At 42.4% G+C, this 60,948-nt stretch overlaps 2 protein-coding genes across 7 annotated transcripts; one reads left to right on the top strand and one right to left on the bottom strand.

The window, feature by feature from the left end:
• Nucleotides 1-8,990: 8,990 nt before the first annotated feature.
• LOC109875025 (zinc finger protein 135) lies at nt 8,991-12,777 on the top strand. The gene is made up of 4 exons (XM_020467153.2): nt 8,991-9,450; nt 9,557-9,660; nt 9,965-10,067; nt 10,465-12,777. The coding sequence occupies exons 1-4, from the start codon at nt 9,165-9,167 to the stop codon at nt 11,340-11,342; spliced, it is 1,371 nt and encodes a 456-aa protein (XP_020322742.1). The 5' UTR covers nt 8,991-9,164; the 3' UTR covers nt 11,343-12,777.
• tmem71 (transmembrane protein 71) lies at nt 12,164-40,603 on the bottom strand. Of its 6 annotated transcripts, XM_031810748.1 has the most exons (11): nt 40,100-40,292; nt 28,190-28,246; nt 26,170-26,270; nt 20,276-20,330; nt 19,686-19,901; nt 16,866-17,050; nt 15,451-15,636; nt 15,217-15,283; nt 14,953-15,014; nt 14,805-14,854; nt 12,164-14,700 (listed from the first exon to the last, which is right to left on the bottom strand). In XM_031810748.1, the coding sequence occupies exons 3-11, from the start codon at nt 26,198-26,200 to the stop codon at nt 14,677-14,679; spliced, it is 876 nt and encodes a 291-aa protein (XP_031666608.1). In that variant the 5' UTR covers nt 26,201-26,270; nt 28,190-28,246; nt 40,100-40,292; the 3' UTR covers nt 12,164-14,676. The 6 variants fall into 6 exon arrangements, with proteins under 6 accessions (XP_031666608.1, XP_031666609.1, XP_020322747.1 ...); XM_031810749.1 differs by lacking the exons at nt 28,190-28,246; nt 40,100-40,292 and adding an exon at nt 40,550-40,603; XM_020467158.2 differs by lacking the exon at nt 28,190-28,246 and having other exon boundaries at nt 40,100-40,267.
• Between the last annotated feature and the right edge of the window lie 20,345 nt (nt 40,604-60,948).

Raw genomic sequence — 60,948 nt, 5'->3', positions numbered from 1 at the left:
GTAGTCTTTTAGGCAGGTTGCCTTTGTGTTGGGCACAGGGACTATGGTGGTCTGCTTGAAACATGTTGGTATTACAGGCTCAATCAGGGACATGTTGAAAATGTCAGTGAAGACACCTACCAGTTGGTCAGCACAATCTGTGTCTGATCTCAACTTAATATTTTTCCTGCAGCTTCCTGCTGTTCGAAAATGTTATCCAGTACATGTATTGCATTTTTGGTTTTTGGTTTGGAGCTCTAATTCTTAGCCGACCTTGGCTGTTACTACCCGGCATGGCCGTAACTGCATGTGAGGACACTGAGGTCCGGACCCCTGTATTTGTTTCTAATTATGCTTATATTTTTGTTGATAAAAAAATAAACATTTTGTACACAATAAAGATAATAAATTACGGGTCAACATCTTAATATTGCTCCCAGCTTTAATCAAAACTCAGAACGCTTATATTCTTGTTCTAATCACATCTGTTCTAATCAGTTCTAATCACATCTGCCTCTTTGTGAGCGAGTGGAATCGTGAACAGTGGTTTGTTCGTTGTGTTTGCCCGCCTCTCCCAAATTTGCCTCCTGTATTTTCCTTTTTAGCTGCACATTCACCACTCTCTCTCAAAAGGCTAAATCTGTCCTCTCTTGGCACAAACCGAGAGCATGAGAAGTGAAACAACTACCCCAGCTTGCAGTTGGCTCAAGTAGGCAACAAGAGCCGCTGTTGTGAGATGACGAATGCGTGCAGAACTGGTAAATAGCAGTTTATAGATATGTTAGTCAGTCAGATGGCTAGCTGCTGGTAGAGACTTCTATTGCAGTAACGTTGAAGGACTGACAAGTATTACTTAGCCAGCTAGAGGGACGAAGTAAGAAGCTAAAGCTAACATTACAGAGCCTACCTCAGCAGGAGAAAATAATATTCTAATAAGTTCTCATAATAATCAGTCATTGGCGTCATCAATAAGTGCATCAATGACGTCATCGCCACAGTGACCCTACGTACATACGTACATACCCCAACCAGAAGCCAGGCAACATCCGCACTGAGCTAAAGGCTAGAGCTGCCGCTTTCAAAGAGCGGGACTCTAACCTGGAAGATTATAAGAAATCCCTCTATGCCCTGGGGACGAACCATCAAACAGGCAAAGCATCAATACAGGACTTAGAATCGTACTACACCGGCTCCGACACTCGTCAGATGGGGCAGGACTTGCAAACCATTACAAACTAGAAAGGGAAGCTCAGCCGAGAGCTGCCCAGTGACAAGATCTTACCAGATTAGCTAAATTGTGTCTATGCGTTGAGCACGTGATGCCGAGGAGCTGACGTTGACAAACCGAGCTCTTCAAGGTTCTTCCGACATGCTGGCTACTCTCCTCCGGGTAATTCAGGATGGTAACAAAGGTCTTTCTCTGAAAACTGACAAGAAATCGGCTGAACTCCATTCTTCCATTGACGACCTGAAATCCTGCATCAATGATCTCCTTTTGAGAACGACTGAGGCTGAGTTAAGCATTAGCACAGTTGAAGATACCATCACTCGACATGACCAGGTTCTGATACAACTGTAGGAGGACAATGCCTACCTCAAAAACAAGGTAGACCAGGGATTGAAAGAGGACAGCGAGGACCGTGACCCGGTCCGTTTCTTCACTCAATGGATCCCGGATGTCCTAGGTATAATCAACTTCACCAAGCCGTTGGAAATCGAACGCGCCCACAGAATATCAGCACCGAAACCCCGGCCAGAGGTGTCCACAGAGGTGTTTTCCCGGATACGAGCGCGGATCTCGCCAGACGTCGCAAGCAGTTCAGACCTGCCACCAAAGCACTGAAGGAGAAGAACATCACCGGCTACCTCATCCACCCTGCGCGGATGAAAGTTCAGTACAAAGGCCGAAGCCATCTCTTCAACACACCAGGAGAAGTGTTCACTTTTCTCAAAGAACTGAGCCGCGTCTGAACCAGGACGGTTTCTCTGGGCAATAAGATGCAGTTTATTAGTTTTTTCTTCTTCATGCTGTCCTGGGACTGAACTGCTGATATTTTCTTGGAATTTGGATCTGTTTCCCCCGCTATCTGGTCGCTATAATTGATTTGTACATTTTCAACTAAACGTTTTTTTCCCGTGGTGAGTTCTATTACATTTACAGGAGAGTATATTTTGGATTAGTCAATATCCACTGGGCGAAGCAAATTAGTGGCCTTAGGCCCACTGCTCCCCCCCCCCCCCCCCATTTATGTTGTTTCTCTTCTCCTGAAAAGACTCAAGCAGCCTTTACTGTGGGCAGTAAATATTCAGCCATAAACGTCTATTCACAACGTTTGTTTTCAACTTCGAGAGCTCGCAGGTTTTAGTTTACGACAAGGTTTAGCTAGTAAGAGCAAGATGGAAAGCGAGCAGCAACGTATCTCTACAAGTGTATTCATGTTTGATTGTTGGGATTGTTATTTTAGTCTGACAATCGGGGTGGGTGGGGTTTCTGTTTTTTTTAATTTTTCTATGTTTATTGTTATTTCCTTCCTAAAGAGACACATAGGTCACTTCAGTGTTCAAACTAAAGATGAAACATTTCTTGACTATTTACATATGAGAGATTTCCATTCGGTTAGATATTTGAAACCCAACCTATGCTTAATCCACTAAAATATGTCACATTCAACGTAAAAGGTCTTAACAGCCCGATTATGAGGAAAAGAGTCTATACATACCTTAAGAAATTAAAGGCTGACATTGTGTTTTTACAAGAAACACATCTTACAGCCAGTGAACACAATAAATTGAAGAGGGAATGGGTAGGACACGTTTTTGCATCCTCTTTTAACTCCAAAGCAAGAGGAACTGCAATTTTGATAAGTAGACACATCCCCTTCTGTGTCAACAACACCATCTGTGATCCCTCTGGCAGGTTTGTTTTGGTGCAGGGGCATATGTTTTCAGAGTCAACAACACCATCTCTGATCCCTCGGGCAGGTTTGTTTTGGTGCAGGGGCATATGTTTTCAGAGTCAACAACACCATCTCTGATCCCTCGGGCAGGTTTGTTTTGGTGCAGGGGCATATGTTTTCAGAGTCAACAACACCATCTCTGATCCCTCGGGCAGGTTTGTTTTGGTGCAGGGGCATATGTTTTCAGAGTCAACAACACCATCTCTGATCCCTCGGGCAGGTTTGTTTTGGTGCAGGGGAATATGTTTTCAGAGACAACAACACCATCTCTGATCCCGTTTGTATTGGTGCAGGGGAATATGTTTTCAGAGTCAACAACACCATCTCTGATCCCTCGGGCAGGTTTGTTTTGGTGCAGGGGAGTATGCTTTCAGAGTCTTGGACCCTATTGAATATTTATGCTCCTAACTTCGATGACCATATGTTTATTCAGAATGTCTTCCTTCAGGTTGCTCAAGCACCACCAGGATGCCTACTGGCTGGAGATTTCAATTTTTATATAGATACAGTTCTTGATATGTCCTCTGATAAACCCTCACCTCTTACCAAAGCCGGCAAGCTCACCATGTCATTCATAACTCCAAAAGGTTCTGGGACACTGTAAAGTCCATGGAGAATAAGAGCACCTCCTCCCAGCTGCCCACTGCACTGAGACTGTCACTACCGATAAATCCACAATAATTGAGAATTTCAATAAGCATTTCTCTACGGCTGACCATGCTTTCCACCTGGCTACCCCTACCCCGGTCAACAGCCCGGCACCCTCCACAGCAACTCGCCCAAGCCCCCACTATTTCTCCTTCACCCAAATCCAGATAGCTGATGTTCTGAAAGAGCGGCAAAATCTGGACCCCTACAAATCAGCAGGGCTAGATAATCTGGATCCTCTCTTTCTAAAATTATCTGCCGAAATTGTTGCAACCCCTATTACTAGCCTGTTCAACCTCTCTTTCGTATCGTCTGAGATTCCCAAAGATTGGAAAGCTGCCGCGGTCATCCCCCTCTTCAAAGGGGGTGACACTCTAGACCCAAACTGCTACAGACCTATATCTATCCTACCCTGTCTTTCTAAGGTCTTTAAATTAACAAACAGATTACCGACCATTTCGAATCCCACCGTACCTTCTCCGCTATGCAATCTGGTTTCAGAGCTGGTCATGGGTGTACCTCAGCCAACATCATAACCGCCATCGATAAGAGACATTACTGCGCAGCCGTATTCATCGACCTGGCCAAGGCTTTCGACTCTGTCAATCACCACATTCTTATTGGCAGACTCAACAGCCTTGGTTTCTCAAATGATTGCCTTGCCTGGTTTACCAACTACTTCTCTGATAGAGTTCAGTGTGTCAAATCGGAGGGCCTGTTGTCCGGACCTCTGGCAGTCTCTATGGGTATGCCACAGGGTTCAATCCTCGGGCCGACTCTCTTCTCTGTATACATCAATGATGTTGCTCTTGCTGCTGGTGATTCTCTGATACACCTCCACGCAGACGACACCATTCTGTATACTTCTGGCCCCTCTTTGGACACTGTGTTAACTAACCTCCAGACGAGCGTCAATGCCATACAACTCTCCTTCCGTGGCCTCCAACTGCTCTTAAACGCAAGTAAAACTAAATGTTATTCAACCGATCACTGCCTGCACCTGCAGCACTACTCTGGATGGGTCTGACTTAGAATATGTGGACAACTACAAATACCTAGGTGTCTGGTTAGACTGTAAAATCTCCAATCCAAAATTAATCTAGAATCGGCTTCCTATATCGCAACAAAGCATCCTTCACTCATGCTGCCAAACATACCCTCGTAAAACAGACCATCCTACTGATGTTCGACTTCGGTGATGTCATCTATAAAATAGCCTCCAACACTCTACTCAACAAACTGGATGCAGTCTATCACAGTGCCATCCGTTTTGTCACCAAAGCCCCATACACTACACCACCATTGTGACCTGTACGCTCTCGTTGGTTGGCCCTCGCTTCATACTCGTCGCCAAACCCACTGGCTACAGGTTATCTACAAGTCTCTGCTAGGTAAAGCCCCGCCTTATCTCAGCTCACTGGTCACCATAGCAGCACCCACTCGTAGCACACGCTCCAGCAGGTATATTTCACTGGTCACCCCCAAAGCCAATTCCTCCTTTGGTCTTCTTTCCTTCCAGTTCTCTGCTGCCAATGACTGGAACGAACTGCAGAAATCTCTGAAGCTGGAAACACTTATCTCTCTCACTAGCTTTAAGCTGTCAGAGCAGCTCACACATTACTGCACCTGTACATAGCCCATCTATAATTTAGCCCAAACAACTACCTCTTCCTCTACTGTATTTATTAATTTATTTTGCTCCTTTGCACCCCATTATTTCTATTTCTACTTTGCACATTCCTCCACTGCAAATCTACCATTCCAGTGTTTTACTTCCATGTCCTTTTTTTGCCTTTACCTCTCTTATCTCACCTCATTTGCTCACATTGTATTTAGACTTATTTTTCTACTGTATTATTGACTGTATGTTTTGTTTATTGCATGTGTAATTCTGTGTTGTTGTATGTGTCGAATTGCTACGCTTTATCTTGGCCAGGTCGCAGTTGCAAATGAGAACTTGTTCTCAACTAGCCTACCTGGTTAAATAAAGGTGAAATAAAAAAATACAAATTGTACACCTGAAGCAGAGAATAGCTAAACACACAGCATTTGCATATTGTTGAGCTATATGTTTCTGACATTTTAAATTGTTTAGAGCAAGTCCTTATAGGTATCTTAACATTATGAATTTTAGGTACAAATTATAGGTACAAATAAGAATCTGACAATTTGTAGGCTAATTAAAAATATCAAAAAGGTAAACAACGTGGCGTGGGGAGCCTTGTAATTTTAATGCAATTTCCTTTTCCCAAAGTACCTATAGTCCTATGTATTTTACAGGAAGTGAGCTTTAATCATCCATGTCATGACACGGGTATAATGAAAGAGCCATAAGGTATAATATATGAGATTCATAATGTTAAGATACCATAATCCAATTGGTAGCATATTACACTGGTTTCCTACCCTTTGGTGTGTAATTTTATTTACTCAACACATTTACAAATGGTGGCTTTGATCATAGTTTTGAAGTTTAAAGCCAATTTATGCTTGATCCTGCAATGAGCCCGGAGGCTCCATACGGAGAGTGTGATGCAATTGTGGAGCCTCCTGAGGCGTGCATTGGCCAAATCAAGCTATGTACCGCATCGCCGTGCGCCTCCCAAATTGTGTAACAAGCGGAGGGCTCCGTATAGCTCCGTATTGACATGATTGGTTGACGGTAGGTGGAGGCGGTACGTCCTGTATAAACACAAACTCACTTCCTTGACAACTGACTGCCCTACCAAGCAAAAATGCAGTAACTACTCAAAGTGTGGAACTGAGAAAAATGGCTTTTATTTACATTGGTTTCACAGTAACTTTATAAAGTTACTGCTAACATGACCCCCATTTTCTCCAAAAGACAATACAATAGAGGCATGATACTTGTTCACATTATTAAGCATGTATTTAATGTATCAAAAATGACATTAACACATTTTCCACCAAATGAGCATTTTCTGCCTTTTTGCTTGGTAGGACAGAATAGTTCTGCTCCGTGAAGCACAAGAAGTATGAATGCCCTGATTTACGTTCGAGGCTGCATCGCAGTAAATGTTGTATGGCCAGTGCATATGCCAGACTGACCATAAATCGGCTTTTAGGTTGATTGATGTTCATAGCTACGTAGCTAGCAGGACAAACCAAACATTGTTGTGCAAATCTTTCTTCACCCACCATCAACACAAACAATCTCTGCAATCCTCCTCCATGCCATTGACCTTCTGATTTTGTCTCTGTATTCTAGCAAAGTGACATTATATAGAATTGGAAAACCAGACATCGATGATTGCCTTTCCACCATCTTTTTTGGTTTTGCTTCCCCGTAACTAACGACAGGTGGATCTATTGCCACGTTCAAAACATCTGGGAACTCGGAAATCTCAGACTTCCGAATTCAGTGCATTGAAGACAACTAGGAACTCTGAAAAAAATAGCTCCAACTGGGAAAAATAGTTTTGAAAGGTCATCCAAGTCGGAAACTTTGGCGTCGTTTTAGAGCTCCAACTTTCCGACCTGAAAATCACTGGCCTCGTGATTTTACCTTGTTTTTTCCCCGAGTTCCCAGTCTTGAAACCACGATACAGTGCCTTCGGAAAGTATTCTGACCCCATTTCTTTTCCCACATTTTGTTACATTACAGCCTTATTCTAAAATGGATTAAAAATACAAAAAATCTTTAGTCCTATCTACAACAATGTCCCATAATGACAACCCGGAAAAAGAAAAAAAAAATTATTTTTGCTAATTTATTACAAATAAAAAACAGAAATACCTTATTTACATATGTTTTCAGACCCTTTGCTATGAGACTCGAAATTTAGCTCCAGTGCATCCTGTTGCCATTGATCATCCTTGAGATGTTTCTACAACTTCATTTTCGTCCATTTGTGGTAAATTCAATGAATTGGACATGATTTGGAAAGGCACACACCTGTCTATATAAAGTCTCACGGTTGACAGTGCATGTCAGAGCAAAAACCAAGCCATGAGGTTGGAGGAATTGTCTGTAGAGCTCCGAGACAGGTTTATATCGAGTCACATATACCAAAACATTTCTGCAACATTGAAGGTTCCCAAGAACACAGTGGCCTCCATCATTCTTGAATGGAACCACCAAGACTCTTCCTAGAGCTGACCGGCCGGCCAAACTGAGCAATCGGAGGAGAAGGGTCTTGGTCAGGGAGGTGACAAAGAACAGGATGGTCACTCTGAGAGGCCTCTAGAGTTCCTCTGTGGAGATTGGAGAAACTTCCGGAAGGATAACCATCTCTGCACTACTCTGGCAATCAGGCTGTTATGGTGGGGTGACCAGATGGAAGCCACTCCTCAGTAAATACCAAGCATCACATCTGGAGGAAACCTGGCACCATCCCTATGGTGAAGGATGGTGGGGGCTGCATCATGCTGTGGGGATGTTTTTCAGCGGCAGGGACTGGGAGACTAGTCAGGATCGAGGCAAAGGCAAACGGAGCAAAGTACAGAGAGATCCTTGATGAAAACCTGCTCCAGAGTGCTCAGGACCTCAGACTGGGGCGGAGGTTCACCTTCCAACAGGACAATGACCCAAAGCACACAGTCAAGACAATGCAGGAGTGGTTTCGAGACAATTCTCTGAATGTCCTTGAGTGGCCCAACCAGAGCCTGGACTTGAACTCGGTCGAACATCTCTGGAGAGACCTGAAAATAGCTGTACATCAATGCTTCCCATCCAACCACCCAAATACGGGTGTGCCAAGCCTGTAGCGTCATACCCAAGAAGACTTGAGGCTGTAATCGCTGCCAAAGGTGCTTCAAAGTACTGAGTAAAGGGTCTGAATACTTATGTAAATGTCAACTATCCTCTACCCCAGCACATTGACCCCCTGTGCATACTGCAGCCTCGTTTTTGTTATGTTATTGTAACTTTTTTTAAACTTTAGTTTATTTTGGAAATTATTTCTTAACTCTATTTTTCTTAAAACTGCATTGTTGGTTAAGGGTTTGTAAGTAAGCATTTCACGGTGAGGTCTGCACCTGTTTTTTTCTGCCCATGTGCCAGATTAATTTTGATTTGATTAATATAAGGAATTTTAAAGGATTTATACTTTTACTTTTGATACTTAAGTATTTTTTAGCAATTAAATTTACTTTTGATACTTAAGTATATTTATATCCAAAACACTTTGACTTTTACAGAAGTAGTATTTTACTGTCTGACTTTCACTTTTACTTGAGCAACTTTCTATTTTAAGGTATCTATACTTTATCTCAAGTATGACAATTGGATACTTTTACCACCACTGATCATGATTGATCGTACATTCCAGCACAGTAGCCAGAGGCATGTGCTTAAACGATTGTTTGCGGACCGCCATGATATCATAGAAGAAGAAGAAGAAGAAGAAGACAAAGAAGACAAAGAAGAGGAAGAAGGACGACTGGGTGAAATTACCACGCAGGCGCAGTGTGAGAGGTATTCAAAAATACTTCCTGGTCAACAAAGGAACTCTGTTTACATTTTATTGATGCTAAACTACTTGAATTTGATTTCGAGGCGTCGGCATCTATGCTTTTCTACACTTCCTATTAACAATCCTGAAAGCATTTTCTCTAGTAATGGCAAATTCCGTTGCTTTTCACACTCAGCTAGCCTCCATCATGGAGGTTTTGGCTAATGCGGCCGTGGCTGAAATCTTCGAGCTTGTTGACAATGGCTATGCCGTCCTGCATGTGGAGATATCTCGAGGCCAGAAGGAGAATGAAACTTTGAGGAGAAAACTACGGCTGATGGAGATGAAAGTGTCTAGTGCGAGTACTCCGAGAGAGGGAATGGGAAGCTCCATCCTTCCGCACAGTCGCTCTCGAGCTCACCGTGGCATGGAATCGAATAGGACATTAAACAGTACGTTACATTTACCGGTTATAACAATTCATTTACATTAATTGGTTACAGCATTAATAACGTATATTGTGTCTGGATGCATGATATTCCCCTCTACTCATTTTAGGCGAGGTACGATGTCGGGGAGCAATTGATTCCAAGTTGGTAACCAGCATGTTTAGGCACAGAGAGTCCTCAGGTGACACTGGACAAACGACAACACCGAGAAAGGTAAGCTTTACGTTTGCCTCGGTGTGCCTCATTTTCCCACAATATTTCAAAAAGGCAGCCTAATATTTCACAATGGTTATCAACACCACCTAGGTCTGAAAGCAAACATGGCCTAGCCTACCTAGGCTTAGTGGTCATCTTGCAGTAAAGCTATGTTGTTTTACCTGTTTACTGTGCTGTTAGTGCTCTTGTTGTATCTTTTCAGTTTTCTTTGACTGTGTAAGGTGTACCATTTTCTCACAGTTTGTGCACAGTAAGTGGATTATTCCCAGTTATATCTGGCATCCCAACTGATTTTACACAGACTGCAGGGTTGGAAGAGATAAACCCCAAATCACCTACCATCAAAGAGGAGATGTGGGAAGAATCCTGGGAGAATCATGACCAATGGGGGAGACTGAGTAGTGGTAAGTAAAATGGTAGACAAGCTTGTGTGTTTTCATTATAACTTTTGGAAAAGTGTTTTCATACACACCTCATTACACTTTGATGCTTTCAGTTATGCCTTTCCCATAAATATGAATGAGTCAACCTTTCTATTGACCCAATAACTTGCCAAATGAATACTGTCATGTAAAGTGATTGCAACAATGTCAAGCTACATACGGAATACAATTTAATACATTTATTTAAGTACAACTGAATTTATGTCAGTTTGGGCTTTCATATAGACTATACTGTATAGATGTATACCAATAACTCTCTGAAATTGCTCATCCTTCAACTGATGTGATTTTTGATGATTACCCTCATGATGAGCATCCAGTTTTTAGTGATTCACACACGGCCTTGTTGATTTTATAGGAGCTTTAAATCACAGTGCTGATGGAGGAGAAAGGCAATCCAACGTCGACACAGATGCTGCTCAACCAATCAGCAAACAGGAGAACGCCAGCTCTTGTTTATGGGTGAGTGGTGAAACGGACAACAACCTCCTGCCAGGATCAAATAACCTGAGTGTGAACAAAAGATCTCTAAACCCAGGACTGGAAAATGGTGATGGAATACTTAAAAGTGTGGGCTTTGATTGTATGATGTTTGAGCCCCACAGACAACTTGGGACCCTTCGCACACAGGGTTCTGGGGCTGATCTTCCCGAGTGCTCTTACTCTCATGTGGATGTTGTACCCACTCAATCGGAGTCAGAGAATGGATTCCCTTATGAAATGAGCAAAGTGATTCCCTCCATAACTGAGCACAAAAAACCTATCGCTTACCAGGACGGTAGACAGAGGGCGCCGTTGCCCTCAGAGCCAGGAAAAGGCATGGAAACAGGATCCAATGGTTTGGTCTCCCATGACAGTCATAACAATGATGGGAGTAACAATGGCGACGTCTCAGCAGGTAAGCTGTTAATTTGTAGTTTCTGCGGTAAGACTTTGGCTTGTCTGAAGAATCTCAAGACACACCTGAGGGTTCATACCGGGGAGAAGCCGTTCAGCTGCGCGCAGTGCGGGAAGCGCTTCTCTGACTCCAGCAATCTCAAGCGACACCAGAGCGTTCACACGGGGGAGAGACGCTACGGCTGCAGCCACTGCGGCAAGCGCTTCGCACAGTCGGGCTCACTCAAAGTGCACATGAGCGTACACACGGGATGTAAGCAGTTCAGATGTATGCACTGTGGGAAGACTTTCATATCGGCCAATCACCTCAATAGACACATCAGTGTTCACGATGGATAAATACTTTTACCAACAACTTTTCAATGGGTGAAAGCATACCTAAACGTGCTTCAGCCAAGTTTGAACAGAAAAGGGACTCGGAGGTTGGCATTTATTGGGATGACTCTCTGCAGGGTAGTCAGCCACAGTCATAAAATCAGCTTTTTAAACCAAACACTAAACTTAAATTAAGACCAAAAAGCTAAAATAAAAACAATTTGTACAATATACGGTGCATTTGGAAAGTCTTCAGACCCCTAGACTTTTTCCACATTGTTACATTAGCCTTATTCTAAATTCGATTAAATTGCCCGACCCTCCCCCTCAATCTACACACACTACCCAATAATGGCAAAGCATTAGAAACATCAAGGGTGATCAGTAGAGACATGATGAACCTGAGCTCAATTTTGAATCTCATAGCAAAGGGTCTGAATAATTATGTAAATAAGCAAATTGTCAGTATGGGGTAGTGTAGATTGAGGGACAATTTTAATTTAATCCATTTTAGAATAAGGCTGTCACTTAACAAAATGTGAAAAAAGGAAGGGGTCTGAATACTTTCCGAATGCACTGTGTATAGCCAATTTTGATTTTGCGGCTGGCCCGTCTAGTGGAAATCGCTCAACAGTCATCCCAATAAACGTCAACCTGCAAAGGAATCGGGTGTTTGACTGATGGACTTTAGTCCAAAAATGATTCCTTACACTTTTCAATGTGTTGTTGTTAGTCACTCATCCTCTGACATGACAGTGCCTCATTTGAGGAAAATAGTGATAGTATATAGACGTGGAAGTGGTATTGTCAAACAAATAACTTTCATGGTGCAAATTTTGTAATAGTGTATTAACCAGACAGTTTTTATTTATTTTTTTACAATAATATGAGCATGGCGTAGTCATGATTAATAGGGTTCCTAAAAGAGCCAGTCAAATTGAATGGATGGATGTTGCACAGGCTCACTGCTACATGAAGGCCTCTTACAGTCAATGAAATATTTACTGCCCTATCAATCTAAGTCTCTACTCCTCAGCTGGTGCAGAAAGTGTTCAGTGGTTTGAACACTGACGAGTCATTCATGATACATTTCACGGTCACGTTATAGACTCACATTAGAAACAGAATATTTCCAGAGATCCTGAAAATGCACTTAAAATATTGAATCTTAAAAAAATAAGGTCACATACTTGGACAACTATAAAAAATGACATTTAATAAAGTTGTATAAACCAATTGAGTTGAACTATTTTACAAATCTGTTATGTTAATCTTTTCTCAGTGCAATATAGCTCATTCACTATTAAAGAATATAAAAACAGTACAACAGACAATGATTACATTTTCAGATACATCCAATGTGAGTGCAAAAGATAAACATGCATACAAGAACCACACATTTTGCAAATGTGGAAACTAGTTGAGTAACGAAGCAATAAAAATTGATTGTAAAAAAAAGGAAAAAAAAAGTAACATTTGAAACTGGTTTATGTAAAGGTACTGTAAGTGACCAAATGTACACAATAGGAAATTACTTAAATCTCAAGGTCTTGTAAAGTACATTCAGTATATGCCAATAAATCATGAATATTACAAAGAAATAACAGCCATGTTGTCTTCATATACTGTAGTGTGTACATGAGCTTTTGTTGACAATAAACTAGCAATAAAATGGTGTCTACCGGCAAAACCTTTTTTATATATTAATTTTGGCTTATTGATGAAGTATTGGTGATTTAACACTTTCTGGTCAGAGAATTGTCTCATTTGGAGTAATCATTCAGATTTGACACTTGGGGTGAATACATACAGCAATACTTCTCAAGTCACTTTCGTCTGGACAAATAGTACATATATGGAGTCAATTAAATACAGCTTTTCTAAAGGACCAACAACATCCAATGTATTACAAAGAATGGCGAGTTGAGATGTACAGTACAAAATGAACTCATTATTAAAGTACAAATCACCTATTTTTAGATTCTCAAAAAATCCTGCTGTAGTTTGAGGTCCAAACATGACTCATATTTCAACTTTATAAAGCTATACAATATGAACTTTATTCAGCTACTTGCTGTGCCCTATTCCTTTTCCTGACAGAAAACACACTTTCCCTCTGGGTTGATAAACAACCATAATTACTCAGCCTTCAATGCCATTACATGCTCAACATTGTACCATTTAATGAGTCAAATAAAGGGAGGGGGGGGGGGGGGGGGGGGGCGATTGTTTTCTTTGCCGCCGTCATTATGCTCAATCTCAACATTCACATTCCATTATTGTGATCCACTAAGTGGTTGTGGTTAACCACAAGAGGCAGCTAGTGGTATGAGTATTATGAAAATGACCACCTCCTCCCCATATCCCTTGAATACAAACATTTCTATACACGTTTCAGCACTACCATGAGCAGATAGGCATCCTCACACAGGGCTGACGTTTCTTTTCCGCCAGCATTTTCTGTCACTTCCCTGTATTTGAACTGTTATCTGATTCCGCAGTCTACTGACAACTGACATGTAGCCCTGTTTTGTTTAGCAGGCACAGCATGCTATTAGCTAAGCAAGGCTAAAGAAGGCACTTAGCATGTTGTATTTCCATTTGCTTCTATTCAGATTAAAAGTTGCAGCTGTCATTTTTGTGAGGAAAAAACAAGTCTCAGACTACAAGCCACTGCTACTTTAATGGCCCTGCAATTGTATTCAAAATACTGGAAGCTAGAAAATAGTAACACTGGACAGCCCTAAAAAACCCAAGATCAACTATCAACAATATTAATTCAGGTATTTGAAGAATATATTAAAAACATGTGCATAATATATGATATGAATATTACCGACTTATTTTTATATTCAGGATTATGGGAAACATCTTGGACAAGCAAATGGCAGTGATCAGTGAGCAAAATAACTAGCATAGTCCGGAAGGCATATTATCCAATACAAGATCCAAATACGCAATGCATCGTAGTTTACAAAAATACAGTTAAAATGATCTTCTCCTAACGCACATCTTTGGAGTTTCAAATTAAATTGCTTTTGATTATGCGTTTTATTGTATTTATTCCACTGATCTGTGCTCATTTTTGCATGACCAGTGTCACCCTATACCCGCTCAATTGAGCCCAATAACCTGCTTTTATGACCAGATTAATGGAACTCGTGTTACATTATGTACAAGTGCAATCTACACGCATTTATCTAATGAAATGTAAGAATCTATATGACTCTTTTTCTTGTGGTCCACATCCACCCTTTTCATTATCATAGATTCATTTCATGAGTAAACAGAGTGTGTGTGTGTGTGTGTGTGTGTGTGTGTGTGTGTGTGTGTGTGTGTGTGTACGCACAGCTTTCATCTACTCATTCTTTGATGTAATATCCTGGAACAAAAATTAAGACCAAAGTTATTGACCACGTTAATGTAAAACATGTGGTTGCCTGAGGTCAAAATAAATGTAATTTAATATTTGAGAATATGACTCACCTCGGTCTTCGCTTTTCTCCACTTGCCCATGGGCCCAGATTGTGAGACAACTGGAGAAAAGGCAATGTATTAAATTAATGGTCAATTTTTGAAACACCATTGAAATTGGCTTCAAAAGCCACACTGAATACACTAGAGGTATACTTACATAGATATATCATTATCAATATAAATGTGGTGAATGCCATTGTCAGTCCCCACAACAGACACCTGAAAAATAATGAAATAGTTTACGTTAGCAGGTATTCTATACAAGAGAGCATCATTAAGAGTGCTTTTATCAAATAATTTCACACTGAATGAGATATATACTGTTTTCTTTCCTAAAATGTTCAAATATTTTATGCTGGTTATTTCAATATTCGGTTAAAAAGTAAATGCCACCCCATACACCTTTATACTGATTGCTTACCTTGAAAATACGGCAGAGAAGATAAAGACCATGAGAATGATGAAGAGAGCTTTCGCCATGGGAAAATCTGAAATGCATAAATATTTTAACAAAACTGACAAGAACCTCCTCTCCTGTCTTCATCTTGTACTGTTGAGACGAGAGGGGGAGCTTGATCTATAATGATATACACAGTTAAACATTTGAGAATACACAGAAGAGTGTAGATAATGAGAACAATGGACTGCAGCTCACCTGCTGGCTGGGGTTTAGGGGGACAGCAGCTATTGGAGAGGAAGGCTGAGGGGGGCGGGACATCCAGAAGGCCACCCATGGGTTGGCCGAAATGCTCCTGGTGGGCGCAGGTCTCCGTGATGATCTCCTCCTGCACCATGGGCTCGTGAGCCAACTTCGTGGGCATGGAAATGATCTCGCTGTCATCTGGAATGGCAAAGGAGACACGACTACAGCTGAGGAAGGTTGTTAGTTTCACGCATCTATTCAAGGTTGGTGTGGTTTACCCTCAAAGCAGTCTAGGGATGATAATATGAGATACCATGTGAGCTTTGACAGCGCTCATATTTTATACATACAGTGCCTTCGAAAGTATTCAGACCACTTCACTTTATCCACATTGTTACATTAGCCTTATTCTAAAATTGATCAAATTGTTTTGTCCTCAATCTACACATTACCCTGTAATGACAAAGCAAAAACAGGTTTATAAATTGTTACTAAATTATGAAAAATAAAAACACATTTACAAAGTACTCAGACCCTTTACTCAGTACTTTGTTGAAGCACCGTCGGCAGCGTTTACAGCATTGAGTCTTAGGTATGACGCTACAAGCTTGGCACACCTGTATTTGGGGAGTTTCTCCCATTCTTCTATGCAGATCCTCTCAAGCTCTGTCAGGTTGCTGCACAGCTATTTTCAGGTCTCTCCAGACATGTTTGATCGGGTTCAAGTCCGAGCTCTGGCTGGGATACTTAAGGACCTTCAGAGACTTGTCCCGAAGCCACTCCTGCGTTGTCTGGCTGTGTGTTTAGGGTCATTGTCCTGTTGGAATTTGAACCTTTGGCCCAGAGCTCTCTGGAGCAGGTTTTTAATCAAGGATCTCTCTGTACTTTGCTCCATTCATCTTTCCCTCGATCCTGACTATTCTCCCAGTCCCTGCCGCTGAAACACATCCCCACACTTCATGATTCTTCCACCACTCTTCACCGTAGGGATAGTGCCAAGTTTCCTCCAGATGTGACGCTTGGCATTCAAGGCAAAGAATTCAATCTTGGTTTCATCAGACCAGAGAATCTTGTTTCTCAATAAGGTATATGTTATATGTTTAATACATTTGCAAAAAAACTGTTCGCTTTGTCATTATGGGTTATTGTATGTAGATTGCTGAGGATAATTTTTTTTTTTTAAACAAATCCATTTTTAGAATAAGGCTGTAACAAAATGTGGAAAAAGTCAAGTTGACTGAATACTTTCCGACGGCACTGTATAAGACAGCAGCCACTTGATAAGAGCCTTGCTTAATGGGACAACAACAATACCCTTTACATAAACATGGCCAAAATTACATGAAATAAGTGCAACATTGCTTAAGTGTCACAACAGTTGGCCATCCCAAGTGTCTCCCACTCAGACATAGCATAGCAGGCCTTACCATAAGTGAAGCTGCAGCTGGTGTCCAAATCGGTGGTGCTATGCTCCATCCAGGAGGACTCTGCAAGAGGTGGGTGACGCACCCCTCCGAACACTTTCTCATCCAGCCATGACTGACACGTCTCAGTCATGTCACTAAACAGACTAGCTAGAGACCGGCGGGCCTTCCGCCTGCGTCTGAAGATTCTAAGGGGAGGGAAACAAGTCATACTTTTTATCAGGACAATGTCAACAAATGTGTAAAAGACTAATGTTCTTAATAGTATTCCTAATGTGTTTCTTTGTACTGCATCTGTGATCACAGTAATAATCAATGTTGTCAAGATACTTAGTATGACAGACTCAAAAAACAAGTCCTAACTAAATCTACCTTATGTTTCATGTACTTATTTCATGTCATTTGTCATGTTAGCGTAGTGACTTGTAAAGGGTATCGTTATTGTCCCTTTGAGCAAGGTGTTATCAATTGGCTGCTGTCCGATATGTATTGAATATGAGAGCTGCCAAAGCTCCTGTGGTATCTCATATTGTCCCTCGCCTTCCGACCATGACACCAAAGCTCCCGTGGTATCTCATATTATCCCTAGCCTTCAGACCATGACACCAAAGTGGTTTGTTTTTGAAAGTTAGAGCACACAATGTTGGTTTGGATAATATTTTCTGCTAAATGGCATATACGCAAACTCGGTCTCAACCTTTAAGTCTTTACTGAAGACTCATCTCTTCAGTGGGTCATATGATTGAGTGTAGTCTGGCCCAGGAGTGGGAAGGTGAACGGAAAGGCTCTGGAGCAATGAACCGCCCTTGCTGTCTCTGCCTGGCCGGTTCCCCTCTTTCCACTGGGATTCTCTGCCTCTAACCCTATTACAGGGGCTGAGTCACTGGCTTGCTGGGGCTCTCTCATGCCGTCCCTGGAGGGGGTGCGTCACCTGAGTGGGTTGATTCACTGTTGTGGTCATCCTGTCTGGGTTGGCGCCCCCCCCCTTGGGTTGTGCCGTGGCGGAGATCTTTGTGGGCTATACTCAGCCTTGTCTCAGGATGGTAAGTTGGTGGTTGAAGATATCCCTCTAGTGGTGTGGGGGCTGTGCTTTGGCAAAGTGGGTGGGGTTATATCCTTCCTGTTTGGCCCTGTCCGGGGGTGTCCTCGGATGGGGCCACAGTGTCTCCTGACCCCTCCTGTCTCAGCCTCCAGTATTTATGCTGCAGTAGTTTGTGTCGGGGGGCTGGGGTCAGTTTGTTATATCTGGAGTACTTCTCCTGTCCTATTCGGTGTCCTGTGTGAATCTAAGTGTGCGTTCTCTAATTCTCTCCTTCTCTCTTTCTTTCTCTCTCTCGGAGGACCTGAGCCCTAGGACCATGCCCCAGGACTACCTGACATGATGACTCCTTGCTGTCCCCAGTCCACCTGGCCATGCTGCTGTTCCAGTTTCAACTGACCTGAGCCCTAGGACCATGCCCCAGGACTACCTGACATGATGACTCCTTGCTGTCCCCAGTCCACCTGGCCATGCTGCTGTTCCAGTTTCAACTGACCTGAGCCCTAGGACCATGCCCCAGGACTACCTGACATGATGACTCCTTGCTGTCCCCAGTCCACCTGGCCATGCTGCTGCTCCAGTTTCAACTTCCACCTGACTGTGCTGCTGCTCCAGTTTCAACTGTTCTGCCTTATTATTATTCGACCATGCTGGTCATTTATGAACATTTGAACATCTTGGCCATGTTCTGTTATAATCTCTACCCGGCACAGCCAGAAGAGGACTGGCCACCCCACATAGCCTGGTTCCTCTCTAGGTTTCTTCCTAGGTATTGGCCTTTCTAGGGAGTTTTTCCTAGCCACCGTGCTTCTACACCTGCATTGCTTGCTGTTTGGGGTTTTAGGCTGGGTTTCTGTACAGCACTTTGAGATATCAGCTGATGTACGAAGGGCTATATAAATAAATTTGATTTGATTTGATTACAATATTTGACCAAAAGCAGGTTCTAAAAGGACCATTGGGTATCGCGATACTGTATTGTCAAAGTAGTAATAATTAGACAGTGGGGTAAGTTCGAAAGCCCACAAAACCAGTGGCTTAACCATGCCATGTGAAAATTCATCTCTGAACAAATCTCTATTACATAATTCTACCAATAAATTATTTTGTGTATCATAGGCTTTCAAATAAAATGACATGATTATGCAATCAAATGTCTTTTAACCAAATGCCTGCAAGGCATTGATGTTTTTCATTTTAAGAGCAAAATGGCACTGACTAGAATCTCTTAGCAATGCAAACGGTTGACTTGACTTACGACCTCCAATTTACAGGACTAACCAGCCTCACATTTTCCGTGCAGCTCTCTCAAATAGGCTAATCCATGACCTCATCCCTATAAACAGGGCTTGTGTTTGAACACAGACCTGCATGGTTATCCACCCCCAAATAGAAATCTGAACCCACTCAAGAGCTGCATAACGACGGGGAGAACATTTCCGACCATGACACCAAAGTGGTTTGCTACAGTCATTTTTCAATTATATTCACTGTTATTTAATACCCATAGTCGTTCTACATTTGAAACTATATACACCTCAGAGTTGAGCTTTCATTGTTATTCATGAATGCTAGCTAAACGGTGTCTATTAGTGACTGACATTCAACCAGACCTAGGTCAAATACTGAGGTATACTTGATTTAGCTCAACGTTTGCACTTCGGGGACTAGTCTATTGGTTCCATTGCATCTGGCAAACCAAGTATTTGCACAGAAAAAATATTTGACATAATAGTTCTCTCAGTTCTGGATTCAACGTGGCATGTCTCTTTGGAACAACTCACCTGACTAGATTCTCTTTGTAGGACAGTTTGATTTTGGAGGGGGTGAGAGAGACATTGCCCTCATCATCCCAGGTGTAGCTGTCCTCAGTCAGAACGTAGTAGCCGTTGTTGAGGAGGCGGGGGCTCCGGCGGCAGGAGCTGGGGGATCCCGTCACGGGGTTCACAGAGTAACACTCATATGATGAATCTGGAGATGACAGGAGGGACAGGCCCAGGCTACAGAGTACACAAAGAGAACCAGGACAGAATTATAGATGTCAGAGTTATTCAACATCACTTTAAATATGTGTTTCAAAGCTTACAACAGCGTTGTCCAACTTTCCTTCTGGACGGGTACCGTTCAGCAGGCTTCCGCTCCAACCTAGCACACCTGATTTGACTAGTTAGATGTTCCCCAAGACCTTGATCAGTTGAAACAGGTGTGTAACAATGGGGTTGGAGCATAAGCCTGCATACTCAATAGCTCTCCAGGAGGGCTGGTCACCCATTGCATACATAGTCCAAAAGAATTGGGGGTAATTGTAATTCTACTCGAAGGAACGCTACATTGCATCCATGCACCTCAAAGCCTACATTTTGACCAGTTTTACCTTTGACATGACTCGTTAGCCAATGTTTTTTCTCTCTTTCTCTTTATAGGTGAACCTGTTGATATACAAAAATATTGACAGATTATGACTTCCAAGACTTCACAAGTTTGTTGGCTAGCCTAATTCATTAAAATCCATAAGAGTCTTGATGTACCCGTGCGTCAATCTAACATAATACATTTGAAAAAATCTGTGACGCTTGGCATTCAGGCCAAATAGTTCAATCTTGGTTTCATGAATCAAGAGAATCTTGTTTCTCATGGTCTAAGAGACTTTAGGTTCCTTTTGGCAAACTCAAAGCGGGATGTCATGCGCCTTTTACTGAGGAGTGGTTTCCGTCTGGCCACTCTACCAAAAGGCCTGATAGGTGGAGTGCTGCAGAGATGGTTGTCCTTCTGGAAGGTTCTCCCATCTCCACAGAGGAACTCTGGATCTCTGTCAGGGTGACCATTGGGTTCTTGGTCACCTCCATGACCAAGGCCCTTCCTTCTCCCCCGATTAGCTCAGTTTGGCCAGGTGGCCAGCTGCTGTAGACATTTTTTGGTTCCCTATCCAGATTTATGCCTTGACACAATCCTGTCTCGGAGCATGGCTTGGTTTTTATTCTGACATGCACTGTCAACTGTGGGACCTTATATAGACAGCTGTGCGCCTCTCCAAATCATGTCCAGTCAATTGAATTTACCACAGGTGGACCCCAATCAAGTTGGAGAAACATCTCAAGGATGATCAATGGAAAGAGGATGCACCAGAGTTAAATTTTGAGTCTCATGGCAAAGGGTCTAAACACTTATGTTATTATTATTTTAAATATGCAAAAAATGTTAACCTGTTTTCACCTTGTCATTATGGGGTAGTGTGTGTAGATTGAGCATTTTTTATTTAATCAATTTTAGAACAAGGCTGTAACGTAATGAAACGTGGAAAAAGGGAAGGGGTCTGAATACTTTCCAAATGCACTGTATATTTCCTGAGCTCTCCTAGATATAGGATGGACCTTTCAACCCTTATTCTTTTTTTGTATTATTCAGTGCATTTCTATTGGCTATAGTAGTAAATATTTTGGGGGCATACCTTAAAGAGGTCGTAAAATTCCAAATCAAATAGATAAATGCTCCATGGAATGACCATGGTATAGCCAGCAGCATACCACCCTGCATCCCACTGCTGGCTTGCTTCTGAAGCTAAGCAGGGTTGGTCCTGGTCGGTCCCTGGATGGAAGACCAGATGCTGCTGGAAGAGGTGCTGAAGGGCCTCCAGTAGGCACCCATTCCTCTGGTCGGAAAAAAAATTGCCCTGTGTAGGGTTCTGTATTTCAGATGGGACGTTAATCGGGTGTCTTGACTCTGGTCACTAAAGATCCCATGGCACTTGTTGTAAGAGTAGGGGTGTTAACCCCAGTGTCCTGGCTAAATTCCCAATCTGACCATCAAAGTCACCTAATCATCCCAAGCTTACAATTGGCTCATTCATCTCCCCTGTAACTATTCCCCAGGCTGTTGCTGTAAATGAGAACGTGTTTTCAGTCAACTTACCTGGTAAAATAGGGGTTAAAGAAATAAAGAAAACATCTTAAAACAATTCCATATGTTAACTTAGTATCCCCTCCAATGGCTTAAGACTTTAAAAAAAACTGTGACATCGATATGAGCCAAACATTTATTCTACTGTAAAAATGTACTGTGTGTAAATAGGATAATTTTGGAGTTCTGTGAGACTTAAGGTCGTGACTGCATCACAATGTAAATTCAGGTTGGGTTTGTTTCAAACCTGCCCACAGCTGGCAGCTGAAAAGCCATCATCAATTCGGAGTGCAGATGCATGCGACCCAATCGTAATGCATGCGGAAAATTTGGGTTGACTTTGGATATCACTATGGGATAGTCAGGGACCATCAGTAAATTACACAATGTACATGGGAAAACGTTCATTCCAATAGCTCCAAATTTCCAAGACATAAAAGCTCAAACCAACTATAAATTGTAGGAATTCACGTACAAATATTTAAAATAATTTAAGAGAACTAAAAAGGTGTACAACATGATACAGTGGTAGCAATACATGGTTATAACATCTACAGAAAAGACAAATGCCAATGGTGGTGCAGTCCAATTCATAACCACATTCCTGTAAAGGTGAGAGAGGATCTCAGGTTAAATACTGTTGAAGAAATATGGCTACAGGTTCACCAGCCTCACCTATAGCCCATTCTGGTGGGAAGCTGCTATAGACCACCAAGTGCTACCAGTCAGTATCTGGAGAACATGTGTGAAATGTTTGATAATGTACAGTACCAGTCAAAGTTAGGACACACCTACTCATTCAAGGGTTTATTTTTACTATTTTCTACATTGTAAAATAATAGTGAAGACAAACTATGGAATAACACATATGGCATCATGTAGTAACCAAACGTGTTGTGGACACCCCATCAAATGAGTGGAGTTTGATATTTCAACCACACCCGTTGCTGACAGGTTTACAAAATTGAGGATTAGTCATGCAATCTCCATAGACAAACATGAGCAGTAAAATGGCCCATACTGAAGAGCTCTGTGACTTTCAACATGGCGACGGAGCACTGCTAGAGCTGCCCCGGTAACTGTGGTTATTGTGAAGTGGAAACTTCTAGGCGCAAAACGGCTCATACACTAAGTGGTAGGCCACAAACTCAGAACGGGGCCGCAGTGTGCTAAACAAGTAGCGCATATAAAATCGTTTGTCCTCTGTTGCAACACTCATTACAGAGTTCCAAACTGCCTCTGGAAGCAAAGTCAGCACAATAATTGTTAGTTGGGAGCTCCATGAAATAGGTTCCCATGGCCGAGCAGCTGCACACAAGCCTAAGATCACCATGCGCAATATCAAGAGTCGGCTGGAGTGGTATAAAACGCGAGGCCATTGGACTCTGGAGCAGTGGAAATGTGTTCTCTGGACTGAGAACCCAAACAAATCTGGGTATGGTGGATGACAGGAGAACGATACCTGCCCGAATGCATAGTGCCAACTGTAAAGTTTGGTGGATGGGGAATAATGGCCTGGTGCTGTTTTTTATGGTTCGGGCTAGGCCCCTTAATTCCAGTGAAGGGAAATCTTAACGCTACAGCATACAATGACATTCTGGACGAATCTGTGTTTTCAACTGAGGCAACAATTTGTGGAAGGCCCTTTCCTGTTTCAGAATGACAATGCCCCCATGCATAAAGCGAGGTCCATACAGAAATGGTTTGTCGAGATCAGTGTGGAAGAACTTGACTGGCCTGCACAGAGCCCTGACCTCAACAACATCGACAAGCTTTAGGATGAATTGGAATCGCCCAATATCAGTGCCCGGGCCTCACTAATGCGTGTGGCTGAATGGAAGCTAGCAAACTTAGGCATGACATTCCAGCAACAAATGGCGACCGTACACATCCAAGTATAACTGACCAAATTATGAAGAAAAGCATTGTAAATTGAGCATGGAAGTGTTGAAAAAGTTGTTTATCAACAATGACAAGCCACCTGGATCTGACAACTAGGATGGAAAATTACTGAGGATAATAGGGGATGATATTGCCACTCCTATTTGCTATGTCGTCAATCTAAGCCTACAAGAAAGTGTGTACCCTCAGGCCTGGAGGGAAGCAAAAGTCACTCCGCTACCAAAGAACAGTAAAAAAAACTTTTACTGGCTCATATAGCCGACCAATCAGCCTGTTACCAACCCTTAGTAAACGTTTTGAAAACATTGTTTGACCAGATACATTGCTATTGTATATTAAACAAATTGACAGACATTCAGCATGCTTTTAGGGAAGGGCATTCAACATACATGAGACTTACACAAATTACTGATTTGCTGAAAGAAATTGATGATAAAAACATTGTGGGAGCTGTTTTGTTAGACTTCAGTGTGGCTTTTGACATTATTGATCATAGTCTGCTGCTGGAAAAATGTGTTATGACTTTACACCCCCTGTGATATTGTGGATAAAGAGTTACCTGTGTTACAGAACACAGAGGGTTTTCTTTAATGCAAGTCATAATTCCGGTAGAATGAGGTATTCCCCAGGGCAGCTGTCTAGGCCCCTTTACAAATGACATGCCACTGGCTGAGTAAAGCCAGTGTGTATGTATGCGGATGACTCACTGTACACGTCAGCTACTACAGCGACTGAAATCACTGCAATACTTAAGAGCTGCTGTTAGTTTCAGAATTGATGGCAAGAAATAAGTTAGTCCTAAATATTTCTAAAACTGAAAGCATTGTATTTGGGACAAATCATTTACTAATTCCTAAACCTCAACTAAATAATGTAATGAATAATGTGGAAATTGAGCAAGCTGAGGTGACCAAACTGCTTGGAGTAACCATGGATTGTAAACTAAAAATGTTGATGCAGCAGTAGCTAAGATTGGGAAAAGTCTGTCCATACTTCTTAACAACACTATCAACAAGGCATGTCCTACAGGCTTTAGTTTTGTCGCACATAGACAACTGTCCAGTCGTGTGGTCAGGTGCCACAAAGATGGACTAAGGAAAATTATAAATTGGCTCAGAACAGGGCAACATGGCTGGCTCTTAAATGTACATGGAGAGCTAACAATAATATGCATGCCAATCTCTCATGGCTCATAGAGGAGAAATTGACTTCATCACTAATAGTTTTTGTAAGAAGTTTTGAGATGCTGGATGTTTAAACTACTAGCACACAGCTCGGACACCCATTCATACCCCACAAGACATGCCACCAGAGGTCTCTTCACAACCCCAAAGTCCAAAACAGACTATGGGAGGCGCACAGTACTATATGGAGGCATAGCTATATGGAACTCTATTCCACATCAGGGAACTGATGCAAGCAGTAGAATTAGATTTAAAACAGAGGGAACAGTAAAGAGACACACAGGCATACACATGCTAAACACACATACACATGTATTTTGTATTGTAGATATGTGGTGGTAGAGTAGTGGCCTGAGGGCACACATTGTGTTGTGAAAAGTGTTATGAAATGTAATATTTTATATAACTGCCTTAATGTTGCTGTACTCCAGGAAGAGTGTCTGCCTTGCCAGCAGCTAATGGGGATCCTAAATAAATACAAACATGAAAACATTCTCTCATTTACATTGTGTAATTTATTGAAGATCCCTAACCAGGCCCGGCTATCCAAACTCAAATCAACTTTGCCACGGTCACACACCAGCCGGCTGAAGCGTATTGGCTAAATTATTTGTATAACTCTTCCCACCTGTGAACAAACCACACTCGAAACCAACTTACGTTTGAATTCAGTCATAGCCTCTAGCATTTAATGATCCAAATATAAAACGATGCCATTTCAGGAAGTGCAGTCACCCTTTAGGGGCTGGATCCTTACTTGAGATCAACGTGCGTAACTTGGAAGTTTAGTGAAGATCTGCATGATTTACATTAAAGTCCGAGGTAAAGAGCATAGATCTCAAGTTAGGATTCTACCCCAAGTGCAGTCCTTATTTTACCCTTCCTTGATCAGGAGCTGAAAACCACAGGTGAGGTAACAGTCAATAAATCATCATCTAGTAAACAAAGTAAGGGGTCAGCCACAGCCAGGACCAACATTCCAGTACTTGGTGTTGAAGCCAGTTGAGTACAATAACAACATGTTAACCTACTACTAACTCACAAGCAGTTCAGCATGTTAATAATTGCCTGACTGCTGAATTGGAACCTTCAAGATGAATAACCTAAAAAAAAAAAAAAGTGATTTGTTGGTTGTTAAACCATATAGAATGGTTGACTCTATAGACAAAAGGATAACGTATATAGAACAGTCTTGTTCAGATGGGTATTTCTGTCTTTAAATTCTAAGCACAATAAATAAATAAAAACTATAAAAATACAAAATCTAGAAATGGAGTTGACGTACTTGTAACAACCCCATTGAAAGGCAGGGCCATATCTGCCTGTACACACACAGCGGTGTCTCGGGAGGAGCGTTCAAGGTCAAAAGGTCCTGGTTGTCTCAATCTGGAAAACACATAAGAAAACAGTCTTAATAAGACAAAGCCAGACAGAAAGCAGTAATAACACATAGAACTACTGCATAGAAAATAAATGCCTGAAATGACAATTCTAAGGAACGATCGAACCAAACGATCGAACCAAATGGAAAAATATGTTGCTGAATTCTCACTAAAGTACAATATATTACTAAAAGGATATGGACACCTGCTCGTCAAACATCTCATTCCAAAATCATGGGCATTAATATGGAGTTGGTCCCCCCTTTTGCTGCTATAACAGCCTCCACTCTTCTGGGAAGGCTTTCCACTAGAATTTGGAACATTGCTGCGGGGACTTACTTCCATTCAGCCGCAAGAGCATTAGTGAGGTCGGGCACTGACATTGGGCAATTAGGCCTGGCTCGCAGTCGTTGCTCCAATTCATCCCAAAGGTGTTCGATGGGGTTGAGGTCAGGCCTCAGTGCAGGCCAGTCCAGTTATTCCACACTGATCTCGACAAACCATTTCTGTATGGACCTCGCTTTGTGCACAGGGGCATTGTCATGCTAAAACTGGAAAAAGCCTTCCCCAAACTGTTGCCACACAGTTGGAAGCACAGAATCTTCTAGAATGTCGGTGTACGCTGTAGCGTTAAGATTTCCCTTCACTGGAACTAAGGGGCCTAGCCCGAACCATGAAAAACAGCCTCAGACCATTATTCCTCCTCCACTAAACTTCATAGTTGGCACTATGCATTGGGGCAGGTAGCGTTCTCCTGACATCCTCCAAACACACATTTGTCCATTGGACTGCCAGATGGTGAAGCGTGATTCATCACTCCAGAGAACGCATTTCCACTGCCCCAGAGTCCAATGGGGACGAGCTCTATACCACTCTAGCCGACGCTTCGCATTGCGATCTTAGGCTTGTGTGCGGCTGCTTGACCATGGAAACACATTTTAAGAAGCTCCCGACGAACAGTTCTTGTGCCTAAGTTGCTTCCAGAGGTAGTTTGGAACTCGGTAGTGAGTGTTGCAACCAAGGACGCGCTTCAGCACTCGGCAGTCCTGTTCTTTGAGCTTGTGTGACCTACCACTTCACGGCTGAGCCGTTGTTGCTCCTAGACGTTTCCAAAGTAACTGCACTTACAGTTGACCGGGGCAGCTCTAGCAGGGCAGAAATTAGATTTGACAAACTGACTTGTTGGAAAGTCACTGAGCTCTTCAGTAAGGCCATTCTATTGCCAATGTTTGTCTATGGAGATTTCATGGATGTGTGCTTGAATTGTATACACTTGTGGCTGAAATAGCCAAATCCACTAATTTGAAGGGGTGTCCACATACTTTTATATTAGTATAATGCATTCCAATACACTCCATTTAGACATTAACATCATTCACCTTGATGCCAATTAGTACTAGTCTTGTGCAGCAGATACCACTCAAGCAAGGAGCAAAGCAAACATTGCAATACCACAGACGTAGGACAGAGAAGTACCCAGAGTACCCAAGTATGGTGTTAACAGAATAAGCACTTTTAGAAGTGAGATTTCCACTGGGCAGTGTATCCCAAACTCGGTCCTCGGGACCCCAAGGGGTGCACGTTTTGGTTTTTGCCCTAGCACTATAGTCGTGGCCAAAAGTTGAGAATGACACAAATATACATTTTCACAAAGTCTGCTGCCTCAGTTTGTGTGATGTCAATTAGCATATACTCCAGAATGTTATGAAGAGTGATCAGATGAATTGCAATTAATGGCAAAGTCCCTCTTTGCCATGCAAATGAACTGAATCCCCCAAAAACATTTCCACTGCATTTCAGCCCTGCCACAATACAACCATCTGACATGTCAGTGATTCTCTCGTTAACACAGGTGTGAGTGTTGACGAGGACAATGCTGGAGATCACTCTGTCATGCTGATTGTTCAAATAACAGACTGGAACCTTCAAAAGGAGGGTGGTGCTTGGAATCATTGTTCTTCTTCTGTCAACCATGGTTACCTGCAAGGAAACACATGCCGTCATCATTGCTTTGCACAAAAAGGGCTTCACATGCAAGGATATTGCTGCCAGTAAGATTGCACCTAAATCAACCATTTATCGGATCATCAAGAACTTCAAGGAGAGCGGTTCAATTGTTGTGAAGGCGGCTTCAGGGCGTCCAAGACAGTCCAGCAAGCGCCAGGACTGTCTCCTAAAGTTGATTCAGCTGTGGGATCAGGGCACCACCAGTACAGAGCTTGCTCAGGTATGGCAGCAGGAAGGTGTGAGTGCATCTCCACGCACAGTGAGGCGAAGACTTTTGGGGGATGGCCTGGTGTCAAGGGCAGCAAAGAAGCCACTTCTCTGCAAGAAAAACATCAGGGACAGACTAATATTCTGCAAAAGGTACAGGGATTGGACTGCTGAGGACTGGGGTAAAGTCATTTTCTCTGATGAATCCCCTTTCCGATTGTTTGGGGCATCCGGAAAATAGCTTGTCCGGAAAAGACAAGGTGAGCGCTAACATCAGTCCTGTGTCATGCCAACAGTAAAGCATCCTGAGACCATTCATGTGTGGGGTTGCTTCTCAGCCAAGGGAGTGGGCTCACTCACAATTTTGCCTAAGAACACAGCCATGAATAAAGAATGGTACCAATACATCCTCCGAGAGCAACTTCTCCCAACCATCCAGGAACAGTTTGGTGACAAACAATGCCTTTTCCAGCATGATGGAGCACCTTGCCATAAGGCAAAAGTGATAACTAAGTGGCTCAGGGAACAAAACATTGATATTTTGAGTCCATGGCCAGGAAACTCACCAGACCTTAATCCCATTGAAAACTTGGTCAATCCTCAAGAGGTGGGGGGACAAACAAAAACCTACAAATTCTGACAAACTCCAAGTATTGATTATGCAAGAATGGGCTGCCATCAGTCAGGATGTGGCCCAGAAGTTAATTGACAGCATGCCTGGGCAGATTGCAGAGGTCCTGAAAAAGAAGGGTCAACACTGCAAATATTGACTCTTTGCATCAATTTCATGTCATTGTCAATAAAAATCTGACAATTATGAAATGCTTGTAATTATACTTCAGTATTCCATAGTAAAAATATCTAGACACTGAAGCAGAAAACTTTGTGGAAATTAATATTTGTGCCATTCTCAAAACATTTGGCCATGACTGTACACAGCTGATTCAAATAATAATCATCAAGCTTTGACAATTTGAATCAGCAGTGGTGCTAGGGCAAAAACCAAAACATGCACCCCTTGGTTGTACCGAGGAAGTTTGGGAAACACTCACTCCTAAAAATTCATATTCTGTTAACCCATATCCAAAATGTTGAGTCGTCCTATACTCGTTTGTGGCCAAAGCATAAATTGGAGGTACATGACATGTCCCTGAGGATGAGCTGCCAAATTAGCAGTCTACCTGCATTAATATTTTTTATGACCAATATACGCTCATACCATTCCAACACAGAAAAGCTGCTTTTTAACAAACTTAATTACCATTTCTTTTACTATTTCACTCATACTGTAACTTAAGTAATTCTAGGTCATATTTCATAGAAATCTGGAAACAGTGGGCAGTTACTTTAAAATCCTTAGCTTAACCCCTCTAGTTGTTACCAAGATTACTCTGCCCTGGTAATCCCCCCCCCGAGATATCAGACCAGTCCTTCTCTCTGCTTCTGATGGGCTTTCCAATCAAAACACTGCTGACTGACTACATGGTAGACTGCTGACTGACTACATGGTAGACTGCTGAAATTCAAGGTAGCATGGGAATCTAAGTAGACAGGGATTTTGTATATCTTTATGAGGTATCAAAGTTGATTAACATGCATAACCAAAATGCTAATTTCAACACTGGTACTTGTAGTTTACTAAGTACTACTGATTTAAGTACTGCTATTACGTTTAGAGACAATCTGAGGTTTGCATATTACACACATTCACTTTTTTAGGACATTTCAAAGTATGTGAAACTCAGTTGATCAGTCTTACCCAAACAGTTCCGCTTGAAATAAACGTAATTTGCAACACCCCTAATATATTTTGTGGAACGATGCGTGTTTAACTAGTTACTTCAAATCTAGTTTAACTCAAATTGTATTTGTTTATTGAGGACTTTGTTCTCATGCAGTCCAAAATCTTGTTCATTCTCTGACACCCTGAGAAAAACAGCTGCAGAAAACCAGAGGACAAAAAAGACGTTGATGTCACATTTCCTGTTAACTCTATCCTGACTAGAAGCTATTCAACATTGCAAGATAATGCCAATGTGTCCTTTTCTGTTCTTGATAGATCGTAATCCAAATCTAGCTAAAAACAAATATATTATCTGGGATACTGCAAAGAAATAAGACTAAATTAAAACATTCATAAATTCTCGCATTCAACCTTATTAGCATTACAGTACATTATATTCATAGAGGCTATTTGTTGTTCTTAAAATCCTCTCTGTATGCTTGTTTGGGCTTTTCTAGTGCCAGACGCTCAATTGTCCGCCAGACTTGTTTCTGTACATCTGTCTTCCTGGGGCATTCTTCCAAATGAGAGGCATTATGGGATGGCTCTGTGACACCCGATGCATAAGACTATGTGGGTCAGACTTTCCGCCATGGTAACAGTCTCTGTCTGCTGACACAGGAGAGGGTACTATAGCAGTAAACGAGTGGAACAGAGGCCCAGTGTTTCAGTAGACCGAGAGGGCCTGAGGGGAATAGCACAACGGTTGGCTTGTGAAGTGTGTCTGGAAACTGGCTTTCTACAGTGGCTTCAGAAAGTATTGCCTTTTTTTGACACGTTGTTTGTTATTTAAAATGGATTAAATATCCCATAATGTCAAAGTGGAATTGTGTCTCATTTGATTATTAATTAAAAATAGAATCTTGATAATATCTTGAGTCAACAAGTATTCAACCTCTTTGTTATAACAAGCTTGAATAAGTTCAGAAGTAAACATTTGCTTCACAAGTCACAATAAGTTAACATGGACTCACTATGTGCAATAATAGTGTTTAACATGATTTTTGAACGACTACCTCACCTCTGTACTCCACACAATTATCTATATGGTCCCTCAGTAAAGCATCGAATTTCAAACACAGATTCAACAGCAAAGACTAGGGAGCTTTTCCAATGCCTTGCAAAGAAGGGCACCTATTTGTAGATCGGTAAAACAAAACAAAAAAAGCAGACGTTGCATATCCCTTTGAGCATGGTAAAGTTATTAATTACACTTTAGATGATGTATCAATACACCCAGTCACTACAAAGATACAGGCGTCCTTCCTAACTCCGTTGCCAGAGAGGGGGGAAAACGCTCAGGGATTTCACCATGAGGCATATGGTGACTTTAAAACAGTTTAATGGCTGTGATAGGAAAAAAACTGAGGATGGAACATTGTAGTTACTCCACTATACTAGAAAAAGAAAGGAGCTGCACACATTAGGAACTCGGATGCAAACATTTTATAACCAAAGTTTTGACAGCCAAGCTGTATTCATCAGGGTACTCAGGAAGATGGGGATCCATAATAAATACTCCACAATAATAACCTAATTGACAGAGTGAAAAGTAAACCTGTACAGAATAAAAAATATTCCAAAACATGCATCCTGTTTGTAGGAGTAATACTGCAAAAAATGTGGCAAAGTAAATTAACTTTTTGTCCTGAATATAAAGTGATACGTTTGGGGCAAATCCAATATAACGCATTACTGAGTACCACTCGCCATATTTTCAAGCATAGTGGTGACTGCATCATGTCATGGGTATGCTAGTAATCATTATTAAGGACTGGGGAGTTTTTCAGGATAAAAAGAAAACAGAATGGAGCTAAGCACCGGCAAAAAAAAATGATGAATTCACCTTTCAGCAGGACAATAACCTAAAACATAAACGCCAAATCTACCCTGGAGTTGCTTACCAAGAAGACAGTGAATGTTCCTGAGTGGCCGAGTTCCAATTTTGACTTATATTTGCTTGAAAATCTATTGCAAGACCTGAAAATGTTTTTCTAGCAATGATCAACAACCAATTTGACAGAGCTTGAAGAATTTAAGAAAATAATGGGCAGATGTTGCACAATCCAAGTGTGGAAAGCACTTTGAGACTTGGAATCGCTCCCAAAGGTGAATCTAACATGTAATAACTCAGGGGGTTGAATACTTACACTAGTAAAATAAATAAATAAATACATACATACATACATACATACATTACATACATACATTACATACATTACATACATACGTGGGGCAAAAAAGTATTTAGTCAGCCACCAATTGTGCAAGTTCACCCACTTAAAAAGATGAGGCCTGTAATTTTCATCATAGGTACACTTCAACTATGACAGAAAACGAGGGGAAAAAAATCCAGAAAATCACATTGTAGGATTTTTTATGAATTTATTTGCAAATGGTGGAAAAATAAGTATTTGGTCACCTACAAAAGTTTCTCAATACTTTGTTATATACCCTTTGTTGGCAATGATAGAGGTCAAACGTTTTCTGTAAGTCTTCGAGGTTCACACACACTTGCTGGTATTTTGGCCCATTCCTCCACACAGATCTCCTCTAGAGCAGTGATGTTTTGGGGCTGTTGCTGGGCAACACGGACTTTCAACTCCCTCCAAAGCTTTTCTATGGGGTTGAGATCTGGAGACTGGCTAGGCCACTCCAGGACCTTGAAATGATTCTTACGAAGCCACTCCTTCATTACCCGGGTGGTGTGTTTGGGATCATTGTTATGCTGAAAGACCCAGCCACGTTTCATCTTCAATGCCCTTGCTGATGGAAGGAGGTTTTCACTCAATCTCACGATACATGGCCCCATTCATTCTTTCCTTTACACGGATCAGTCGTCCTGTCTCTTTACAGAAAAACAGCCCCAAAGCATGATGTTTCCACCCCCATGCTTCACAGTAGGTATGGTGTTTGGATGCAACTCAGCATTCTTTGTCCCCCAAACACGACGAGTTGAGTTTTTACCAAAAAGTTATATTTTGGTTTCATCTGACCATATGACATTCTCCCAATCTTCTTCTGGATCATCCAAATGCTCTCTAGAAAACTTCAGACGGGCCTGGACATGTACTGGCTTAAGCAGGGGGGCACGTCTAGCACTGCAGGATTTGAGTCCCTGGCGGCGTAGTGTGTTACTGATGGTAGGCTTTGTTACTTTGGTCCCAGCTCTCTGCAGGTCATTCTCTAGGTCCCCCCGTGTGGTTCTGGGATTTTTGCTCACCGTTCTTGTGATCATTTTGACCCCACGGGGTGAGATCTTGCGTGAGATCTTGCGCGGAGCCCCAGATCGAGGGAGATTATCAGTGGTCTTGTATGTCTTCTATTTCCTAATAATTGCTCCCACAGTTGATTTCTTCAAACCAAGCTGCTTACCTATTGCAGATTCAGTCTTCCCAGCCTGGTGCAGGTCTACAATTTTGTTTCTGGTGTCCTTTGACAGCTCTTTGGTCTTGGCCATAGTAGAGTTTGGAGTGTGACTGTTTGAGGTTGTGGACAGGTGTCTTTGATACTGATAACAAGTTCAAACAAGTCATTAATACAGGTAACGAGTGGAGGACAGAGGAGCCTCTTAAAGAAGAAGTTACAGGTCTGTGAGAGAAATCAAGCTTGTTTGTAGGTGACCAAATACTTATTTTCCACCATAATTTGCAAATAAATTCATTAAAAATCCTACAATGTGATTTTCTGGAATTTTTTTCCCTCATTTTGTCTGTCATCGTTGAAGTTTACATCTTTTTAAGTGGGAGAACTTGCACAATTTGTGGCTGACTAAATACTTTTGTCCCACTGTATACACACATATATACACACACACACACACACACACACACACGCACGTGTATGTGGACACCCCTTCAAATTAATGGACCTGTTGCTGACAGGTGTATACAATCTAGCACACAGCCATGCAATCTCCATAGACAAACATTGGCAGAATGGCCTTACTGAAGAGCTCAGTGACATTCAACATGGCATCCTATAACGTCATAGGATGCCACCTTTCCAACAAGTTAGTAACATTTCTGCCTTGCTAGAGCTGCCCTGATCAACTGCAAGTGCTGTTATTGTGGAAACGTCTAGGAGCAACAACGGCTCAGCCCGCAAAGCGGTAGGCCACACAAGCTCACAGAACGGGACCACCATGTGCTGAACAAGTAGCGCGTATAAGTCATTTGTCCTTGGTTGCAACACTCCTCAGTTCCAACCTGCCTCTGAAAGCAACGTCAGCACAATAACTGTTCATCGGGAGCTTAATGAAATGGATTTCCTTGGCCGAGGAGCCACACACACAAGCCTAATATCACCATGCGCAAAGCCAAGCGTCGGCTGGAGTGATGTAAAGCTCGCCACCATTGGACTCTGGAGTAGCTACAGCATACAATGACATTCTAGAAGATTTTAAGCTTCCAACTTTGTAGCAATAGTTTGGGAAAGGCCTTTTCCTGTTTCACCATGACAATGCCGCCGTGCACAAAGCGAGGTCGATACAGAAATGGTTTGTGTGTAGATATGTAGCTTTCTGAAGCCAGGTTGAAGGGACCTTTTGAGAAGTGTCTTTTGATGTTACGAGTATAAAGCCACAGCCCGTTCGGGAAAGCGTACGTTGCCTTTTTTTGGTTTGACTATGATTCAAATAAAAGGCTGACATTCTGTCTTGTCTCTTGTGGCACAGGGATGGCATTTCACGTCGCAATATGGACGTCAACATAAACACGTGACTCAGAACATGGTATCTCAAATCTATCACAGGTCCTTATGCTACAGAGTAAAACCAAGTCTTAAGGCCTGAGAGCCGTGCATATCTCCCAGAACTAAAATAAAAGTGGATACATGGATGTTGTGTGAGCCAGCAGTGGAACAATGCTAGAAAGCCAAGGGCTGTCGACATGGACAGTCGATTGTGTCTTTTGCGCTGGGCAATGAAGACAAAAGCCAGCAGGCCTCTTCAGTCATGTGGCTTAAGTTGTCATTGTTTTTAAACACTGTTTAAAGAGTGAACGCTCAACCACAGCATACACAACCCGGATTTCCTGAGGAAGTGACAGGCAGCTATCTTTCTTCCTGTGTGTTCATTTGACAGTAAAAGTAGAGTCACTATGTAGAATGAGCAACATTAGACAAACATGGGTATGAAAATGTATAATACAATGGCAATACACTACTGGTGAAAAGTTTTAGAACACACTCATGTGTTCTACAATGTAGCAAATATGTGCAAAATAAAAACGTTTGACTGGTAGTGTACATTACAATGGTTTTGATTATAGTCTTACAAAGTACCTAACAGTAAAGTGAATCATGGTCATATAATGATTTTACACAATAACCATCATTGGTTACAATGACAACAGTTCAACAATTCACAAAGCTAAATAGTGATAGGTGATGTGACAAGTAAAATCTAATCAACACTTTTCCATGTTCTGTAAAGTTTCTCTTGATAAGCCATGTCTCAATATAATATACATTTATATTTGAGTACTTGAAGTGGTTTTAAAGGCTAGATACATATCCCACCACAAGCCAAAGATCGCTTGTGCACTGACTATCTTCCATTATTAGGAAATGGAAAATTACGTAATAGACATAAAAGCAATTAGTTTACAACAAATGAAATGGTGGCAACAAAAAAAAAAAAACTACAATTGATGAGTGACTTTATCTTAATTATTATTTAATTGTATGTCTACAATATATATATTCAGTGCTGGCATTGTAGACATTTACCTACAAATAATGTCAATGATATACAGTGTGATCGGAAATGATTGACACCCTTCTGTATAAAATAATTCAAATACCGAGCTATGTTGTATGCAAAAGAACTTTGGGAAATTATACTTTATACTAATACAAGAAAGATTGTTTAACAAGTAATATTTGTATTTTTTCCCAAAAATGATTGACAACCCTAAAAATTATGAAGTTGTCAAAAGTTTTGTATTTGTTCCAATATTTCTAGCACGCCATGACTACATCAAGCTTGTGACTGAAACTTGTTGGATGCATTTGCAGTTCGTTTTGGTTGTTTCATATTATTTTGTGCCCAATAGAAATGAATGGTAAATAATATATTGTCATTTTCAAAGTTCTGTTATTTTCCAGATTGACCTTCATGTCTTAACCCTTGTGTTGTCTTAAGGGTCAAAAATGACCCGCCACTATGTTTAACAGCAGAGAAAACACCCTAAATTATATTTTATCAACTTGAAATGTTATGACTTTTCTTGGAGTGACCCAAACATTAGAAAAAGTGAAACATCGCCTTTGTTCATAATTCCATGAAAGCTGTACACCACCAGGGTACAAAGATTGTCTTAGGGTCATTTTTGACCTGGCAGTTATAAAATCATTGAATGAATGAACTCACTCACTCACTCACTCACACACACACGAAATTGAGATTATGTGTGCTAGAGATTAAACTCAGCCAGCAGCTCCGGAAGAGGAAGATCACCCATGGTTGGCACCGTTAGAAAGAACAAGCCTGAGCATTCCTCGCAACAAGGGGGAGAGAGGCCTTCTCATCAAAGTTTGCCTTCACCACCACTCTAGTTTCTTACCTCCCGAAGAAGAACAAGAATGTGGTCCTCCTGAGCACACTGCACAAAACAGCTGAGATCAGTGATCGTGAGGACAGGAAGCCAGCCATCATCCTGGACGACAACCACAACAAAGGAGGCGTGGACAACCTGGACAAGGTTATTGGAACTTACAGCTGCAGGAGGATGACTGCCCGCTGGCCCCTGGTCATCTTCCATTACATCATTGATGTCTCCTCATACAATGCCTTCGTGATATGGAAAAAGATCAACACTACCTGGATGCCTGATAAGCGGAACAAGAGGAGGGTGTTCCTGGAGCAGCTGGGAAAGGCACTTGTAACCCCACACATTCAAAGGAGGGAGTGCCTCCCCCGCCCAGTAGCCTCTGCAGTGCTTGTGAAAGCGGTTCAGGGGGCTGAATCTTGTTCTGATCCACCTGAGGCTGCAGCTGGGGCAGGCAAGAGAAAGAGAGGCCAATTCTGCCCCCCGAAGAAGGACTGTAAAACAAATACGATGTGCTGCAAATGTGAGAAATACATCTGCAAAGTCCATGCACACACACACTTGCATACTGTCCTACATGTGCTAATTAGAGTTGATGTGATTTATGTTCTTCACGTTTTTGTTTTGTATCCATTGTTGTTGTTTATACACCTTGTGGGTCAGGGTAATAGTTTTTTTTTTTTTTTAAATGGGAGAAGACTAATATTTTGTAGTTGAATTCCTCATTGTACAGTATATAAGAATATATCACTATGTTGCCAAAAAAGTTCAAGACTTAGTGTTTCCCCTCAATAAAATGCAAATTCTTATTGATTTATTTTATTTAACCTTTAACCAGGAGGGGCTCATTGAGATTAAAATCTATTTTTCAAGAGCGCCCTGGCCAAGATGGGCAGCACCAAGTCATTACAAAAGAATTACAGACAGACATGAAAAACAAGTAATCTAGTAAAAACCATTGAATTAACAAGAGTATAAAACAGCAAATTAAAAACATTGACAGGTCAGGGAATCAGCCTCAAACCCCTTCATCAGTGATTTAAAAACACCAATCGGGACAAGTTCTTCCAGTTTAAAAGTATTTTGTAAGGTGTTCCAAGACGATTGCGCAGAGTACATAAAAGCCCTTTTACCAAATTCATTTCTGACATTTGGAACAGTTAGCAGGATAAAGTCCAGTGAACGAAGAGAGTACCCACCACATTTCTGAACAATAAAATGCACAAATAAAAAAGGTAGTTAACCCAAAATGGCTTTGTAAATAAAAGTATACCAGTGACTGAGCCTACGAGTTACTAGAGAAGGCCAGCCAACCCTGGTATACAAAGTGCAGTGGTGCGTAAGGGTTTTGCAGTTTAAAATAAATCTCAAAGTGCCATGGTAAAGAGTGTCAATTGATCTCAAACACTGAGCGGAAGCATTCATATATAAAATATCCCCATAGTCTAGTAAAGGCATAAATGTAGCTAATACTAGCCTCCTTTTGGCTTCAAAATAAAAACATGCCTTATTCCAAAAATAAAATCCCAATTTCAGCTTCAATTTTTTTGTAAGTTGTTGAATATGCAATTTAAAAGAGAGGCCTTCATCAATTAAAATTCCAAGATATTTATGAGGTTACAACCTCCATCTCCTTGCCCTGACAGGTAGGTGATAGGTGAAAGGTTCAGAGGTCTATTTCTTGCATTAGAAAAAACACCATTAGTTTAGTTGTCAGTATTGAGGATAAGCTTCAATTGACACAAGGTATAGGCTATATAAGTGCTCTCTTGCAAAAAAAAATTTTTTTTTACACCTATGCAGTACCTTTAGCAATAATAATAATAATAATAATAATAATAATAATAATAAACCTCTACTTTAGTAAAGAAAACAATTGACAGGTGTGTTGTAATAAAAACGAGTTGTCTCAACTGATTAACTGCAGTCTTTCTGCATTGTGAAGAGGGAAAACCCAGATATTCACAACATTTGTGAAGAATGGCAGGTTGTTTCTTCATGCAAAATAGATTTGGGGTTTAAAATTCAATTAAGCTGCTTTATTTGAGGGGTTTAGTGAAGGCGGGTCATTTTTTTACCCTTAGCATACAGAATGTTAAGACTACACAAGGGTTAAAGTAATGATGGACTGTCATTTCTCTTTATTTGAGCTGTTCTTGCCATAATATGGACCAAATGGGGCTATCTTCTGTATATCACCCCTACATTGTCACAACACAACTGATTGGCTCAAACTAATTAAGGAAAGAAATTCCACAAAGTAACTTTTATCAAGGCACACATGGTAATTGAAATGTATTCCAGGTGACTACCTCATGAAGCTGGTTGAGAGAATGACAAGTGTGCAAAGCTGTCATCAAGGCAAAGGGTGGCTATTTTCAAGAATGTCAAATATAAAATATTTAGATTTGTTTTACCCTTTTTTGGTTAGTACATGATTCCCTATGTATTATTTCATAGTTTATATGTCATCACTATTATTATACAATGTAGAAAATAGTAGAAATAAAGAAAAATCCTGGAACGAGTAGCTGTGTCCAAACTTTTGACTGGTACTGTATGAGTAACCATAAATACTGTAATTGCTTTATTAAGTCAGAGCTTGAATTAAGCATAAGTTAATTGGTGTCTTTCAGACCTGCTGAGAAGTGCAAATTCCATTTAACTATCCCAGTTTTGCCTCAGGGCTGCATGCCATATGATACATGAGGCATTGCTTTGTTATTTGTCTGAATTTGACATTTGAGTTTCAATTGAAGAAGAAAAAAATACTATTGCAATTCACTATTGTTATCGCCTATTGTGCATAAGGGACTTTCACCCCTTCCGAAAAATTCGAATTGAAAGCCTGTCATCTGAACCTCGCAGGTTGGCTACCGGTAGGCCCCGACTGATGATGCAGGATCTGATGATGCTGGAGCTTTTGCTGCTGGAGGAAAGGGCCTACATAGAAAAGGCTATTTGCGGAGACAGGGTGCTAGCAAATAGCGTTGCAGCAATAGCCCACTGATTATAGACTAATACTGTCCTTGAAGAATGCTAAGAATGAGTAAGGCTATAACGATACCGTTCATCATAAAACAACAATATTCATATGTGTTAATTTCAACAAAGATTTAAAATGAACACTCAAAAATACATAAACACTGTGTCTATTGAATTTCTTATAACATTTCAGTGTAGATCTATCAAGTTCAAAGTCAAGCAGAGAAAACAATAGCTGTTTGGTGGAATAGATAGAAGAATCAAATAAAATATTACGTTAAAAGCGATAGGACTACTTACAAACTCTCTCGCTTATCGAAGTCTTTCTGTATGTCCCGGAGAGCGGTAGGCTGTACATAAGCTGCATATGTTTTTATTTAGGATCAATCTATTCTAAACGTTAAGATACGTTCAACAATTCAACATGCAAGCCATGTTGATATTGCCTGGCTATATAGACTAGTATTCTACCAGCAGCACAATTTACGACGTCAGTTGTATGGTAATGAGGAAACCATCAAAATAAAAGCCCGCATATCAAAACATTGCAATGTGGATAACTAATTCTAAAGAAATATAATTTTATATCAATGCCCACTTTTATTGTGCCAACAAGAAAATGCAAAAAGTAATTTATGTTATGATCCACACCTCTTTGAAAATATATATAATAATATATATAATAATTTATCAAGCCTACAAGCAATACAAGACTATTATTTTGGTGGGAGATTATATGGTTTTAAATACCTCAATGGATCATAAAGGAAATCACATTACTGTCAGGTCTACTCCCGCTCCCTCCCTCCAGCACTCAACGTCACCGGTCTACTAACCACCTGTCCTAGCAAACCATCATTACGCACACCTGGCAACCTTTATCACGCACACCAGTGCCTCATTAGGTACACCTGGACTTTGTCACTTCCCTGATTACTCCCCCTTTATCTAGCACTCCGTTGTTGTTGTCACCCATCAGGCAGTATTGTTTCTGTCTTATGTTCAGACGCTACGGTTGTGCCTGTATCCATTCTATGTTTATTCTTATTAAACTCACTGACTGCACCTGTGTAACAGTATAACTTTAATCCGTCCCGGGCTCGAACCAGGGACCCTCTGCACACATCAACAACAGTCACCCATGAAGCACCTATTTCGGCCAAAACCACGTCCAGCTGGTGCAACTGTGGACAGCTATGGATGAGGTCCTCCGCTTTCTTCAATGTCTAGATCTTCCTCAAGGGGTATCATCCCCAACTAGCGGAGGATCTTCTACCAGCGAGCCAGCACCCCAGTCGACCCAGCACCCCAGCCTGTTCAGCAGTCTGCCCAGGTCAGTGATGCCCGTTTGTCCCTCCCGGACAAATGCCTGGACTCCATCCAAATGCCGTGGCTTCCTGCTCATCAAACAGGAGTCCCCACCACCGAGAGGTCCAAGGTTGCCACTGTTATTTTCCTGCTGACCGGGCAGACGGTGGAGTGGGCTACGGCCGTCTGGGAGAGAGGAGGAATTGGGTTCCTATGGGAGGTTCATGATTCTGTTCAGAGGAGTCTTCAATCATCCATCGGAGGGCAGAGAGGGGGCTGAGCACCTACTCCAACTACGGCAGGAGGACCAGACCGCTGCGGAATACGCCCTCACCTTCGATACAGTGGCAGCATCCAGTGGATGGAATGAAGAGATCACGGAGATCACGGCCTGGACACCCGGATGTCAGAAGACCTGCTTTCCCTTACCTTGTGGTTCCACGTCAGTTGAGAGTCCTATTGGTTGCCCTCCAGGCCGACATCCCAGAGGTTTACCAGGATCTCCGGGAGGTTTTCTCCAAGACCCACGCCACCCGACTCCCTCATTTCCCCTGAGACTGTGCCATCAACCCTCTAACAGACTCTGCGCAGCCGCATCTACCCCCTGTTGGTGGCTGAAACCAAGGCTATGGAGGAGTATATCCAGGAGGCTCTTCAACAGGGTTTCATTTGCCCATCCACCTCCCCTTCGGCATGTTTCTTCATGGCCAAGAAGGGCCTCATCTTCGTCCATATATTGACTACAGAGATCAATGCCATCTGTACAGCAGATCCCCTTATTATAAGGGACACTTTTAAATGTGCCTTTAGAGGCCATACAATTCAACAATCTTCTTTAAAACAACAGCAATTTAGGTCAAAATAGTTCATATTGACCTCTACAGGATCGGTGGGACCCCGCGAGACAGTTGAGCTAATGTGATTAACATGAGGTTGAAGTAACAAGAGAATTTCCCAGGACATAGACATATTCACTGCACTGTCCAATTTCCAGTGAAAGAATACCATGCTATTGTTTGAGGAGAGTGCACAGTTTTGAACTTAGTTATTAATAAACCAATTAGGCACATTTGGGCAGTCTTGAGAACATTTTGAACAGAAAGGTTCATTGGATCAGTCTAAAGCTTTGCACATACACAGTGGCCAATCTAAATTGCGCCTGGGCTGAAAGAGGAAGCAAATAACTTGAAGCATATATTTTCATTTTAGTTTCCTCCATCTCCATGAACCAAAGTTAAATGTAAGGATTTTTTTCTTCTATGAATGATGTAAAATTAACAGCTATACAGAAACACTCAAGTGAAGTCCAAATTACAGAAAGAGGAAGCAAATAACTTGAAGCATATATTTTCATTTTAGTTTCCTCCATCTCCATGAACCAAAGTTAAATGTAAGGATTTTTTTCTTCTATGAATGATGTAAAATTAACAGCTATACAGAAACACTCAAGTGAAGTCCAAATTACAGAGGAGGAACTTCTTGATCTAATTGAAGCCTTCAAATCCAGGAAAACTCCAGGGCTGAATGGCAAGCCAGTTGAGGTATATTAAACCTTTTTGATGTACTTAGAGGACCGGAGTTACATGTTATAAACACTCCTATAAAATGGTAGATTATCAGATAGTCAACTAAATCTACCATTGTTTAAACAGGACACTGTGCTTTGGTAAAGTGGGTGGGGTTATATCCTTCCTGTTTGTCCCTGTCCGGGGGTGTCCTCGTATGGGGCCACAATGTCTCCTGACCCCTTCTGTCTCAGCCTCCAGTATTTATGCTGCAGTAGTTTATGTGTCGGGGGGGCCTAGGGTCCGTTATATCTGGAGTACTTCTCCTGTCCTATTCGGTGTCCTGTGTGAATCTAAGTGTGCGTTCTCTAATTCTCTCCTTCTCTTTCTTTCTCTCGGAGGACCTGGGCCCTAGGACCATGCCCCAGGACTACCTGACATGATGACTCCTTGCTGTCCCCAGTCCACCTGGCCGTGCTGCTGCTCCAGTTTCAACTGTTCTGCCTTATTATTATTGGACCATGCTGGTAAATTATGAACATTTGAACATCTTGGCCATGTTCTGTTAAGAGGATTGGCCACCCCACATAGCCTGGTTCCTCTCTAGGTTTCTTCCTAGGTTTTGGCCTTTCTAGGGAGTTTTTCCTAGCCACCGTGCTTCTACAACTGCATTGCTTGCGGTTTAGGGTTTTAGGCTGGGTTTCTGTACAGCACTTTGAGATATCAGCTGATGTACGAAGGGCTATATAAATACATTTGATTTGATTTGACCCAGGTGGTAAAAACAGGTGTACAGTGCATTTGGAAAGTATTCAGACCCCCTTGAATATTTCCACATTTTGTAAATTACAGTATTATTCTACAATACCCCATAATGACAAAGCGATAACAGGTTGACATTTTGACAAATTTATTGAAATAAAAAACAGATACATATTCAGACCCTTTGCTATTAGACTCGAAATTGAGCGCAGTTGCATCCTGTTTCCATTGATAATCCTTGAGATGTTTCTACAACTTGATTGGAGTCCACCTGTGGTAAATTCTACTGATTGGACATGATTTGGAAAGGCACACACCTGTCTACAGTGCCTTGCGAAAGTATTCGGCCCCCTTGAACTTTGCGACCTTTTGCCACATTTCAGGCTTCAAACAAAGATATAAAACTGTATTTTTTTGTGAAGAATCAACAACAAGTGGAACAACATTTATTGGATATTTCAGCCTTTTTTAACAAATCAAAAACTGAAAAATTGGGTGTGCAAAATTATTCAGCCCCCTTAAGTTAATACTTTGTAGAGCCACCTTTTACTGCGATTACAGCTGTAAGTCGCTTGGGGTATGTCTATCAGTTTTGCACATCGAGAGACTGACATTTTTTCCCAATCCTGCAAAACAGCTCAAGCTCAGTGAGGTTGGATGGAGAGCATTTGTGAACAGCAGTTTTCAGTTCTTTCCACAGATTCTCGATTGGATTCAGGTCTGGACTTTGACTTGGCCATTCTAACACCTGGATATGTTTATTTTTGAACCATTCCATTGTAGATTTTGCTTTATGTTTTGGATCATTGTCTTGTTGGAAGACAAATCTCCGTCCCAGTCTCAGGTCTTTTGCAGACTCCATCAGGTTTTCTTCCAGAATGGTCCTGTATTTGGCTCCATCCATCTTCCCATCAATTTTAACCATCTTCCCTGTCCCTGATGAAGAAAAGCAGGCCCAAACCATGATGCTGCCACCACCACCATGTTTGACAGTGGGGATGGGGTCTTCAGGGTGATGAGCTGTGTTGCTTTTACGCCAAACATAACGTTTTGCATTGTTGCCAAAAAGTTCCATTTTGGTTTCATCTGACCAGAGCACCTTCTTCCACATGTTTGGTGTGTCTCCCAGGTGGCTTGTGGCAAACTTTCAACACTTTTTATGGATATCTTTAAGATATCCATAAAGGCCAGATTTGTGCAAAATACGACTGATTGTTGTCCTATGGACAGAGTCTCCCACCTCAGCTGTAGATCTCTGCAGTTCATCCAGAGTGATCATGGGCCTCTTGGCTGCATCGCTGATCAGTCTTCTGCTTGTATGAGCTGAAAGTTTAGAGGGACGGCCAGGTCTTGGTAGATTTGCAGTGGTCTGATACTCCTTCCATTTCAATATTATGGCTTGCACAGTGCTCCTTGGGATGTTTAAAGCTTGGGAAATCTTTTTGTATCCAAATCCGGCTTTAAACTTCTTCACAACAGTATCTCGGACCTGCCTGGTGTGTTCCTTGTTCTTCATGATGCTCTCTGCGCTTGTAACGGACCTCTGAGACTATCACAGTGCAGGTGCATTTATACGGAGACTTGATTACACACAGGTGGATTGTATTTATCATCAGTCATTTAGGTCAACATTGGATCATTCAGAGATCCTCACTGAACTTCTGGAGAGAGTTTGCTGCACTGAAAGTAAAAGGGGCTGAATAATTTTGCACTCCCAATTTTTCAGTTTTTGATTTGTTAAAAAAAAGTTTGAAATATCCAATAAATGTCGTTCCACTTCATGATTGTGTCCCACTTGTTGATTCTTCACAAAAAAATACAGTTTTATATCTTTATGTTTCAAGCCTGAAATGTGGCAAAAGGTTGCAAAGTTCAAGGGGGCCGAATACTTTCGCAAGGCACTGTATATCAGGTCCCACAGAGCAAAAACCAAGCCAAGAGTTTGAAGGAAGTGTCCGTATAGCTCCGAGACAGGATTCAGCCGAGGCACAAATCTGGGGAAGGGTACCAAAAAATGTCTGCAGCATTGAAGGTCCCCAAGAAGGCAGTGGCCTCCATTATTCGTAAATGGAAGAAGTTTGGAACCACCAAGACTCTTCCTAGAGCTGGCCACCTGCCCGAACTGAGCTATCAGGGGAGAAGGGCCTTGGTCAGGGAGGTGACCAAAAACCTTATGGTCACTCTGACAGAGCTCCAGAGTTCCTCTGTGGAGATGGGAGAACCTTCCAGAAGGTCATCTCTGCAGCACTCCACCAATCAGGCCTTTTTGGTAGAGTGACCAGACGGAAGCCACATATTGATTCAACAGTAGCTAAGATGGGGAGAAGTCTGTCTATAATAAAGAGATACTCTGCCTTAACACTATCAACAAGGTAGGTCCTACAGGCCCTAGTTTCGTTGCACCTTGACTACTGTTCAGTCGTGTGATCAGGTGACACGAAAAAGGACTTAGGAAAATTGCAATTGGCTCAGAACACGGCAGCACAGCTGGCCCTTGGATGTACACAGAGAGCTAATATTAATAATATGCATTTCCACCTCTCCTGGCTGAAAGTGGAGGAGAGATTGACTTCATCATTACTTGCATTTATGAGAGGTATTGACATGATGAATGCACCGAGCTGTCTGTTTGAACTACTGGACTAGGACCCATGCATACCCCACAAGACATGCCCCAAGAGGTCTCTTCACAGTCCCCAAGTCCAGAACAAACTATGCTGTGTACTCCCTTCGCAGAACAGCTCAAACTGGCTCCAATGAGAATATAAAGAAGAGTCAGAGGCCACAGTGCACAACTGAGAAAGAGGACAAGTACATTAGTGTCTAGTTTGAGAAACAGATGCCTCACAAGTCCTCAACTGGCAGCTTCATTAAATAGCACCCGCAAAACACTAGTCTCAACGTCAACAGTGAAGAGGTGACTCCAGGATGCTGGTCTTCGAGGCAGCTCAAATAAGCAAAGAGAAACAGTCCGTCATTACTTTAAGATATGAAGGTCAGTCAATCCAGAAAATGTCAATAACTTTTAAAGATTCTTCAAGTGCAGTCGCAAAAACGATCAAGCGCTACGATGAAACTGGCTCTCATGAGGACTGCCACAGTAAAGGATTACCTAGAGTTACCTCTGCTGCAGAGGATAAGTTCATTACAGTTACCAGCCTCAGAAATTGCAGCCCAAATAAATGCTTCACAGAGTTCTGACACATCTCAACGTCAACTGTTCAGAGGAGACTGCGTAAATCAGGCCTTCAAGGTTGAATTGATGCAAAAGAAACCCCTACTAAAGGACACCAATAATAAGAAGAGACTTGCCTGGGCCAAAAAACATGACCAATGGACATTAGACCAGTGGAAATATCTCCTTTCGTCTGATGAGTCCAAATGTGAGATTTTTGGTTACAACCGCCATGTCTTTGTGAGATTTTGAGTAAGTGAGCGGATGATATTTGCATGTGTGGTTCCCGCCGTGAAGAATGGAGTAGGACTTGTGATGGTGTGGGGGTGCTTTTGCTAGTGACACTGATTTATTTAGAGTTCTAGCCACACTTAACCAGCATGGCTACCACAGCATCTTGCAGCAATACATCATCCCATCTGGTTTGGGCTTAATGGGACTATCATTTGTTTTTCAACAGGACAATGACCCAACACACCTCCAGGCTGTGCAAGGGCTATTTGACCAAGAAGGAGAGTGATGGAGTGCTCCATCAGATTCCCTAGTCTCCACAATCACCTGACCTCCACCAAATCGAGATGATTTGGGATGAGTTGGACTGCAGTGTCATGTTCGTCGTAAAGAGGAGACCAAGGCGTTGCGTGATTTGAATACATCCTTCTTTTATTAACGAAGAACACTAAACAAACTAACAAAAATAACAAACCGAACGTGATGCCAAATAACAAGAGTGCTGAAACAGGCAACTACACAGACATTAACCCACAAACTATCCAAGGCATATGGCTACCTAAATATTGTCCCCAATCAGAGACAACGATAAACAGCTGCCTCTGATTGAGAACCAATCCAGGCAACCATAGACATAAAACACCTAGACTGGAAAATCCCATAAACATACAAAAACCCTAGACAGGCCAAAAACACATATCACCCTCGTCACACCCTGACCTAACCAAAATAATAAAGAAAACAAAGATAACTAAGGTCAGGGCGTGACAGTACCCCCCCCAAAGGTGCGGACTCCCGGCCGCAACGCAAACATTCCTTTACCTCGCACACGCACCTATATGGGAGGGTCTGGGTGGGCATCTAACCTCGGTGGCGACTCTGGTTCTGGACGCCGCCCCCCCTTCTTTACTCTGAGTCCGCTCTTGTAGCACCGACCCGTGGATCATCGGAGGCTCTGGACTGCAGATCCTCGCCGTAGGCCTCGGGCTGGGGACCCTCGCTGCGTGGATGTGGCCCGTCGTTGGAGGTTCCGGTCTGTGAACTGTCACCGGACGCTCTGGACTGGGTACTGTCGACGGACGCTCTGGACTAGGTATTGTCGCCGGACACTCTGGACTGGTGGTACCGGGCTGGTGACACTCACCTCAGGGCGAGTGCGGGGAGGAGGAACACAGGGCGACTGGACTGCCGAGGCACACTGTAGGCCTGGTGCATGGTGCCAGCACTGGTGGTACCGGGCTGGGGACATGCACCTCAGGGAGAGTGCGAGGAGCAGGAACAGGGCGTACTGGACTGCCGAGGCGCACTATAGGCCTGGTGCGTGGTGCCGGCACTGGTGGTACCGGGCTGGGGACACGCACCTCAGGGCAGGTGCGAGGAGCAGGAACAGGACGTACTGAACCCTGGAGGCGCACTGGAGGTCTGGTGCGTGGTGCCGGAACTGGTGGTAGCGGGCTGGTGACACGCACCTCAGGGCGAGTGCGGGGAGGAGGAATAGGGCGTACTGGGCTCTGAAGGCGCACAGGAAGCCTGGTGCGTGGTGTTGGCAGTGGCGGTACAGGGCTGGTGACACGCACCTCAGGGCGAATGCGGGGAAGAGGCACAGGATACACTGGACCGTGGAGACGCATTGGAGATCCAGAACATAGAGCTCAATACGTCCTGGCTGGATGCCCATTCTAGCCCGGCAAATGCGAGGAGCTGGAATAGAGCGCACCGGGCTAGAATAGCGCACTGGAGACACGGTGCCTGACCAGTTACACGCTCCCCACGGTAAGCACGAGGAGTTGGCTCAGGTCTCCTACCTGACTCAGCCAATCTCCTCGTGTGCCACCCTTGGGCTTCCGTGCTAGCCGTGTACCTTCATATCGTCGCTTGCCTCTAACTCCTCCTTAGGACGGTGATACTCTCCCGGCTGTGTCCAGTGTCCTGCTCCATCTAATATCTCCTCCCAGGTCCATCTCCCCATTAAGCGCTGTTCCTCCTTTTCACGCTTCTTGGTCCTTGTTTGGTGGGTTATTCTGTCACGTTCGTCGTAAAGAGGAGACCAAGGCGCAGCGTGATTTGAATACATCCTTCTTTTATTCACGAAAAACACTAAACAAACTAACAAAACGAACGTGACGCTATATAATAAGAGTGCTGAAACAGGCTACTACACATAGACATTAACCCATAAACTATCCAAGGCATATGGCTACCTAATATAAATAACGATAAACAGCTGCCTCTGATTGAGAACCAATTTAGGCAACAATAGACATAAAAAAAAGACATGGAAAAAAACATATACAGTGGGGCAAAAAAGTATTTGGTCAGCCACCAATTGTGCAAGTTCTCCCAGAGAGGCCTGTCATTTTCATCATAGGCACATTTCAACTATGACAGACAAAATGAGAAGAAAAAAATCCAGAAAATCACATTGTAGGATTTTCTATGAATTTATTTGCAAATTATGGTGGAAAATAAGTTTTTTTTTTCCATTCCAGGTGAAGCTGGTTGAGAGAATGCCAACAGTGTTCAAAACTGTCATCAAGGCAAAGGGTGGCTACTTTAAAGAATATCAAATCTAAAATATATTTTCATTTGTTTAACACTTTTTCGGTTGCTACATGATTCCATGTGTTATTTCGTAGTTTTGATGTCTTCACTATTATTCTACACTGTTGAAAATAGTAAAAAATAAAGAAAACCCCTTGAATAAGTAGGTGTGTCCAAACTTTTGACTGATACTATATAAATGAAATGTGTAGTCCTATTTGATCCGACCCCAATTTGAGTATTTAAAAAAAAAACTACCATAAGACGGTCATATCTTCTCCCCTCCTTCCTATCCTGACTGATTTACATTTTAGTCATTTAGTAGACACATTTATCCAGAGCGACTTACAGGAGCAATTAGGGTTAAGTGCCTTGCTCAAGGGCACAGACAGCATTGGGGAATGGAACCAGCGACCTTTCGGTTACTGGCCCAACGCTCTTACCGGTGTTGTAAGATTCCTTCCTTTTAATAGTCTCTTCTTTCTTCTTTAACATAGTAGAGATTAGTCAGATAAATCATTGATGTGACTGAGGGGAGCAGAGATTATTTACCTTGTCTGAAATATTTCCCCCGAGGGGAAAGAAGTCATGGCAACACAGATAGGAGAGATATCTTCCACTGTCATGCTTTTCTGTACACTCTCTCTTTCTCGCGCTCTCTCACACACACACACACACACACACACACACACACACACACCTTGCTGCTGCATAGTCTGACTCCCAGTCTGTTTGTGCCACAATGCCAACTACTTGTCACTCATGGTGACAATGACAGCAATGGAGTTGGCAAGAGCACAAATCTATGACCATGCTACAGACACCTAGGCTTATTCGTGTAGCCAACTCAAACTGCACCACAAACAAAAACACTAACCCCCACTACCTGCATTTCCCCCTGCGTCTAGAAAGCAGTGTGTGGGTCTTTTGGGCCTCATCACGCCAGAACCTGTCCTTCATTCCCGGATCCCTGACCTCCTATTGGGCAGAAGCCTGCTGTTTGAGTTCCTGCTCTTTTTCTATCTGCTGGTGGCGCTGTTTGTTCAGTGCATTAACATCTAAAGGACGGTGACACTTTACTTGACACAGAGTTATAACCATCTCATGTGTCATAACAGCTGACAGCTTGTCATAACCAATAAGAATATGGCCATAACACAGTCATTACACACATATTTAGACCTGTTGTGACATATATTACATGATTTTATGGCTGGTTATGACACCTACATAAGAGTGTCAAAACCCACAAAACAAGGCAAAACATTCCATTACACCATAGCCTACGTGTCAACAGTATGTTGACCATATTAAACTATCATTGTAATTGTGTACACATTGATGTTAGATATGTACCTACCCAAATTCTGTTGCTGATGACTGGGATGAATTCAGGAGCAGATCTATCTATATATTATCACGATACTTAGGTGCCGTTGCGATATGTATTGTGATTATCACGATTCTATACATGTAACGGTTTTCTTGTGGTGAAGGAGAGGTGGACCAAAACGCAGCGTGGTTTCTATTCATGGTACTTTAGTAAAGCAACTACACATGAACAATCTACAAAACAAGAACCGTGAAAACCTAAACAAGCCCTATCTGGTGCAAACACAGAGACAGGAACAATCACCCACAAACACACAGTGAAACCCAGGCTACCTAAGTATGATTCTCAATCAGAGACAACTAATGACACCTGCCTCTGATTGAGAACCATACTAGGCCGAAACATAGAAATACCCAAAACATAGAAAAACAAACATAGACTGCCCACCCCAACTCACGCCCTGACCATACTAAATAATGACAAAACAAAGGAAATAAAGGTCAGAACGTGACAATACAGTTGAAGTTGGAAGTTTACATACACCTTAGCCAAATACATTTAAACTCAGTTTTTCACAATTCCTGACATTTAATCCTCGTAAAAATTCCCTGTCTTAGGTCAGTTAGGATCACCACTTTATTTTAAGAATGTCACAATGTCACAAAAATGTCACAATAATAGTAGAAAGAACCATTTATTTCAGCTTTTATTTCTTTCATCACATTCCCAGTGGGTCAGAAGTTTACATACACTCAATTAGTATTTGGTAGCATTGCCTTTAAATTGTTTAACTTGGGTCAAGCGTTTCGGGTAGCCTTCCACAAGCTTCCCACAATAAGTTGGGTGAATTTCGGCCTATTCCTCCTGACAGAGCTGGTGTAAAGCTTTTTCAGTTCTGCCCACAAATTTTCTATAGGATTGTGGTCAGGGCTTTACGATGGCCACTCCAATACCTTGACTTTGTTGTCCTTAAGCCATTTTGCCACAACTTTATGCTTGCGGTCACTGTCCATTTGGAAGCCCCATTTGTGACCAAGCTTTAAATTCCTGACTGATCAAAATCAAATCAAATCAAATGTATTTATATAGCCCTTCGTACATCAGCTGATATCTCAAAGTGCTGTACAGAAACCCAGCCTAAAACCCCAAACAGCAAGCAATGCAGGTGTAGAAGCACGGTGGCTAGGAAAAACTCCCTAGAAAGGCCAAAACCTAGGATGAAACCTAGAGATGAACCAGGCTATGAGGGGTGGCCAGTCCTCTTCTGGCTGTGCCGGGTGGAGATTATAACAGAACATGGCCAAGATGTTCAAATGTTCATAAATGACCAGCATGTTCGAATAATAAGAAGGCAGAACAGTTGAAACTGGAGCAGCAGCACGGCCAGGTGGACTGGGGACAGCAAGGAGTCATCATGTCAGGTAGTCCTGGGGCATGGTCCTAGGGCTCAGGTTCTCCGAGAGAGAGAAAGAAAGAGAGAAGGAGAGAATTAGAGAACACACACTTAGATTCACACAGGACACCGAATAGGACAGGAGAAGTACTCCAGATATAACAAACAAAAAATGTCTTGAGAAGTTGCTTCAATGTATCCACATCATTGTCCTTCCTCGTAATGCCATTTATTTTGTGAAGTGCACCAGTCCCTCCTGCAGCAAAGCACCCCCACAACATGATGCTGCCACCCCCATGCTTCACGGTTGGGATGGTGTTCTTCGGCTTGCAAGCCTCCCCCTTTTTCCTCCCAAAATAACGATGATCATAATGGCCAAACAGTTATATTTTTTGTTTCATCAGACCAGAGGACATTTCTCCAAAAAGTATGATCTTTGTCCTCATGTGCTGTTGCAAACCGTAGTCTGGCTTTTTTTATAGCGGTTTTGGGGCAGTGGCTTCTTCCTTGCTGAGCGACCTTTCAGGTTATGTCGATATAGGACTTGTTTTACTGTGGATAGAGATACTTTTGTACCTGTTTCCTCCAGCATCTTCACAAGGTCCTTTGCTGTTGTTCTGGAATTGATTTGCACTTTTCGCATCAAAGTAGGTTATTCTCTAGGAGAAAGAACGCGTCTCCTTCCTAAGCGGTATGACGGCTACGTGGTCCCATGGTGTTTATACTTGCTACTATTGTTTGTACAGATGAACGTGGTACCTTCAGGCATTTGGAAATAACTCCAAAGGATGAACCAGACTTGTGGAGGTCTACAATAATTTTTCTGAGGTCTTGGCTGATTTATTTTGGATTTTCCCATGATGTCAAGCAAAGAGGCACTGAGTTTGAAGGTAGGCCTTGAAATATATCCACAGATACACCTCCAATTGACTCAAATGATGTAAATTGGCCTATCAGAAGCTTCCAAAGCCATGACATAATTTTCTAGAATTTTCCAAGCTGTTTATAGGCACAGTCAACTTAGTGTATGTAAACTTCTGACCCACTGGAATTGTGATACAGAAATAATCTGTCTGTAAACAATTGCTGAAAAAATGTCTTGTCATGCACAAAGTAGATGTCCTAACCGACATGCCAAAACTATAGTTTGTTCAAAAGAAATGGGTGAAGTGGTTGAAAAACGAGTTTTAATGAGTGTATGTAAACTTCCGACTTCAACTGTATTGCCATTCGATACTGTGATTTGATTGGGTTTAGATGTTCCAAACCTGTTGCTCATCAGATGTCTGCTGCAAATGGACAAGAGAGAGCCATGAGAAAGTTTTGATCAGTCATGGAAATAAATAAGTGCCGAACACGAATTGGCTTCCAATTTAAAAAGATGATGGAGAACAAGCTATGAAGGAAAAATACTGGTGTTTTGGTGCAGGTACATTTAAGTAGTGCAAAAATAATGTTGCAATATTGTCAAAATGATACGATACGATCTATCGTCAAAAATAATATCACGATATGTAGCTGAATGGATTTTTCTCCCCACCCATCACTGCTGCTGGTTTAAGTATGTCCAGTCTTCAGTCTTTTACATCTTGTTAAGCTGGCACTATTTGTCTATCATTATTATGAGATTTCACACGTTCCTTTCTTTCCACACCCTTTCTCGCCGATATCTTCCACTCAGCTACTGTAGTCCTGCACTCTCAGACGAGAGAGACATATTCTGTTGTGTGTGTTTGGTGTTTTTTTAGCTAAAGATGTTATAGTCCACCTGATTGATAAGGACCCAAGGATATGCTACACATGTGACCAGGCTCTTCAGCACCCCTGGTACAGTGCATACACACACACCTTCTTTCACGTATTGTTGTGCCCACTAACAGAGCCTGGCCCTCATGTCTCTCTCCCTCCCCCAGGACTGCTGAAGACACAGCCCTGGGTACGAACATCCATGAGTCTGTCAGTGCCCAGATCAAGAAGAACTTTGCCAAGAGCAATTGGAGGGTGGGTTACTCTTACTGTGCTCTCCTGCTATCAACTATTATAACTTCATGTAAGATTTTGTGAGCTTTATGGTGCAAAATTGCATTTTACAATAAGGTTCCCTTTACAAGTGTTTATAATTAGTTTATTAATGGTTAATGAATCATTTTAAAATTAATACGTCTCTGATGGGAAAGTGTTTGCTCCTACAGCAAGGGTTTAATGCCACAGCGGTGGTCTGTCACGAGGCATCGCCAACTGGGGACCATTTAGGAGGCTCCCAGCCAGACCACCCTGTAGAAGCTATGTGCTGCTGGCTGAGGAGGAGCACACAGGTCAGTGACTCCCATCACTACCCATTAAGATGACATGTAGTGGCATAGAAAAACAAGTGTCTCACTTACTAAAACTATGATCGTTATCACACACTAAAATTAGTAACGTTTTTGTAAAGAGCCTTGATTTACAATATCACAATAAGTCTAGTCCTGAACTCTCCCTGTCTCTCTGTTTCATTGTCTCCAGTTAAGGAGGGCTGCTCCCAGAGAGCTGCCAGAGTGGGGCAGAACAAGTTCCCCTGGCCAACTTTACCTACTGCTGCCATCCAACCAGCTGCAACAAATGACTTTCCCACAATTGACTGGTAGATTCCAAAGAAACTCCCCAGTCTGGCCCGGAGCACAGAGTTGTTGTTCCAGCACCCCGATCACCAGATGAGGCAGGCATGTTAAGAACCCAGAGGGAGGGAAGAGGGATTCGATGATGCCATTGACAATGAAGAACGTCAGTTGACCTAGATTGGGGTAAGAGTGGAGGATGAGCTGAGAAAAGAGAAGAGAGGAAAGAAGGAGAGGAGAGCTGAAGGAAAGGTGTCGTATGTACCCAGTTTATTCCTGGGTGGTATTATTTTGGGAGTGGGACAGAGCCTGGACAGTGTTTTTACTGTATTTCTGTACATGTCATTTTTGAATCGTCCTTATCCTTCCCCCTTGACAACATACACTACATTACCAAGAGCATGTGGACACCTGCTCGTCGAACATCCCCTTTGCTGCTATAACAGCCTCCACTCTTCTGGGAAGGCTTTCCACTAGATGTTGGAACATTTCTGCGGGGACTTGCTTCCATTCAGCCACAAGAGCATTAGTGAGGTCGGGCTCGCAGTCGATGTTCCAATTCATCCCGAAGGTTTCCGATGGGGTTGAGGTCAGGGCTCTGTGCAGGCCAGTCAAGTTCTTCCACACCGATCTGGACAAACCATTTCTGTATGCACCTTGCTTTGCGAACGGGGACAATGTCATGCTGAAACAGGAAAGGGCCTTCTCCAAACTGTTGCTACAAAGCTGGAAATCATCTAGAATTTCATTGAATGCTATAGCGTTAAGATTTCCCTTTATTGGAACTAATGGGCCTAGCCCGAACCATGAAAAACAATCCCAGAACATTATTCATCTTTTTGTGTCCCGTGTATATATATTTTTCTTCGCATATATTTTTTCAATATTAGCCTCAACTTCAACATACTCTCCTGCAACCCTCCTCACCCAATGTGGTACGGATCTGCTATTTTCTTTACTTTAGAACCCGGAACCCCCAACAGAGCTAACTTCTAGCTAGTAGTCAGCTAGCCACTGCTAGCAGTCATCAGCTAACCTTTAGCTCGGACAACTCCTGCCAGTCTGCTCAGCGCAATTCAAACCAGAGCATATCGGACTTCTTTCTCTCCACATCTCCGTAATCCTACCGCAAGCTCTGAACCTTTTCACCTGGATCATCACAGCTAGCTAGCTGCTATCCGAGTGGCTGCTCCTGGCTAACGTCTCTGTCCCGAAGCAAGCACCAATTAGCCTTGAGCTAGCCTAGGCCCATCTCCCGGCTAGCTGAAGAGGTCCATCAGCCACTCCTTGGGCTACAATACCTATTTTGCCAATTGGCCTGGACCCCTTTTACTGTCATGACTGGACTACAGACATAATTCGCCCAAGGTTTTTTTTCCCAACAGGCTCCTCGGTAGCGACGTCCCCTGTATGCCCATCTGCTAGCCTGCTAGCAATGGCCGGCTAGCTGTCTAGAGCATATCGGACTGTTAGCTGAAGAGGTCCATCAGCCAATTTCTTGGGCTACTATACCTGTTTTGCCAATTGGCCTGGACTCTTTTACTACACAGAGCCCTGCTGATCCATCACGACTGATCTGCTGACGTAACCGCACAAGGGGCTACAACAGACTTCTTCCATCACAACGTCACTCTGAGGCCCTTCTGCTAGCCTGCTAACCCCGGCACGTTAGCTGTCTGAATCACCGTGTCTCCAGCCCGCCTAGGTACTCACTGGACCATGTGATCACTCGCCTATGCATGCCGCTCCCTAATGTCAATATGCCTTGTCCATTGCTGTTTTGATTAGTGATTATTGTCTTATTTCACTGTAGAGCCTCCAGCCCTGCTCAATATGCCTTAGCTAACCCTTTTGTTCCACCTTCCACACATGCACTGACCTCACCTGGTTTAAATGGTGTCACTAGAGACAATACCTCTCTCATCATCACTCAATGCCTAGGTTTACCTCCACTGTATTCACATCCTACCATACCCTTGTCTGTACATTATGCCTTGAATCACTTCTACTGTGTCCAGAAACCTGCTCTTTTTACTCTCTGTTCCGAACGTACTAGACGACCAGTTCTTATAGTCTTTAGCCGTACCTTTATCTTATTCCTCCTCTGTTCCTCTGATGATGTAGAGGTTAATCCAGGCCCTGCAGTGCCTAGCTCCACTCCCACTCCCCAAGCGCTCTCATTTGTTGACTTCTGTAACCATAAAGGCCTTGGTTTCATGCATGTTAACATTAGAAGCCTCCTCCCTAAGTTTGTTTCATTCGCTGCTTTAGCACAATCCCACCGTACCTTCTCCGCTAGGCAATCTGGTTTCCGAGCTGGTCACGGGTGCACCTCAGCCACGCTCAAGGTCCTAAACGACATCATAACCGCCATCGATATGAGACATTACTGTGAAACTGTATTCATCGTCCTGTCCAAGGCTTTCGACTCTGTCAATCACCACATTCTTATCGGCAGACTCAACAGCCTTGGTTTCTCAAATGACTACCTCACCTGGTTCACCAACTACTTCTCAGACAGAGTTCAGTGTGTCAAATCAGAGAGCCTGTTGTCTGGACCTCTGGCAGTCTCTGGGGGTGTCACAGGGTTCAATTCTTGGGCTGACTCCTTTCTCTGTATACATCAATGATGTCGCTCTTGCTGCTGGTGATTCTCTGATAAACCTCTACGCAGACGACACCATTCTGTATACTTCTGTATACTTCTATAGACACTGCCATACAACTCTCCTTCTGTGGCCTCCAACTGCTCTTAAATGCAAGTCAAACTAAATGCATGCTCTTCAACCGATTGCTACCACACCTGCCCACCAGGCCAGCATCACTACTCTGGACGGTTCTGACTTAGAATATGTGGAAACTACAAATACCTAGGTGTCTGGTTGGACTGTAAACTCTCCTTCCAGACTCACATTAAGCATCTCCAATCCAAAATTAAATCTAGAATCGGGTTCCTATTTCGCAACAAAGCCTCCTTCACTCATGCTGCCAAACATACCCTCGTGAAACTGACTATCCTACCAATCCTTGACTTCGGCGATGTCATTTACAAAATAGCCTCCAACACTGTACTCAGCAAATTGGATGTAGTGTATCACAGTGCCATCTGTTTTGTCACCAAAGCCCCATATACTACCCACCACTGTGACCTGTATGCTTTCGTTGGCTGGCCCTCACTTCATATTCGTCGCCAAACCCACTGGCTCCATGTCATCTATAAGTCTTTGCTAGCTCACTGGTCACCATAGCAACACCCACCCATAGCACGCGCTCCAGCAGGTATATTTCACTGGCCACACCCAAAGCCAATTCCTCCTTTGGCCACCTTTCCTTCCAGTTCTCTGCTGCCAATGACTGGATTGACGAACTGCAAATATCACTGAAGCTGGAGACTCATATCTCCCTCACTAACTATAAGTACCAGCTGTCAGAGCAGCTCACAGATCACTGCACTTGTACATTGCCCATCTGTAAATTGCTTATCCAGCTGCCTCATCCCCATACTGTTATTTATTTATTTTTCACCCCAGTATCTTTACTTGCACATTCATCTTCTGCACATCTATCACTCCAGTGTTTAATTGCTAAATTGTAATTATTTCGACAGTATGTCCTATTTATTGCCTTACCTCCCTTATCTTACCTCATTTGCACATATTGTATATAGACTTGTTCTATTGTGCTATTGACTGTATGTTTGTTTATTCCATGTGTAACTGTGATGTTGTCTGTGTCGCACTGCTTTCCTTTATCTTGGCCAGGTCACAGTTGTAAATGAGAACTTGTTCTCAACTAGCCTACCTGGTTAAATAAAGGTGAAATAAATTCCTCCTCCACTAAACTTCATAGTTGGCACTATGCATTCTGGCAGGTAGCATTCTCCTGGCATCCTCCAAACCCAGATTCGTCCTTTGGACTGCCAGATGGTGAAGCGTTATTCATCACTCCAGAGAACACATTTCCACTGCTCCAGAGTCCAATGGCAACGAGCTTTACACCACTCCAGCCGACGCTTGGCCTTGCACATTGTGATCTTAGGCTTGTGTGTGGCTGCTCGGCCATGGAAACCATGAAGCTCCCGACAAACAGTTATTGTGCTGACATTGTTTCCAGAGGCAGTTTGGAACTTGGTGTTCCAAACTGTGTGTTTGTGTTGCAAATGAGGACAGATCAGTTTTACACTCAACGCTCTTCAGCACTCAGTGGCCCTGTTCTGTGAGCTTGTGTGGCCTACCACTTCGCGGCTGAGCAGTTGTTGCTCCTAGACGTTTCCACTTCACAATAACAGCACTTACATTTGACTGGGTCAGCTCAAGCAGGGCAGAAATTTTACAAACTGACGTGACAGTGCCACGTTGAAAGTGAGCTCTTCAGTAAGGCCATTCTACTGCCAATATTTGTCTATGGAGATGGGGTGTATATGTAGTGTATAGAAATCAATCAAATAGCTTAGAACATTTTTCAAATGTTCAAATGAAAAGGCAATTGCACAAAAAAACATGAACATGCTAAAACATGAGGTGATGGCGGAGGATGAATGGCACAACAATGGGCCTCAAGTTCTTGTCACGGTATCTCTCTCTAGTATCTCCTTAGCAACTTTGCATTTGTGCATTTGTGCACAACATTTGAGAGATATAAGCTTTTTGTGCGTATGAAAATCTTCTGGGATATTTTATTTCAGCTCATGAAACATGGAACAAACAATTTACATGTTGTGTTTATATGTTGTTCACTGTAATAAACCAAAGCACTGATCATTGGGAACGAGATCAGAATGACTGCTATGGCTTGATCCATAAATTAAATAATTAAATAGCCTACAAAACTGAAATGATCCCGATGTTCCAATCAAAAGACCTGATTAACAAGACTATTAAACTTCATTTTTTCGCATACTCAAACGGCCTACTGTTTAGGACGCAAGTATGGGTATTCGGACACATCGGACACAATAATTTCATTATTCAACAAATTAGATAACAGATTTGTAACCTACATCATTATAATAGATTAGAACTATAGGCTATCAAATATTATTTAGCAAAAAGGACTCCATATCTGATGAAGATGAAGTGTGAAGGAAGAGTAGTGATGGGAAACCGAAGCCTTTGGGACTTTCACCAAATTGTGCTGAAAAACAGTTCATTACGCTGAGCTTTTAACACAGTGCACAATAGTGACATCTGCTGGACAGGAATAACATGCAGTGTTAGATGTGCGCAGCGGTTTGTTGCAAGGCTTCATAGCCTACAATCAGTTATTATTGCAGGTTTGCACCGTCCACCATGCTTCCCTTTTTATTGCTGTCAAAAATGGAAACTATGGTATTATTTAGGCTGCTTAAGACAGAAGCTTATACTTTACTCAAAAATAATTACTTAAACAACAATGTGCAAAGTGTGGTGTCACAATGACTTCTAAATAATATGCCTTTGCCAGGATTCCACCCCAATCCCTGTCTGAGTTTTCTGGTGCCCGAGATCCCCGACTCTACCTGCTGAGCTACCATTCAGGTTTAGTTAATTAGACGACGTTACATGAAAAAAAATCCTAATTACATTGTAAGTATGGTGTCCAGTAGAGGTTGGTGTTTGAAAGCAATTAAAAAAATCTAAGAGAGCAGCAAGGTGAAATTAGTGGGATCTTGCATTGTGCAACTCATGGTTTGAAAAACAGACTCATCAAATGAAGCTTCAGACGTAATTGATCACGTGATGTTACTTTGAAACAAGCATCGGTACATTGTGTAGGATCAGTAGAGCTTTGAAAACTGTATCAGAGCTCCAGAATCAATCGTCCCATCACTAATGAAGAGAGTAAAGAACAAAAATATGCACACCTGGAGCACCTTGAGTTTAAACTAGTGATGGAAGCATTGAGGTTTTCCAGCCAACTGTGTTGAAAATATAGATTCATTACTCAAGGCTTTGATCAACACAGTGGCACCTGCTGGTCAAAATTATTTAGCGCAGCCAAATGATTATAGATGATGTACCACACCCTATACCGCGTGCCGCAGCAGAACTTTTTTGTCTCCTACCAAAACAATACTAAACCCATCAGGCGCTTGTTTGACGAAACGAAGCTTCAGACGTCATTGATCAAGTGCTTCTGATAAAGTGTTACAGGCAGTGGCACACAGAAACTCTGGGTGGAAGGCACTAGAGGGGCAATGGGTTACACCAACCTGTTGTAGCACTTGCTGGAAGACCTTTAACATGAAATTTGATCCTTGGTTCGACTGCACTACCTGCGAAAGTCCAAACGTTGAAAATTATTTCACCAGTACCTTAACAATACT

This window comes from Oncorhynchus kisutch, linkage group LG30, assembly GCF_002021735.2.
Source record: "Oncorhynchus kisutch isolate 150728-3 linkage group LG30, Okis_V2, whole genome shotgun sequence".
Taxonomy (NCBI): domain Eukaryota; kingdom Metazoa; phylum Chordata; class Actinopteri; order Salmoniformes; family Salmonidae; genus Oncorhynchus; species Oncorhynchus kisutch.
Note: the sequence above shows the minus strand (reverse complement) of the source record. Positions and strands in the feature narration are given on the sequence as shown.

What these genes read in the sequence shown, in the direction of transcription:
- LOC109875025 (XM_020467153.2), top strand. Translation starts at nt 9,165, where the DNA reads ATGGCAAATTCCGTTGCTTTTCACACTCAGCTAGCCTCCATCATGGAG. An exon ending in ATCGAATAGGACATTAAACA is followed by an intron (nt 9,451 to 9,556) that starts GTACGTTACATT and finishes TACTCATTTTAG; the next exon opens with GCGAGGTACGATGTCGGGGA. An exon ending in ATGGGGGAGACTGAGTAGTG is followed by an intron (nt 10,068 to 10,464) that starts GTAAGTAAAATG and finishes TTGATTTTATAG; the next exon opens with GAGCTTTAAATCACAGTGCT.
- tmem71 (XM_020467160.2), bottom strand. Translation starts at nt 36,921, where the DNA reads ATGATGGCTGGCTTCCTGTCCTCACGATCACTGATCTCAGCTGTTTTG. An exon ending in TACAAAGAGAATCTAGTCAG is followed by an intron (nt 17,051 to 19,685) that starts GTGAGTTGTTCC and finishes CCCTCCCCTTAG; the next exon opens with AATCTTCAGACGCAGGCGGA. An exon ending in TTCTCTGCCGTATTTTCAAG is followed by an intron (nt 15,015 to 15,216) that starts GTAAGCAATCAG and finishes ATTATTTTTCAG; the next exon opens with GTGTCTGTTGTGGGGACTGA.